General features: G+C 42.4%; 7 protein-coding genes across 7 annotated transcripts; 3 read left to right on the top strand and 4 right to left on the bottom strand.

The window, feature by feature from the left end:
* Nucleotides 1-4,793: 4,793 nt before the first annotated feature.
* LOC121613959 (G-protein coupled receptor 4-like) lies at nt 4,794-6,692 on the top strand. The gene is made up of 4 exons (XM_041947693.1): nt 4,794-4,844; nt 4,926-5,072; nt 5,846-6,033; nt 6,121-6,692. The coding sequence occupies exons 1-4, from the start codon at nt 4,794-4,796 to the stop codon at nt 6,608-6,610; spliced, it is 876 nt and encodes a 291-aa protein (XP_041803627.1). The 3' UTR covers nt 6,611-6,692.
* Nucleotides 6,693-17,278: 10,586 nt separating this feature from the next.
* LOC121614324 (G-protein coupled receptor 4-like) lies at nt 17,279-19,177 on the top strand. Its single transcript, XM_041948141.1, has 4 exons — nt 17,279-17,329; nt 17,411-17,557; nt 18,331-18,518; nt 18,606-19,177. Exons 1-4 carry the CDS (start codon nt 17,279-17,281, stop codon nt 19,093-19,095), a joined length of 876 nt encoding a protein of 291 aa, XP_041804075.1. The 3' UTR covers nt 19,096-19,177.
* Nucleotides 19,178-21,628: 2,451 nt separating this feature from the next.
* On the bottom strand, nt 21,629-22,890 carry lhb (luteinizing hormone subunit beta). The gene is made up of 3 exons (XM_041946826.1): nt 22,797-22,890; nt 22,456-22,574; nt 21,629-21,862 (listed from the first exon to the last, which is right to left on the bottom strand). The coding sequence occupies exons 1-3, from the start codon at nt 22,888-22,890 to the stop codon at nt 21,629-21,631; spliced, it is 447 nt and encodes a 148-aa protein (XP_041802760.1).
* A 2,964-nt stretch (nt 22,891-25,854) lies between these two features.
* On the top strand, nt 25,855-29,054 carry LOC121613469 (cytochrome c oxidase assembly protein COX20, mitochondrial). Its single transcript, XM_041946827.1, has 4 exons — nt 25,855-25,989; nt 27,058-27,172; nt 27,674-27,737; nt 27,933-29,054. Exons 1-4 carry the CDS (start codon nt 25,960-25,962, stop codon nt 28,075-28,077), a joined length of 354 nt encoding a protein of 117 aa, XP_041802761.1. The 5' UTR covers nt 25,855-25,959; the 3' UTR covers nt 28,078-29,054.
* A 2,908-nt stretch (nt 29,055-31,962) lies between these two features.
* On the bottom strand, nt 31,963-39,223 carry LOC121613467 (high-affinity choline transporter 1-like). The gene is made up of 8 exons (XM_041946825.1): nt 39,040-39,223; nt 38,256-38,369; nt 36,936-37,091; nt 35,777-35,925; nt 34,330-34,473; nt 33,419-33,572; nt 32,845-33,062; nt 31,963-32,768 (listed from the first exon to the last, which is right to left on the bottom strand). Exons 1-8 carry the CDS (start codon nt 39,221-39,223, stop codon nt 32,217-32,219), a joined length of 1,671 nt encoding a protein of 556 aa, XP_041802759.1. The 3' UTR covers nt 31,963-32,216.
* A 9,959-nt stretch (nt 39,224-49,182) lies between these two features.
* On the bottom strand, nt 49,183-53,510 carry LOC121614184 (solute carrier family 22 member 7-like). The gene is made up of 10 exons (XM_041947989.1): nt 53,130-53,510; nt 52,779-52,882; nt 51,939-52,093; nt 51,611-51,779; nt 51,388-51,511; nt 50,586-50,695; nt 50,241-50,455; nt 49,947-50,055; nt 49,569-49,775; nt 49,183-49,264 (listed from the first exon to the last, which is right to left on the bottom strand). The coding sequence occupies exons 1-10, from the start codon at nt 53,508-53,510 to the stop codon at nt 49,183-49,185; spliced, it is 1,656 nt and encodes a 551-aa protein (XP_041803923.1).
* A 5,151-nt stretch (nt 53,511-58,661) lies between these two features.
* Nucleotides 58,662-61,074, bottom strand: LOC121614306 (G-protein coupled receptor 4-like). Its single transcript, XM_041948122.1, has 3 exons — nt 60,925-61,074; nt 59,325-59,512; nt 58,662-59,237 (listed from the first exon to the last, which is right to left on the bottom strand). Exons 1-3 carry the CDS (start codon nt 61,072-61,074, stop codon nt 58,754-58,756), a joined length of 822 nt encoding a protein of 273 aa, XP_041804056.1. The 3' UTR covers nt 58,662-58,753.
* Between the last annotated feature and the right edge of the window lie 4,546 nt (nt 61,075-65,620).

Genomic DNA, 65,620 nt, shown 5'->3' with positions numbered 1-65,620 from the left:
TTAAAGAGGAAATAAAGAGCCTGTCCAAAGGAGAGATTGTCTCAAAACACAGCCCTCTCAGAAAGCTTGATCCCATCCTGGATACAAATGGTGTGTTGAGAATTGGAGGCCGCATGTCATCGGCTGCAATCTCCTGGGAAGAGAAACATCCCATAATCATCCCTAAAAACAGCCACGTCGCTACCTTGTTGGTGCAGTATTACCACGAACAAGTCGCACACCAGGGTAGGCACATCACTGAAGGGGCAGTCAGGTCTCCCAGGCTGTGGATTCTGGGAGGAAAAAGACTTGCATCTAGCATCATACACAAATGTGTCACTTGCAGGAGGTTAAGAGGGAGCATGGAAAAACAAAAAATGTCCAACCGACCTGCTGATCATCTCACCCGAGCTCCTCCATTCACACAGGTTGGATTGGATGTATTTGGACCATGGAGCGTCTGTGCTCGACGCACTAGAGGAGGCCTCTCAGAAAGCAAGCGCTGGGCCGTCATGTTTTCCTGTTTTCCTCACAAGAGCGGTTCATATGGAGATAGTGGAGTCTCTGTCTACATCAAGCTTTATAAATGCGCTTAGAAGATTTACAGCCATCAGGGGTCCAGCAAAGCTCTTTCGTTCGGACTGAGGAACAAACTTTGTTGGCTCATGCAAAGAACTTGGCATATCACCAGAAAATGCAGAGCTTCAGTCTTACCTTAAAGAATGAGGCTGTTCTTGGAACTTCAATCTTCCACACTCTTCCCACATGGGCGGAGTGTGGGAGAGAATGATAGGGGTTGCTCGGTGCATTTTAGATGGCATGTTGCTCAATGTGCGCTCCCCCAGTCTTTCTTATGAAGTTCTTGTCACGCTGATGGCGGAGGTCACTGCTATAATGAATGCACGGCCGATAGTTCCTGTGTCATCAGATCCAGACATGCGCACTGTACTCACTCCTGCTATGCTCTTAACACAAAAAGTTGACTCTGTGTCTGCTCCTTCAGGAGACCTTGACCTTAAGGATCTCTACCAGAGTCATTGGAAGCAAGTCCAGGGCCTTGCGGATTCATTCTGGAAATAGTGGTGTCAAGAGTACCTGGCGACACTCCAGCCAAGAAGGAAATGGCAAGCAGACCAACCTAGTCTGCAAATTGGTGATGTTGTTCTTCAAAAGACAGTCAGGCCAACCAAATGAATGGCCTACCGGACTTGTAGTAAATACCTTTCCTTGTCAGGACAACAGGGTCTGTAAAGTGGAAGTGAGGGTTTTTAAAGGTGGCTCCCCCAGGGTGTATTCAAGACCTGCTTCGGAAGTAGTGCTGCTACTCAAAGGGTCATAGTGGTATAGCACATTATACCAGGCCGGGAGTGTGCTACCGCTTTAAGGGGAGGTTAATGTGCGATGTGTTTTTTGTCCATGTAGGCTTGCCGTAGTTCTTTTCCAGGGAGGATAGTTTGAAGCAAAGCTGTTGTTTTTCTGCTCCACATTTACTTTTCTCTGCTGAACCCTAAAGAGCACATGTCTGTAAGTAATAGTTACCTTTTCATGTTGAATTCGTCTGTTATAGTCTTCTGAAACAGTTCATAATTTGTTTGGAAAACTTAAAAACGGGAGCGATGCTAGGGCGTTTGCCGGTCTATGGTGTTTTCAATGTTAAGCTAGCATCAAGCTAATCGCCAGTTTACTGTAGTGACTACTCAATTGTATTTTTAGCATGTTTGTGTATATTTGTGTTGTGCATAATAATTAATGACTCAGCGTTTTTTGATGTAAATGAAAGAGTCAAATATATTTAAAACATTTTATTTTTATTTTTGTATTGCAGTTTCACAGTGCTTCTGACAGTAAACATCTGAAACTTGCCTGCTGACTCCTGGATGTTTATTAAGGAACCTGTTTAATTGTCTGCCAAGCTAGAAATCAGCTCTACATCCTAGTAAGGGCAGAATACAAAGATACAAAAGAAAATCTGTCATGTGTGGGGAAGACGTTCTATGACATTTTGCTTTCACAGATTTTAATTCTATTGTAGGTGCGCACTATAAGGCGCAACTAAAAGCCTTTAATTTTCTAGAAAAACCCACAGTGCACATTATAATCCAATGCGCCTTTTATATGGATCAATATTGGTTAATTATGGCTATCGTAGTCAGGGGGTGTGGCCGAAGTAACAGCGGTATTCCACTCTCTGCGTGCCGTCATCCTTTTACTGGCGCGTGCAGTCAGCTGTCAACCTGAATAATAAAATGACTATTTCACTAAACAACGAAAAAATATGGATATATGCTAAATAATAGGCAATTAAAATATTAATCAAACGTGGATAATGTGATTTCTGCTGCTGTAAGCGCACGCGGTGTTTGTTTCAAAACGAACAAACTGATATAAAATACATTTTAAATAAATGCTCATTAATTATTTTCAGGAGCCGCATCAGAGGGATCTAATGCGGCTGATGCGATCTGATGCAGATCACCCCTGATCTAGTGGATGCATAATGCAACCCCAGACACCACAGTACGGTAGTTTCTGTCTATGCGCCTCATAATGCGGTGCGCCCTATATATGAAAAAAAGTTTTAAAATAGGCCATTCATTGAAGGTGCGCCTTATAACCCGGTGAAATATTCATATTTTTCCATTGTTCAGTGAAATAGCCATTTTATTATTCAGGTTGACAGCTGCCTGCACGCGCCAGTAAAAGGATGACGGCACGCAGAGAGTGGAATACCGCTGTTACTTCGGCCACGCCCCCTGACTACGATAGCCATAATTAACCAATATTGATCCATATAAAAGGTGCATTGGATTATAAGGCGCACTGTCTGTTTTTGAGAAAATTAAAGGCTTTTAGTTGCGCCTCATAGTGCAGAAATACGGTAAATATTAAAATCAGATTCAGTCATGAACGGAGCCGCTGTCCATTGTTGTTGCTACCTGTCTGTGTAAATGAACGAGTGCATTAAATCGAGCGCACGTTTTAGTGTCTCGTGCGCACGTTTTAGTTTTTCGTGCACACGATATAGTTTTTTTTTCTTCATGACATTTTAGGGGCTCCGTAGGGTTAGTACTGAAAGAGATTGTTCATTTAAAAATTTGCTACATTTTTGACAATAGATTAGTAAAATCAACTCAGTAAACTGTCACAGGCTGCACACCTCCAACTTTGAAAATAAGGGAAATTTTGCGCTGCCCCTCACATATGTTCATGTAAATATAATATATAAGGGAATATATAACAAAGTGTTATATATTCAACTATATAAACTGCACTTTTAATATCATAAAATTGCAGTCCTTAATAAGAACATGTTTTTTTTTTCTGAGAGAATTGCCATGTTTCCTTATTTTAAGAGTGTGTGGTCTAATTTAGGTCCCTAAGATTTTCATAGATCTCATTTTAAGTAATTTGATGCTAAAGTACCCTAACTTCTTTTACATTAACAAGGCTTAACTAGATTGCTTGAAATTAGTCTTTTTGATCTAATTCCAGGATTGTACGTGCTACAATGACAGTCGGACATCCTGACTTATTTTAAGGCATCTCATCAAGTAAAATACACTTACCGCGCTGGAAGCCAAATTTGCTTGTTTTAAGCGCAAGCATGTTTACATCTAGAAAGTTTGACGGGGCACTTTTTCACTTGCTATTACTTGGGACTAGTAGTAGAAAGGTATGTCATTCATGCAGAAGTTGGGCTGCAGGCTCTCGAAGGTGTAGTCAGACGTGTCCATGGAACAGCGGCCGCAGTAGCAGCTCAGAGCCACAGGGTAGCTGACGGTCGGGTCCACATCGGGTGGACAGTCAGGGAGCTCAAATGTCTTGTAGTGTATGTCATGCTGGTAAACGTTGCTGAAAGGTATCTTAATGACAGGGTCCTGGAGGGGAGCGAAAATAGCAAGATTTCTGAGGAGCAACACCAAAGCTGATTTGAACAATCACAGAATCAACCAGCCTTTGGACAAAAAGTCCAAAACAAATGTGTAAATAAAAATGTAATGAATAGGTCTGAGTGGTTCAGGGTCCCGCTGTTGTGCTTGCTGGCTCACTGTCATGACGAACCCTTGAGAACAGGGCTGTTCAGAACGGTCCAGAACGGTCATCAAAATTAAAAAAAAGCAGATATCTTTGGAAGTACAGTATATACTGCATTAGACCAATTTAATTGAATTTGATATTCCCACTCTTTCCTCAGATATGATGTTGACATGTAAGAAATATCAGCATCTGAGTAAGAATATGACTGACAGTGTGTGAAACATACTGAGCGCATGGACGAGTCATGATGACTGACAGTGTGTGAAACATACTGAGCGCATGGACGAGTCATGGGTTTTGCTGCAGAGCTGAGTGGTTGAAGAACTGTCAGTGCACAGTTTGATGCTTTGCTAAAAATAAAAAAAAATGATTATCAGAGATAAGTCAAATAACTTCTTTAGAAGAGGATGTGTAGAACAGGAAGCTGTTGCGTGTGATCATGTACGATATGTACTGTGGACTATTTGGATGCAGAGACAACACATCAGACCTTGGAGAAGGCAAGCCATTCAGGTGGGGTCTTGCAGCTTTTAAAGGTATTTACTTTCCTTTTTTCTAATGCAGAGATGATAAAAATTGCAAGCAGTCATGAAAATGAATGTTCATTAGTATTTAGATGAAAATATAAAACAGCAGTTTTTGATTTGATTTGTTGAGCATTCATACACTTTATTTATGTGAACTTTGGTGATGTCACTGAACAATGTTGAATAGATTAAAAAACTTGCTGCCTTTCCATGAACTGATCTCTTGAACAACATGTTTCAGAGGGAAGAATGGAACATTTCAACATGATCAACGCCTCACAGGACAACAACTCTGACCACATCACCAACGATCCCTGTGATTACAGAAACTTCACCGACGACCTCTGTTTTCACAGCAACATCACCGCTTTCTGTTATTACCACAACATCACCGACGACAACTGTGATTTCAGCCAAATGTTTGAAAATTTCAAAAAATTTGGATTTGCCGTGCAGGTGGTGATGTACATTACCATTTCTATCACCCTTTCTTTGACCATCTGGGCCATCTATGCTGTTTATCGTCAGGTCTGTACATTATGACTGAAATTTATAGTGTATATAAGCTGTGTCATGTGTCTGTCTAACTGTCTGTCTGTCTGTGAAGGATCTTGACCTGGCTTGGGGGCTTGGTGTCCGTTATTAAAATTTACATGAAGTTGTTCGGAACCAAAATGCATTCAGTTTACATGTGATGGTCCATCCCAGCCTTCTTCTAAAATGTGAAAAATATAGAGAAATTGCACATGGTTGGTTTGGATTAGTTCAGTACAGTGTTTGCTCTATTGCACAGTAGATAAATACAGTACATATGTGTCAGTAGAACAAAAAAATATATACATAGGTGTATAAAGAACAACAAGAATGTAATATTGCACAAAGTTTTGCATGTATGTGATAGCAGGATGCTAAACAACAGTAGTGCAAAGAACAGTATGTGAGTGTGCCAGAGTTTCTTTTTTCACTTCAGGTTTGGTTTTAAATGCCAAATTTTATTTTTGTTGCTAAAATTTAAAGCTGCTGTTTTAGCCCCACACGTGTGCTTGGTCTGTCTTCAAGCAGGGAAAAAGTGGCAGCCTGGTCACAAACTTTAACCGTTGCACTGAAATGTGTCGCTGAATTCTGAACATTTGAGGCGGGAAATGATCAGTGCAACATCTTGATTGATGTGGTCAGCACTGCCCAGTTTGACTTTGAGTTTATTAAAAAAAAAAGTGTAAATACCTCTGACTGTAATTGCTGGTCAGAGCAAGAAGAACGTCTACGACTGCTTGTTTATTTTTCTCAATGTTTTCCTGCAGGTGCGAAACGATCATGTTGCTCCCATCTACATCATCAACCTCCTCATTTCTGACCTCATTCAGCTCTGCTGCACGATCATTTGGGTGGCACCAATTCAGGAACGGATGATATTTATAATCTTGCCTTATTCTTACAACTTTGGTGTGAGTGCCAGTGTTTGCTTCATGATGTGTGTCGCCGTGGAAAGGTAGCTATCTGTCTCTGCAGTATATGTCCATTATATTACTGTATAATTCTGCACTTCCTTAAAGTCTGTGTCTATCTTGCATTACAGGTATTTGGTCGTCTCCCGCCCACTGTGGTACCGCTTCAGACGGACCATCAAGAGCTCTGTGGTGGTCTGTGTCGTGGTCTGGGTTCTTCCTCTTGTCTTTCTCCTCACTTTCCATTTCTGGGATTCCACAGCAATCGTCTCAGCGATTTTCCTCCTCATTCCCCTCCCAGTGTTCATATTCTGTCTGGGTGGGACCCTCAAAGCCCTGTCTGCCAGCACTGTCCCCTCTGAAGAAAAGCGACGAATTCTGGGAATCTTGGTCCTGGTGCTGCTCATTTACACGCTGCTGTTCCTGCCCAGAATCATTTCCTTCCTTGCAGACACAAACAATTATAAATTTGACCGGCTGTCTCTTTTGTTTCTCCAGTTAAGTCCTCTGGCAGACTTAGTCCTGTATGTTTTCCTGAGGAAGGGGGCCATAGACAAGCTTCTGGCCGCTGTGTGTTGTTGCAGAACGGATAGTAATGATACCAACAAACCAGCAGTTTGAACGATGCCAACATTTACACAGTCAGCTTCATGCAGGCAGAGAAAGAGGGAGAGAGAGAGAGAAAGGGGAGGAAACAGAGACAAACAGGAAGGACAGAGATGAGACAGGATCTCCACTAAGACACCGAACTGTAGATGAAAGGAAGCTCTGACTCTGCTGTGGGAGTTCTGGCTGCAGGGAAATGTTCTGGTTTAACAAATGGAAATATTTTTTAGCTGTAAGTCGATGTCAGTCATTATGATCCTTTAATCTCAGAAGCAAACCAGATATTATTTGTTGATTAGCTGAGCTCATTATAGCCGCCATGGCATCTTTATTTCTAAGTCTTTTGTTGTTTCTGGTCTCTCATACACATTTTAATTTAGCTGTTCCCTGATGTATGTCTATTCAAAACTGGATTGTTTTTTCATGAAGCTTTGTACAAATCAGAAACAAAACAACATGCTGTTTTTGTTTAGCCTTATTTAATGTACTTTTTATGTTTGCTGTTTTGGTGATTGGTGTGTAGCAATATGGATAAAATCATATGTAATACATGTAATTTTTTAGGGAATTTTCTGCACAGTCAATTAAAAATCTGTATCTACACAAAAATATGAAAGTGTGCCTTTGACCAACTCACTGAATTAAACCTGATAAATTAAGGTCCAACAGATATTCTATTGTGTAGAGCTTGACGATGCAGGACAAGATAAAAAAAATCATCCTTGCAATCATGCTGAGGAACCACATGAGACAAAGTGTGCTGCCCCTTTAAGAGTAGGTGCGATGTCTTTTTTGTCCATGTTGGCTTGCCATAGTTCTTTTCCAGTGAGGATAGTTTGAAGCAAAGCTGTTGTTTTTCTGCTCCACATTTACTTTTCTCTGCTGAACCCTAAAGAGCACATGTCTGTAAGTAATAGTTACCTTTTCATGTTGAAATCGTCTGTGATAGTCTTCTGAAACAGTTATTACAATACAATACAATACAATAATTTGTTTGGAAAACTTAAAAACGGGAGCGATGCTAGCGTGTTAGCCAGTCTATGGCGTTTTCAATGTTAAGTTAGCATCAAGCTAATCGCCAGTTTACTGTAGTGACTACTCAATCGTATTTTTAGCACGTTTGTGTATATTTGTGTTGTGCATAATAATTAATGACTCAGCGTTTTTTTGATGTAAATGAAAGAGTCAAATACATTATCTTTGTAACATTTTATTTTTATTTTTGTATTGCAGGTTCACAGTGCTTCTGAGAGTAAACATCTGAAACTTACCTGCTGACTCCTCGATGTTTATTAAGGAACCTGTTTAACTGTCTGCCAAGCTAGAAATCAGCTCTACACCCTAGTAAGGGCAGAATAGTGAAAAGACATTCACCTGACGGGTTACCTACAGAAAAGTGGATCTTCGTGGAAACACACAGTTTTCTTGTGCCATCAAAGCTGCAGTAAACACAATGGATAATAATGAAGACACATTTGAGACACGATCAGTATGTTCCAACACCTCAAGTGTCAGTCAGCGTTCCTCTGCAAGCACCATTGCAGCCAGAGCATGGGCAAAAGCATCATTTGCACAAAGAGAAGCAGACATGATTAAAGCACAAGCATACATTGAAGAGGAACAACAAAAGGCTGCAGCAGAGGCTGCTCGAAAGAAAACGGAACTGCAAGCCAGTCTGCATACACTGAGGCTAGAGCGTGCGGCTGCAGCTGCCATCGCAGAAGCTAATGTTCTGGAAGCAGCTGCGGAGAATGAATTTGGAGAGCTAGATCGCGCTAGTCTAAAAAGTGAATATACTGAGCATAAGTATGGAGAATCCAAAACCTGAACCTCACCAAGATTCAAAGCTTCTGGAACCCACACCAACACCAATGCGCCAGCTAACTATGGACGATGGTGAGACAGCTGGAAACAGTATGGGGGAAGGTAAAGAGGAGTCAAGTGAGATTAGCAGCTATGAATTCTGGGACTTACCTGTTCAGCAAACATCCAAACTGAGGGATGATGCTACTCCATATTACCCTCATGCTCAAAGATCAAGCAGGACTGGCTATCTGAAGCGGGAGCGTCAGCACGGTTTAAATCCATCCAAAGACACTTACAGCCACCAAACGCAGTCACACAATACTAGACCATTCAGCGATAGCTATCAACCTCCTCAGCCACATAAAGGCGCTGCTCCTAGAACCGAAGAGCCTTGTTCATCATCTACAACCGAGTTGGCCAAGTATTTGATACGTCAGGAGATGATAAGCTCCGGATTGTTAAGGTTTGACAATCATCCAGAAAATTACTGGGCCTGGAAGGCGTCTTTCTGCAGTTCTACGGCGGACTTAAACCTAACAGCAAGGGAGGAGCTTGGCTTGGGCCAAAATGTTCCGAGCATGCAAAGAGAATACGAGCAATCCACATACACGACGCAGCAGCTGGTGTGAGCATGGTATGGCAAAGGTTGGAAGACTGCTATGGAGCACCAGAAGCGATAGAAAACGCACTCCTTAAGAAGGTGGATGATTTTCCAAAAATCGCAAACCGAGAAAATCAAAGGTTGAGAGAGCTGGGAGACCTTCTCTTGGAGCTTGAAGCTGCTAGGGCAGATGGATTTTTACCTGGTCTCAACTACCTGGACACATCTCGTGGCATCACTCTAATCGTCCAAAAGCTGCCATACTCCATGCACGACAAATGGGTCTCTCTAGCATCTCGGTACAAGGAAAGCCACCAGACATCTTATCCACCTTTCTCCTTCTTCGCAAAGTTTGTTTGCGACCAAGCCAAAACACTCAATGACCCAAGCTTTACCTCACTCACAGGCAGTTGGAGCACTGGAAAAGTAGAGCATTCCTTTAAACACAACATGAAAACACCCGTCTCTGTCAAAAAGACAGAGGTCTCAGTAGACTCAGACAGCAGCCATGGCAACCCTTCAGAAAAAAGGATGGCTGACCCAGACAAGCAAGCCACTCAATAACAAACCACATCTTCTTAGGAAGTGTCGTGGTTTCAGGAGCAAATCCTTGGATGAGAGGAAAGCCTACCTTAAAGAGAAGAATATTTGCTATAGGTGCTGTGCATCATCCAGTCACCTAGCCAAAGACTGTGGACAAAATGTCCAGTGCAGAGAATGCAAGAGTGACAGACACCCTACTGCACTACATCCAGGGCTGGCTCCGTGGATATCTGAGACCTCTGTAACCACGAGAGATCAAGGTGGGGAGCAGGGGGAAGAGGCCCCTCAAGCTGTCACGTCGAAATGCACATGCACATCTGTGGGACTACAGTCAGGTCAAGATCGTGCTCTAAAATCTGTCTTGTCAGAGTTTATCCAGCAGGCCAGAAAGAGAGAGGTGTTAAGGCTTATGCTGTCCTGGATGAGCAGAGCAATAAGTCCCTGGCAAGAACAGAGTTTTTTGAACTCTTTGGTATTACACAGGGCACGGCAGCATACACCCTGAAGACCTGCTCCGGGGTCATTGAAACTACAGGGCGACGAGCAAACAATTTCATCATGGAGTCATTGGATGGTAAAACTCACATCCCACTCCCTACTCTAATCGAATGTGACATGCTACCAGATGACAAGTCAGAAATCCCCACGCCTGAGATTGCCAGACACTATACACACCTCAAGCGGGTCGTAGGCAGGATCCCAGCTCTAGATCCCTCTGCAGCTATCCTAATCCTGCGTGGCCGAGACGTACCATGGGCACACAAAGTTCGAGAACAATGCAGTGGACCCCACGACGCTCCCTACACCCAGCGTCTCGACTTGGGCTGGGTGATTGTAGGAGAGGTCTGTCTTGGAAGAGCCCACAAACCAGATTGTGTCAATGTCTACCGAACTAATGTGCTGAGTAATGGGCACACCTCTCTGTTCGACCCCTGTACTAACAGCTTCCACATCAAAGAGAAGTTCGATACTTCAGTCCATCACCATCAATCTCCAAGGGCTAACGAGATGAAAGACTTGTTCGATGAAAAAGACAGCCTTAGTGAAGGAGTCTTCCAGCGTGCGCCAAGTGATGACAAGCCTGCCATGTCCGTGGACGACAAGGCCTTTCTGGAAATAATGGACAGGGAGGTCTTTATGGATGACTGAAACAGTTGGGTGGCGCCACTACCCTTCAGAGAACCAAGGCGCAAACTCCGTAACAATAGAGTACAAGCAGTCAAGCGCTTTTCAACGCCACGCCACACTCTTGGAAAGAAGCCAGACATGAAGGAACACATGGTTGCTTTCATGCAGAGGGTCTTTGAGGCAGGTCATGCTGAACCAGCCCCACCGCTTAGTGAGTGTCTGAGTGTTGGTTCTTGCCAATCTTTGGAGTTTATCATCCACGTAAACCAGGTCAGGTACGAGCAGTGTTTGACTCCAGTGCTAAGCAGGACGGCATCTCCCTTAATGACATCCTGTTGAGTAGCCCTGACCTGAATAATAAACTTGTGGGAGTTCTCACTCACTTCCGTAAGGAACCTGTTGCGGTGGCAGCGGATATAGAACAAATGTTCTACTGCTTCAATGTCTGCTAGGAACACCGCGATTTCTTACGTTTCCTCTGGTTCGAGGACAATGACCCTGCCAAAAAGATTGCAGAGTACCGCATGACCGTTCATGTATTTGGCAATAGCCCTTCTCCTGCTGTTGCCATATACGGCTTGAGAAGAGCTGCCATGCAAGGTCAGGACGAATATGGCACGGAGGCAAAACAATTTGTTGTAAGGAACTTTAATGTTGACGACGGACTTACCTCCTTCTCCACTGACGACGATGCCATCCAAGTCCTGAAAAAGACCAAAGAAATGTTAGCCGACTCAAACATCCGACTGCATAAGTTAGCCTCCAACCATAATGCAGTGATGGAAGCATTTCCATCTTTACCCTTGCAAAGAAGCTTAGGTCTCAACTGGCACCTTCAAACTGACAGCTTTACTTTCCTTGTGTCTAGAGAGGAGAAGCCATTTACCCGTAGGGGTATTCTCTCCACCGTCAACAGCATATTCGATCCGCTGGGGTTCTTGGCTCCAATAACAGTACAAGGCAAGGCAATAGTCAGAGAACTATGTGTTGAGCACTGTGAATGGGATGACCCAATACCTGCTGAAAAAGAGATACAGTGGAAGTCTTGGAAAGCACTTGAGCAACTCCACATACCAAGGCCATACCTACCTGTTTCCTTGCTCGCCACACAGCACAGGAAACTATGTGTTTTCTCTGTCCACAGTGGCCATCTCTGCAGTGGCCTACCTCAGAGCAGTTGACGATAAAGGGCACAGTCACGTAGGATTCTGTATGGGGAAATCCAAATTAACACCACCACCACCAGCTTTGTGCGGCCGTGCTCGCAGTCGAGCTAGCCAACATGTTAGTGGATGAACTAGATGTTGAAATCCACACAGTGAAGTTCTACACTGACTCCAGAGTGGTGCTGGGCTATATCTATAACACCAGCTGCAGATTCTACGTGTATGTCGCTAACAGAGTCGCACACATCAGGAAGTCCTCCCAGCCGGAACAGTGGCACTTTGTCAGCACGGACCACAATCCTGCAGACCATGGTACATGACCAGTACCAGCGGCGCTCTTTGGAGAGACAAATTGGTTTTCAGGACCCTCCTGGCTTAAAAAGGATGATGGAGCTACACTTGTTCAGCCAGAGTCCTTTGAGCTCATTGAACCAGACACAGATGCAGACGTACGTCCACTGATTGCCACCTTTGCTACAAAAGCCTCTAGGACACTGCTTGGTTCACACAGATTTGAACGCTTTTCCAGCGGGAAGATGCTTATACATGGAATAGCCAAGTTCCTTCAGAAAGTCAGATCCTGTTATAAAGCAGAAGGAGGTATTCCAAAATCAGACTGGCTTACGCAGGCAAGGATTGTAATTGTCAAGACTGTACAGCAAGAGGACTTTAAAGAGGAAATAAAGAGCCTGTCCAAAGGAGAGATTGTCTCAAAACACAGCCCTCTCAGAAAGCTTGATCCCATCCTGGATACTGATGGTGTGTTGAGAATTGGAGGCCGCATGTCATCGGCTGCAATCTCCTGGGAAGAGAAACATCCCATAATCATCCCTAAAAACAGCCACGTCGCTACCTTGTTGGTGCAGTATTACCACGAACAAGTCGCACACCAGGGTAGGCACATCACTGAAGGGGCAGTCAGGTCTCCCAGGCTGTGGATTCTGGGAGGAAAAAGACTTGCATCTAGCATCATACACAAATGTGTCACTTGCAGGAGGTTAAGAGGGAGCATGGAAAAACAAAAAATGTCCAACCGACCTGCTGATCATCTCACCCGAGCTCCTCCATTCACACAGGTTGGATTGGATGTATTTGGACCATGGAGCGTCTGTGCTCGACGCACTAGAGGAGGCCTCTCAGAAAGCAAGCGCTGGGCCGTCATGTTTTCCTGTTTTCCTCACAAGAGCGGTTCATATGGAGATAGTGGAGTCTCTGTCTACATCAAGCTTTATAAATGCGCTTAGAAGATTTACAGCCATCAGGGGTCCAGCAAAGCTCTTTCGTTCGGACTGAGGAACAAACTTTGTTGGCTCATGCAAAGAACTTGGCATATCACCAGAAAATGCAGAGCTTCAGTCTTACCTTAAAGAATGAGGCTGTTCTTGGAACTTCAATCTTCCACACTCTTCCCACATGGGCGGAGTGTGGGAGAGAATGATAGGGGTTGCTCGGTGCATTTTAGATGGCATGTTGCTCAAGGTGCGCTCCCCCAGTCTTTCTTATGAAGTTCTTGTCACGCTGATGGCGGAGGTCACTGCTATAATGAATGCACGGCCGATAGTTCCTGTGTCATCAGATCCAGACATGCGCACTGTACTCACTCCTGCTATGCTCTTAACACAAAAAAGTTGACTCTGTGTCTGCTCCTTCAGGAGACCTTGACCTTAAGGATCTCTACCAGAGTCAGTGGAAGCAAGTCCAGGGCCTTGCGGATTCATTCTGGAAATAGTGGTGTCAAGAGTACCTGGCGACACTCCAGCCAAGAAGGAAATGGCAAGCAGACCAACCTAGTCTGCAAATTGGTGATGTTGTTCTTCTAAAAGACAGTCAGGCCAACCAAATGAATGGCCTACCGGACTTGTAGTAAATACCTTTCCTTGTCAGGACAACAGGGTCTGTAAAGTGGAAGTGAGGGTTGTTAAAGGTGGCTCCCCCAGGGTGTATTCAAGACCTGCTTCGGAAGTAGTGCTGCTACTCAAAGGGTCATAGTGGTATAGCACATTATACCAGGCCGGGAGTGTGCTACCGCTTTAAGAGGAGGTTAATGTGCGATGTGTTTTTTGTCCATGTAGGCTTGCCGTAGTTCTTTTCCAGTGAGGATAGTTTGAAGCAAAGCTGTTGTTTTTCTGCTCCACATTTACTTTTCTCTGCTGAACCCTAAAGAGCACATGTCTGTAAGTAATAGTTACCTTTTCATGTTGAATTCGTCTGTTATAGTCTTCTGAAACAGTTCATAATTTGTTTGGAAAACTTAAAAACGGGAGCGATGCTAGGGCGTTTGCCGGTCTATGGTGTTTTCAATGTTAAGCTAGCATCAAGCTAATCGCCAGTTTACTGTAGTGACTACTCAATTGTATTTTTAGCATGTTTGTGTATATTTGTGTTGTGCATAATAATTAATGACTCAGCGTTTTTTGATGTAAATGAAAGAGTCAAATATATTTAAAACATTTTATTTTTATTTTTGTATTGCAGTTTCACAGTGCTTCTGACAGTAAACATCTGAAACTTACCTGCTGACTCCTGGATGTTTATTAAGGAACCTGTTTAATTGTCTGCCAAGCTAGAAATCAGCTCTACATCCTAGTAAGGGCAGAATACAAAGATACAAAAGAAAATCTGTCATGTGTGGGGAAGACGTTCTGACATTCTGCTTTCACAGATTTTAATTCTATTGTAGGTGCGCACTATAAGGCGCAACTAAAAGCCTTTAATTTTCTAGAAAAACCCACAGTGCACCTTATAATCCAATGCGCCTTTTATATGGATCAATATTGGTTAATTATGGCTATCGTAGTCAGGGGGTGTGGCCGAAGTAATAGCGGTATTCCACTCTCTGCGTGCCGTCATCCTTTTACTGGCGCGTGCAGTCAGCTGTCAACCTGAATAATAAAATGACTATTTCACTAAACAACGAAAAAATATGGATATATGCTAAATAATAGGCAATTAAAATATTAATCAAACGTGGATAATGTGATTTCTGCTGCTGTAAGCGCACGCGGTGTTTGTTTCAAAACGAACAAACTGATATAAAATACATTTTAAATAAATGCTCATTAATTATTTTCAGGAGCCGCATCAGAGGGATCTAATGCGGCTGATGCGATCTGATGCAGATCACCCCTGATCTAGTGGATGCATAATGCAACCCCAGACACCACAGTACGGTAGTTTCTGTCTATGCGCCTCATAATGCGGTGCGCCCTATATATGAAAAAAAGTTTTAAAATAGGCCATTCATTGAAGGTGCGCCTTATAACCCGGTGAAATATTCATATTTTTCCATTGTTCAGTGAAATAGCCATTTTATTATTCAGGTTGACAGCTGCCTGCACGCGCCAGTAAAAGGATGACGGCACGCAGAGAGTGGAATACCGCTGTTACTTCGGCCACGCCCCCTGACTACGATAGCCATAATTAACCAATATTGATCCATATAAAAGGTGCATTGGGTTATAAGGCGCACTGTCTGTTTTTGAGAAAATTAAAGGCTTTTAGTTGCGCCTCATAGTGCAGAAATACGGTAAATATTAAAATCAGATTCAGTCATGAACGGAGCCGCTGTCCATTGTTGTTGCTACCTGTCTGTGTAAATGAACGAGTGCATTAAATCGAGCGCACGTTTTAGTTTTTCGTGCACACGATATAGTTTTTTTTCTTCATGACATTTTAGGGGCTCCGTAGGGTTAGTACTGAAAGAGATTGTTCATTTAAAAATTTGCTACATTTTTGACAATAGATTAGTAAAATCAACTCAGGAAACTGTCACAGGCTGCACACCTCCAACTTTGAAAATAAGGGAAATTTTGCGCTGCCCCTCACATATGTTCATGTAAATATAATATATAAGGGAATATATAACAAAGTGTTATATATTCAACTATATAAACTGCACTTTTAATATCATAAAATTGCAGTCCTTAATAAGAACATGTTTTTTTTTTCTGAGAGAATTGCCATGTTTCCTTATTTTAAGAGTGTGTGGTCTAATTTAGGTCCCTAAGATTTTCATAGATCTCATTTTAAGTAATTTGATGCTAAAGTACCCTAACTTCTTTTACATTAACAAGGCTTAACTAGATTGCTTGAAATTAGTCTTTTTGATCTAATTCCAGGATTGTACGTGCTACAATGACAGTCGGACATCCTGACTTATTTTAAGGCATCTCATCAAGTAAAATACACTTACCGCGCTGGAAGCCAAATTTGCTTGTTTTAAGCGCAAGCATGTTTACATCTAGAAAGTTTGACGGGGCACTTTTTCACTTGCTATTACTTGGGACTAGTAGTAGAAAGGTATGTCATTCATGCAGAAGTTGGGCTGCAGGCTCTCGAAGGTGTAGTCAGACGTGTCCATGGAACAGCGGCCGCAGTAGCAGCTCAGAGCCACAGGGTAGCTGACGGTCGGGTCCACATCGGGTGGACAGTCAGGGAGCTCAAATGTCTTGTAGTGTATGTCATGCTGGTAAACGTTGCTGAAAGGTATCTTAATGACAGGGTCCTGGAGGGGAGCGAAAATAGCAAGATTTCTGAAGAGCAACACCAAAGCTGATTTGAACAATCACAGAATCAACCAGCCTTTGGACAAAAAGTCCAAAACAAATGTGTAAATAAAAATGTAATGAATAGGTCTGAGTGGTTCAGGGTCCCGCTGTTGTGCTTGCTGGCTCACTGTCATGACTAACCCTTGAGAACAGGGCTGTTCAGAACGGTCCAGAACGGTCATCAAAATTTAAAAAAAGCAGATATCTTTGGAAGTACAGTATATACTGCATTAGACCAATTTAATTGAATTTGATATTCCCACTCTTTCCTCAGATATGATGTTGACATGTAAGAAATATCAGCATCTGAGTAAGAATATGACTGACAGTGTGTGAAACATACTGAGCGCATGGACGAGTCATGATGACTGACAGTGTGTGAAACATACTGAGCGCATGGACGAGTCATGGGTTTTGCTGCAGAGCTGAGTGGTTGAAGAACTGTCAGTGCACAGTTTGATGCTTTGCTAAAAATAAAAAAAATGATTATCAGAGATAAGTCAAATAACTTCTTTAGAAGAGGATGTGTAGAACAGGAAGCTGTTGCGTGTGATCATGTACGATATGTACTGTGGACTATTTGGATGCAGAGACAACACATCAGACCTTGGTGAAGGCAAGCCATTCAGGTGGGGTCTTGCAGCTTTTAAAGGTATTTACTTTCCTTTATTCTAATGCAGAGATGATAAAAATTGCAAGCAGTCATGAAAATGAATGTTCATTAGTATTTAGATGAAAATATAAAACAGCAGTTTTTGATTTGATTTGTTGAGCATTCATACACTTTATTTATGTGAACTTTGGTGATGTCACTGAACAATGTTGAATAGATTTAAAAACTTGCTGCCTTTCCATGAACTGATCTCTTGAACAACATGTTTCAGAGGGAAGAATGGAACATTTCAACATGATCAACGCCTCACAGGACAACAACTCTGACCACATCACCAACGATCCCTGTGATTACAGAAACTTCACCGACGACCTCTGTTTTCACAGCAACATCACCGCTTTCTGTTATTACCACAACATCACCGACGACAACTGTGATTTCAGCCAAATGTTTGAAAATTTCAAAAAATTTGGATTTGCCGTGCAGGTGGTGATGTACATTACCATTTCTATCACCCTTTCTTTGACCATCTGGGCCATCTATGCTGTTTATCGTCAGGTCTGTACATTATGACTGAAATTTATAGTGTATATAAGCTGTGTCATGTGTCTGTCTTACAGTCTGTCTGTCTGTGAAGGATCTTGACCTGGCTTGGGGGCTTGGTGTCCATTATTAAAATTTACATGAAGTTGTTCGGAACCAAAATGCATTCAGTTTACATGTGATGGTCCATTCCAGCCTTCTTCTAAAATGTGAAAAATATAGAGAAATTGCACATGGTTGGTCTGGATTAGTTCAGTACAGTGTTTGCTCTATTGCACAGTAGATAAATACAGTACATATGTGTCAGTAGAACAAAAAAATATATACATAGGTGTATAAAGAACAACAAGAATGTAATATTGCACAAAGTTTTGCATGTATGTGATAGCAGGATGCTAAACAACAGTAGTGCAAAGAACAGTATGTGAGTGTGCCAGAGTTTCTTTTTTCACTTCAGGTTTGGTTTTAAATGCCAAATTTTATTTTTGTTGCTAAAATTTAAAGCTGCTGTTTTAGCCCCACACGTGTGCTTGGTCTGTCTTCAAGCAGGGAAAAAGTGGCAGCCTGGTCACAAACTTTAACCGTTGCACTGAAATGTGTCGCTGAATTCTGAACATTTGAGGCGGGAAATGATCAGTGCAACATCTTGATTGATGTGGTCAGCACTGCCCAGTTTGACTTTGAGTTTATTAAAAAAAAAAGTGTAAATACCTCTGACTGTAATTGCTGGTCAGAGCAAGAAGAACGTCTACGACTGCTTGTTTATTTTTCTCAATGTTTTCCTGCAGGTGCGAAACGATCATGTTGCTCCCATCTACATCATCAACCTCCTCATTTCCGACCTCATTCAGCTCTGCTGCACGATCATTTGGGTGGCACCAATTCAGGAACGGATGATATTTATAATCTTGCCTTATTCTTACAACTTTGGTGTGAGTGCCAGTGTTTGCTTCATGGTGTGTGTCGCCGTGGAAAGGTAGCTATCTGTCTCTGCAGTATATGTCCATTATATTACTGTATAATTCTGCACTTCCTTAAAGTCTGTGTCTATCTTGCATTACAGGTATTTGGTCGTCTCCCGCCCACTGTGGTACCGCTTCAGACGGACCATCAAGAGCTCTGTGGTGGTCTGTGTCGTGGTCTGGGTTCTTCCTCTTGTCTTTCTCCTCACTTTCCATTTCTGGGATTCCACAGCAATCGTCTCAGCGATTTTCCTCCTCATTCCCCTCCCAGTGTTCATATTCTGTCTGGGTGGGACCCTCAAAGCCCTGTCTGCCAGCACTGTCCCCTCTGATGAAAAGCGACGAATTCTGGGAATCTTGGTCCTGGTGCTGCTCATTTACACGCTGCTGTTCCTGCCCAGAATCATTTCCTTCCTTGCAGACACAAACAATTATAAATTTGACCGGCTGTCTCTTTTGTTTCTCCAGTTAAGTCCTCTGGCAGACTTAGTCCTGTATGTTTTCCTGAGGAAGGGGGCCATAGACAAGCTTCTGGCCGCTGTGTGTTGTTGCAGAACGGATAGTAATGATACCAACAAACCAGCAGTTTGAACGATGCCAACATTTACACAGTCAGCTTCATGCAGGCAGAGAAAGAGGGAGAGAGAGAGAGAAAGGGGAGGAAACAGAGACAAACAGGAAGGACAGAGATGAGACAGGATCTCCACTAAGACACCGAACTGTAGATGAAAGGAAGCTCTGACTCTGCTGTGGGAGTTCTGGCTGCAGGGAAATGTTCTGGTTTAACAAATGGAAATATTTTTTAGCTGTAAGTCGATGTCAGTCATTATGATCCTTTAATCACAGAAGCAAACCAGATATTATTTGTTGATTAGCTGAGCTCATTATAGCCGCCACGGCATCTTTATTTCTAAGTCTTTTGTTGTTTCTGGTCTCTCATACACATTTTAATTTAGCTGTTCCCTGATGTATGTCTATTCAAAACTGGATTGTTTTGTTTTTTCATGAAGCTTTGTACAAATCAGAAACAAAACAACATGCTGTTTTTGTTTAGCCTTATTTAATGTACTTTTTATATTTGCTGTTTTGGTGATCGGTGTGTAGCAATATGGATAAAATCATATGTCACATGTAATTTTTTAGGGATTTTCTGCACAGTCAATTAAAAATCTGTATCTAGACAAAAATATAAAAGTGTGCCTTTGACCAACTCACTGAATTAAACCTGATAAATTAAGGTCCAACAGATATTCTATTGTGTAGACCTCGACGATGCAGGAAGGGATAAAAAAATCATCCCTGCAATCATGCTGGGGAACCACATGAGACAAAGATACAAAAGAAAATCTGTCATATGTGGGGAAGACGTTCTATGACGTTCTGCTTTCACAGACTTTAGTTCTATTTTAGGTGCGCACTATAAGGCGCAACTAAAAGCCTTTAATTTTCTCAAAAAACGACAGTGCGCGTTATAATCCGATGCGCCTTTTATATGGATCAATGTTGGTCAATTATGGCTATCGTAGTCAGGCGGTATTCCACTCTCTGCGTGCCGTCATCCTTTTACTGGCGCGTGCAGTCAGCTGTCAACCTGAAAAATAAAATGACTATTTCACTGAACAATGAAAAAATATGCATATATGCTAAATAATAGGCAATTAAAATATTAATCAAACGTGGTTAATGTGATTTCTGCTCCTGAACCTCAGCGCACAGCCTCTGCACATCAGCGCTCTGCGCCTCACCTGCATTTTTACGCAGGATAAACTTTCATCTGTGAGCGCCCGCGGTGTTTGTTTAAAAACGAACAAACTGAAATAAAATACATTTTAAATAAATGCTCATTAATTATTTTCAGGAGCCGCATCAGAGGGATGAAAGAGCCGCATGCGGCTTCGGAGCCCGGGTTGCCGACCCCTGATCTAGTGGATGCATAATGCAACCCCAGACACCACAGTAAGGTAGTTTCTTTCTATGCGCCTTATAATGCGGTGTGCCCTATATATAAAAAAAGTTTTAAAGTTGGCCATTTATTGAAGGTGCGCGTTATAGTCCGGTGTAATATTCATATTCATATAAGCACGATTTAGCTTAAACGTGCACAGATTTAGTATCTCGTGCGCACGATATAGTTTTTTTTTCTTCATGAAACTTTAGGGGCTCCGTAGGGTTAGCACTGAAAGAGTTCATTTAAAAATATTCTTGACAATAGATTAGTAAAATCAACTCAGTAAACTGTCACAGGCTGCACACCTCCAACTTTGAAAATAAGGGAAATTTTGCGCTGCCCCTCACATATGTTCATGTAAATATAATATATAAGGGAATATATAGCAAAGTGTTATAAATTCAACTGTATAAACTGCACTTTTAATATCATATATTTGCAGTCCTTAATAAGAGCATGTTTTTTTCAGAGAGAATTGCCATGTTTCCTTATTTTAAGAGTGTGTGGTCTAATTTAGGTCCCTAAGAATTTCATAGATCTCATTTTAAGTAATTTGATGCTAAAGTAGCAGGCTTCTTTTGCATTAACAAGGCTTAACTAGATCGCTTGAAATGAGTCTTTTTGATCTTATTCCAGGATTGTACGTGCTACAATGACATGGGGAGTAAAAATCTGTGTTACGTCACTTTTAGGCAATATTATTAAGTATTAATATTAGTATTACTTATTAAGAAATAGATTTTGTGTGCAGAAGACCAAGAAGACATGTATGGATAATCTATCATCACTTGATGTGTGTGTGTCTAATGTGCTGGTTATTTGTTTTTAAGAGATGATTTGGTGATGGTCAGTCTATCTTCACTGTGCAGTCACTTCTTCAAATCAAGACCAGTGTCAACAAAAGATTTAATACAGAAAACCTCTGACACTGTTACCATGAAGCAAGCAAACCACGTCTTCAAAGACAGCTCATATCTCAGATGCATTGCACAATGTAACAGTGATGCCTGCAGGCAACACTGAGTTTTTTATCCAGTTTAATTTTAGGACAAGAAAAAGAAACATATTTTTGTTGCACTAGTGTATGTAATCATCTTTATTAACAGTTGATGCTTAAAGTTAGCACAGTTTCTGTATAGTGTGCTATAGCGTGCCTTGTGCTGCTGTTACTTGGGACTAGTAGTAGAAAGGTATGTCATTCATGCAGAAGTTGGGCTGCAGGCTTTCGAAGGTGCAGTCAGACGTGTCCATGGCACAGCGGCCGCAGGAGCAGCTCAGAGCCACAGGGTAGCTGACGGTCGGGTTCACATCGGGTGGACAGTCAGGGAGCTCAAATGTCTTGTAGTGTAAGTCCCGGTACGTGCACACATGCTGGTAAACGTTGCTGAAAGGTATCTTAATGACAGGGTCCTGGAGGGGAGCGAAAATAGCAAGATTTCTGAAGAGCAACACCAAAGCTGATTTGAACAATCACAGCATCAGGCAGCCTTCGGACAAAAAGTCCAAAACAAACGTTTAAATAGAAATGTGATGAATAGGTCTGAGTGGTTTAGGGTGGCTCACTGTCATGACTAACCCTTGAGAACAGGGCTGTGTTGTTAGCATTTTGTTAGCTACAGCAGTGTTTTTCCAGTCAAAATGTTTGCGGTGAAAAAGGCTTTGAGGTCGTCACCATGCAAACGTAGCTCTGCTCTTTACGGCCACCGTGGTAAAGGGAAGCAGTCATAGAGAAGTTAAAGGAGGTAATCATAGATCTGGTCAAAAAAATAACTTCTCAAATGTTTCATTACATCTACTACTGTAAATGATAGTTTCCATTTTTATTAGCCAGACATTTATTATTCATGTTATCATTTCATACTATCTTAAATGTTGTGTTTCACTTGATATATATATATGTAAAATAAAGCAAATCATTGAACACAGACAGACGCTATGAGGGTTAATCCTTTTTCTCCATGTTTCTATACCTATGGCCCTCTTGTCTTTATTACCTACAATACCTTAGTGATGCAGTGCCCACTGCAGATGGTTGTTTCCACTGGGTGACACTTGGGACAGCCCTCCTTCTCCAGAGACACCGTCTGGTTGATGAGCTGGCAGGGCGGCAGCTGGAAGGCCGCTGATGACGGAAGATGTTTCAGTTTGGTACAAATATGTCACAAAATGTGACTCTTTGTGTTTTCTCACACAAGGAATAAATAAAGGTTTATAGGAGAGAGGCCAAAGGTTACTCAGTTCTTCTTTGAAGGCGACTTTCCAATAAACACATGCAGATTTTTAACAATGAATTTCTGAAGGAGTTGCAGAAATAAAATGTCTGTGTCATTATTGCCTGATTTACCTGCAGGGACCAGGGGCCAAATGGAAGATGAGGCTCCCAGAAACAAACTCAGCATCAAGGGGAACGTCACTCTGCTGACCTGTACAGCCTTCATCCTGCGGGAGACAAGGTGGGTTAGATAATCAGTTAATCAATTATTTAGTCAGTCTGTGTATTGATTATCAGCTCGTGGTCCATTAGTTATGGAGGAAGATAGTTACTGACAGATGGAATAAGTTTGTTCTTCTCATGAAGTGTGCATGATTGCTTAAATTCGTGTTTCCTTGTTGTTTGTTTTGTTTTTTTTATTTATTGCTTTATTTTTTGTCTTTTCCTTTTGTATTTATAATAAAGCAAACTTGCAATAGGTTGAAAATGATCACAAATGCAAAATGAGGTGTCATGATCAGGAATTATGAATCTCTTATTTTCCTGTGAGAGTTCATTATAATAATTGTACAGGTTAAAGATAAAACAAATTAACAAAAACAAAACAAATAAAGACAAACTAAAATGAAATGTTAAATTAGACTTGTTATTGGTTTGATGAGTTTCTGTGATTTAATATTTGTTCAACCATCAATGAATTTAAAGCCCTACGAAAACAAAGTTAGAACATTTTTGGTGACAGATTCTGTTTTTTTTTTCTCTCCTTTGAGTTGGTAAAAGGTGATGTCACATACATCTGTGAACCAATCAGGATTTACCAACAAATTAATCAAAATATAGTGACCCTTTGTGGGGCTGTTTCTCTACCCTGTCAATCAAATCTGATCAAACTGCAGCCACGTAGTCTTGATAAAGCAAATAAACTTTTTGTTTTTTAGATTATATTTGTCTAATATAGATAAGGCAAGCATCAGCATACATTAGACTATTGGCCAGAACTGTGTTTGAGGTGTTCCAGTATATAATTTTGATAGACTGTCTGTCTACCAATTGCAAGTATGAGTAGAACTAACTTTTGGTTGGTCCATATCTTCTAGTTGTGTTCCCTTGGCTCTAATGGAGCCTTTGACCTCTGACCTTGTAAAGAGTAAAAACACACAATCTGGCAACGCACCTGTAAAGCATTAATAACTGATCATATTTTCTGTTAATTTCTATTCTTAAGGCTAGATTACAAAAAGCACAGTTTAATTATGTTTTTTTATTCTTCTGCAACATATTAAAAAATTAAAATGAATAAATACCATCAGATAAACTGACAAATCGCCTGATGGTCGTTGGTTTGAAGGAGCCTGGCTTACCTCTCTGGTGTCTGCAGGTTGTGTGCTGAGGCCGGCTGTCCTGCTCAGTCTTTATACGGCACAGAGGAGCCTGGTATCCAGGATGAAACTTGCTCATATTGGACGTCAACCCTGGTTACCTGTTTGTGTTAAAGGGTGGAACACAGTGCAGTTTCGACCTGAATTAGCTCAAGGGATTAGTCTCGCTCTCTCTGGACCACTTTTACATCCTGTTAAACACAGTGCCAGAATAATGTAGTATTAGAAGAAGCAGTGGTGCCTCGCTCAAGGCCGCTGTGACAGCAGTAGCTTTTAAAGGAGTGAGGGAGTTTAAACTGATATGTGAGCTTTGGCAGTCTTTGTATGGAGTCAGATCAGTCTCAGTGTTAATGAACACACACAGAAGGATTCAGAAATATGTTTTGGGATTTATATATAAATGATTCGCCACGTAAGTATTTTTAAATGCACGCAAAATATTTATCATTGCATATAAATGCAAAACAAATCCACAATGAATAAGGTTCACAAGCGTATTTCTGATGAACACACAAATATTTCTTGTTTTAAATAAAGGTAGTCCAAATGCGCCACATGTTCTGAAGCTGCTGCAGTTAGCTGCTGTCGTCAAACATGGCCATCAGGGGGCGCTTCTGCCTCTCTCTCTGACCTCGCTAAATGTATTGTTAATAATACATCCAGTGTCCAACAGTGTGACCCTCTCTATCCACATTATGAATAGATCTGGTGGTGAGACACTTTCAAGTACGTGTTCTGTATGTTCTAGTGGTTATTACTCCTAGTTTTCGTTTTTGAACATTGATTTGAATCTGAATTCATTTGCAATACTAAACAGTACTTGGGCTGATTGTCCTGCTTGATGCTGGACTGCTGTTTCTATGTGCCATGCTTCTATAGTTATGATAACAACATGAAACATTATAAGGTAACATTAGTTTTTAACAGTTGTGTTTATTGGTGTTTAAACCTCCAGTCTGAAAATAGATCTCACAGACTCCTCAAGGCTTACTTTATGTGACCACAGAGGATGAAGAATCAGTAATAATCTGCTGCTGCCGGTAAATAATCCAGTTTAATCAGTGTGGGATCACTGTGACACGCCGACTTCCTCCTGACTGTTTATGACTTTGAGCTTGTCGTTTCGAAAATTAGGGTGTTTTTAGTGGGATAAGGTGACACAGTATGATTCAGTATTCCTGTTTGTGACGAGCACGCGTCCGAGATTCAGCCTTGAGATTTCAATTTCATTTGATAAAACTCTCTAATGCTGCTGTCTAATGAGACTTACCTGGTTGACAAAGATGTAATACTTCTTATCCATATCTGTTGTCAGGGTCACAATGTAAACCTTGGTAGATTCCAGGGTGGAAATTTTGGTTGCAGAATTTCAGATATCGTAAAATGTTATTGTTTCACACTATTTAAACACTTAGATTGTAGGATTTACAGTTTCATCATTTCATCATTAACTCTTCTGGAGAGAAAAATAAATAAATGTTTATTAGCAAAGAACATATTTGAAGTAAGTATATTACTGTTACTTACTCGATTTATCTTGCTTTTGGCGCAACATTTCAAGAACATGTAATTGCATCTCGAAAAAGTTAGCAACAACAACTTAAAACCGAACCTAAAACAAACATTTTAAAGCAAATTATTTCAAATACATATATTGTGAAAAACGTTCTTAATGTAAAAAAAAAAAACCTTTAAAACCTTTAAAATCCCATGTCAGTGTATAGAAATCACGATGTACATCGGAACTATACATCAACCGTTTTCGCTTACGAGTCGGTGACTAATAGCGGTCGGACCCAGTACGTTGGTACAGCGCATGCGTAAAGGACAATATGGTTACGGAAATAATTGTTATATGAGGATTTTGTAAGATAAATTGCGTGCAAACGTTGCCCGCGGAGAGACACAGCTGGACAATGGCAGGAGAAGAGGAGTCGAAGAACAAGGTAAGAGCCTCCAGTGACTTTACGTCGTAAGATAATATTTTTAATAGAAGAAACTTGTTAGCTTCCAGTGTTTAGAAGGTCACCAGCAGCTATTAACGTTCAGTAACTGTTGACCTGGTGCATGAAGTCCTCACGGTTGCGTTTGGTGAAGTCGTGTTACCTTATCTTACTGAGGCTTTCAGTTAATCCAAAACCGAAGTCTCATCAACGTTAGCCCACAGCTCACCTTTGGGTTAATATTAACAAGACGTTAAACAGAATTGAACTGTATCTCAAGTCAACGTGAGCTAAATTCAAGTATTGTAGCTAGCTATCTGGGCGGCTAACTCTTATATACATGCATTGGTCAAACCAAATCCTGTTCAAATATTTAATCATTAATGATTAACTCATGCACGGAAGCGAAGCTTTCTTGGTCAGCTAATGAAAAGCATTACTGAAATAGGATTATTCACTAAATAGCACTGGATTTTAGTAAAACACTGAAAATATCTCAACCCATTCGCTGCCATCCAACCCGAAAGATTTACACTTTATTCACAGGACTTTTACTTGGTATAGCTGTGCTGTGCAAGTGATGAGTTGAAACCAAAGAGTTTGTACAGCCTATGGCTGATACTGCCTGCATTAAAGTCCTGAGTCATATAGTACTTAACTATGAGGACATACTGTGATAACTAAGAATTGATGGATTTCTTATTGTTTGTATGCATTGGAATACCGTCAATACATTCCCATTCAATGACAAACATCTCTGCTCTCTGGACACACAGTATACATTACTGCTAACACACAGTCTCACATAGGGCCTGCAAAATGGTCAGAAAACTATATACTCATAAAAACAATAGATTAAAAACAAAGTCATGTCAACTATGGATCCACACGATGACTCTTTGTAACGATTGATTAGAATATTCACATTGGATTTGAATTCACAGTCGGTCTCAATTTCACTTAATACCAAAGAAAATAAGTCACATTTTATCCCTGCTTCTGTCTCTTTGTCTTTCCTGTCTGCCTGTCTGCCTGTCTGCCTGTCTGCCTGTCTGTCTGTCTGTCATTCAGGGATTCAGGCAGTTTGGGATTCTGGATGTCCAGAAAATTCCGTGTTTCAGAGATGCCATCCTGCATGGAGCAGGGGGCTCGTTAACTGCTGGCTTGCTTCACTTTCTGGCCACTAGTGAGTCTTATTGGAGTGTGTGTGTGTGTGTGTGTGTGTGTGTGTGTGTGTGTGTGTGTGTGTGTGTGTGTGTGTGTGTGTGTGTGTGTGTGGGGCGCTCAACTTTCAAGTGATTAATTTATCACATAGATTCTTGAACCACCCACAAGAGGGTTTTGAGAGTTAAGTTTTGTCCAGGTGTATTGTCACTGGAGTCTCTCCTGCCCATAATGTAAGAGAGAAAGTAAATGCTGAAATATTTCACAATGACATGTTTAAAGCCTGATCTGGACTTTATTCACTTCGGTTGACTTAGAAGTGAATGTGCAGATCTCAAAGAACGTCAGTTTTATTTAACATCATATCCAAAATCTCCTGGTAGCTACTGGTAAAGCTCTGTACTTCAGGAATTTGACTTTCATGTTTTCAACAAATCAGATGTCCTTTCAGAGTGAAATACAAACTTTTGCAAAGAGGCGAGGGGAAAGTTTGTGTGAACCCAGTTTGTCCTGTTGTCCGCAGGTCGGGTGAAGAGGTCTTTTGACGTGGGATTTGCCGGTTTTATGCTCACCACACTGGGGTCCTGGTAGGTCTTTGCGCTGACTGAATCTCCATCCTTTTCTTGTCTGGCTTTCACTTTTGGATCAGAACATACTCTTTCTATTTTTCACGTGCATACCATGAAAGAAAAGCTCTGCAGCGATGAGCTCTCTTCTTTCTGCAGTTTCCTCTCTAGTTACTCGTGTCGGTAACAGAAACCCTGTCGTGTCTCCTTCTGCAGGTTTTACTGCAGGATTAACAACGCTAAGCTTCGTGTGCAGCAGAGGAAGATCCAGGACAGCGTGAAGAACATGGTGGTGTATGAAGGGACCGTTCTGGACCCCACCAAGAAACGTGCTGCAGAAACACCATCAGGCCCCTCATGACCCCCCAAAGTTCCTACAAAGCCTCAGTATCCATGTTGGGATTTTTTTTTTTTTTTTTCCTCAAGAATGACTTTGGCTGCAGAAATGATGGAAGGAGAGGAAGCTGTTATGCTTTTGTTTTTTTTCGTTCAACAACTCAAGTTAAAATCTGAAGTATTTCCACTGCAGGAACTTTCCCCAGTAACTAGTGTGTTTCCACTGCAGGGACTAAGGCCTAATCAAGCTCCGGCTGCTGAGTGCCTGCTCAGGGGGCGTACTTTCCAAAACAGAACTGGAATTTGGGGGTGGGGCAGCACTGAATGTTGATTAGTCGAGTACTTGCATCATTTTATTTAATCCACCATTTTCAGAAAACGTGCAGCTGCAAAGCAGTTTGTTTTTATGTTCCTTGTGTTCTGCCACAGCAGCATGGAGTTAGAGAAGAAATGCTTTTGAAAGATGAACCGACGACAACGTCTTGTTTTATAGTCGTGCCCAAAATGGTGTGTAAGAACAGCGGTTGCTTTGTCATTCTTCGGCAGACTAATTTGCCATCACAATCTTCTCTGGTCTTTAGAAGGCACCAATGGACTGAAGGGACCTTTTCGTTCACTGAAAAGTAGTTCCTGGGTCTAAAAGTTCTGGAATACGTGGCTTTAGATCTCAAATTCCAAGCTGTTCTTCAGAGGATCCTAAAGGTTTAAATTTAATATTATCTGACTGATGTTCCACCACTCCCTGAAACAAACAACATGCTGTGAATTCAGAGAGTCCTCTCTGCCACGCATACCAACCTACCACTAACGTTTTCTTTTATTTGAGAAAGTCTACACACCTGCTGTGACATCACTGATTAGGGCGTGACCTAAAGTGTAACATGCAGCTCTCTGTGATCGACGGTTAAACCAGACTTTAAATTCACCTGAAATCTGACTGTTCTATCATTAGTATTTAAGAGTTTAAGAGTATGTCAAATAAATTATGTACTGATGTAGCAATGTGTGTGTGTGTGTGTGTCTGTGCGCGCGCAGTCCTGGGTGTTTCATCACTGTTCCTGAAATTGTAAGTAATTGTTGCATCTGTATTTTTCCTCTTAACATATTTCTGACTTGAGGTGAAGTTGCCTGACCCTGAATCCCTACATGCTCTAAGAAGGAAATCATAGCAGCTCACACCAGACTTTTTAGAATCATTCTCTGAATGTCTGTGCAACATGGCTGTTTTACTGAAATTATATTGTGTAAAACTTTGAACATAATTCATCTGCACAGCCCTTTCTGTTGTTTTTGGAGTTATGGATTGAACTTTTTGACCTCTGTATGTATAAAGTGATGGTTTTGTGGGTCACCCTGCATAAATGTGCCTTCTGTCTATCACGTTAAACCAGGTGTGGTGTGCTGTTATACGACCAGACGACCAGCAGGAGGCACTGCACCATCAGGCATCAAGTCTTGCACTGTGTGTATCTGTGAGTTTAACTTGTTTCAACGCCACTGAGGAAAGTGAAATGTGATCGATCACATCAAGCAAGTTACATTAAAATCTTATTTTCAGTCTGGTCCAAAACCACAACCACTCCACAAACGTGCCGTCTCAGGTGCCCCTCAAGTAGATAAAATGTGATAAAGTCTCCTTTCTTATTTTTATTTTGCCCCATAGTCATCAACAGTCGGCTTTAATGATGTCCATGTATTTTACTGATAGCAGAAGCTGAATTGCCTCCGTCTTCCAAGTGTATTTTGAGTTTATCTCTCTATACAATCACCTCACATCCACAGAACAAATACAAGAGCAGATCTCAGGATGAGAGAAGCTTAGATTTTACAGCTGTTTGTAAAGAAATTGTTGTGTACGGTTGTACACCAATAATACACAGACTTAAGTATTTGTGCACTCAGTAGTTTTGATACCACTTTTTTTCTTTTTAAAATGCATATATGTATAAACATAAACTCTCATTCTAAATGTCATCACCAGCTTCATCATCAGCAGTCAAACAGGGGACACAGGAAGCAGGCAGAGCAGCGTCGTGCTTGTGTGGTCTTATTATAGAAGACCTTTATCTCAGTCTGAGTTTCGGCGTCCTCACTGTCCCGTGGGATGTTTGTTCCACCAGAGCTGCTGGCACAGAGACAAGTCAGGAGCGAGATGTCACCTTGTATAATACCTCTCTGATAAATTGTTACTTGACCTAGATCCACGCAGACATCAGAGGACAGTCCGGATGTCAGTCACAGCCCCGGCATGCCACACAGTCCCATGTCGAATTATCAAGCAGAGGGTGGTTATTTTTGTGTGTCGTATATATGACACAAATATTCATGTATGGCTACACATCCAAACACACGTTTCAAGTGCATTAATTACTATCTTTAAAGCCTAAAACTTTTTCCAAGCACTTAAAAGGAAATTGTGGTATTTGTGAACCGAACTGTTATTCTCATATTTTTTTATCCATGATCACTATTTTCCTCATTATCTTCAGTGTAGAGATTTGGGGGAGGCGGACTGATCGGGATGAGGAGCACGAGATGTGAGAGGCTCCTGCTTCCTTCCCTGATCTGCGGTCTTGGCATTGATCCCGATGATGTTCTTGGGCTTTTTTGAAATACTGATTGATAAATACCAGGATTTTCCTCTCATGCTGAAGTCATTTGGCTGACGATGCTTCGCACTGTGAGTTTATAAAGAGTGATTACACGAGAAGGCGCTTTAAAGTCATCTCTTTGCCATAGTGTGTTTAAAACAATAAGAGATGTGCCGGTATCACATTGTGGGTGTTGTTTGTGAAGTGAAAGACACCACATTGACCACAGCCTGAAATAATATTTCAAGACAATGCGGCTTTCAAAATACTTTACTTTACAGAGTGGGTGGATTATCTAATGAGCCTCACAGGCGCAGGTCTCAGGGTCCTGTGGAGCCTCTGTATTAAGTGACTCTTATTAATATTTGTCTTTGAATTGTTTCTGATTGAGTTTCCTCCGCGGGGTGGCTTGGCTCACTCTTAGAGATGGATGAAGGAGCTCAGACTGCAGAGGGAGGTCGGAGTAGGGCCGCTGCTCCTTCATGTTGAAAGGAGCCAGCTGATGTGGTTCGGGCATGTGATCAGGATGCCTCCTGTGCGCCCTCCTTTGGAGGTTTTATCTGGTATGTCTAACTGGCAGGAGACCCGGGGGTAGACGCAGGACATATCTCGTCCGGCTCGACATCCCTCCAGGTTGTGGCTGGCCTGCTGCCACCCCATCCCGGCCCCAGAGAAGCAGCACAAAATGCTTTTTTGCTCCCGATCTCAGTCCAAGTCTTTTATTTCTGAGTTGTTGCCATTAACAAGTCTGATTTTACATTTCTTTGTATTTTATACAGTAAGCACACATCAAAAAAATCAATGCGTAGCTTCAAGAAGATATGACTGAAGATATCACTAGGTTTCCACTAGTGGTTTCCTGCAAAATATTGTGCATCTAAAGGGTTGTGAATAATATGTGGAAGCTTTGAAAAAGGGCTCAAACAGCCCTCCTTCATCTCCATGAGGGCAGCTATGACTCAGGAGGTAGAGTGGTCGATCTATGGCCCCTACACGTCAAAGTGTCCTTGTGATGTGCGTGACTGGTTATTGCTCCCGATGAGGGCACCTTCCATGGTAACCTCTGCCACCAGCGTACGAACGGTGACTTGCATTCATCCAATTCGTACGCTGGTGTGCTTTGAGTGGTCGGTAAGAGAAGAAAAGCACTACATAAATTAACAAGAAACTAGCATTCGATCGACGGCAGCGCTTTGGAGCTACGGCTAACCTGCAGGATGTCGCTTAAAAACATGTGAGACAATAGTGAGCATTGTGTTGCTGTTCAGGGTGAGTGCAGAGTGATTCATGTGTTTGTTTGCAGAGGTCTATTGTCCTATAAGCTGTTAGTGCTTGAAGGTATCACTGCTGCAAAAAACTGCAGAGAAAACGCTGAGCTCTTATAATAACAACAAAGAGCATAGATGTGATGCTTTTTCATACACTGTAGACGTACAATATACAAAAATATACAAAAATTCAAAATATATTGTACTATTAAAAGTATGTCATTACACAGTACATACCTTTGTTCTTAAGCCACTCCATACTGATGAAAAATGTATAAAAATGTAATTCAAATAATATTTCTCACTTAACATGTTGATTCTAGCATGGGCTCACACACTTCATTGTCCTCACTTTGTTCTTTGGAGTTCCTGTCCTTAGTGTCGGATTTGGCGCCACCTTGTGTCTGTGCCGAGTATTCAGCTTTAACGTTAAAAACATCCCACTTCTCAGGAATCAGGCCTCTGCTGAAGAGCAGAGCTGCCAGGTAGGAGAACAACAAGATGGACACCAAAGCAGACAGCATGCAGATGGTCCTGATTGGGGAGCGTTGGACGTAAACGCCATTCACCAGAGTGCATCCTGGGAAGCGGAGAACGGGTGGTATCCCGAGCAGCGGCTCCCCGCACAACACGCGCAGCAGCATGCCCACCACGCAGCCCAGAACGGCCCCGTAACCGTTGGAGACCTTGAAGAAGAGGATGCAGACGAGCTGCGGCAGCATGAGGGTGTAAGTGAGGTCGGATCGCAGCATCCAGATCATCAGGACGCTGTTGTCCAGGAAGGTGAGGGAGGTGCCGGCCAGACCCACCACCACCACTGAGACCCGGATCACCCACTGGATCTCCTTCTCTGACGCCTGGAGCGAAGAAAACCAACAAATATCAGAACGTTTTTTTACACTTATATTCCAGAATGCAGCTCCTCCTCCTCACCTGTGTCCTCAGGATGTTCCTATAGATGTTGGAGGTGAAGATGGAGGCTGCAGACAGCAAGGCCGAGTCAGTGGATGACATCACGGCGGCGGCCACCGCCCCGATGCCGACGATGGAGATGTAGGTTGGGGTGAGGTGCTGCAGGACGATGGGCAGGACGAGTCCCGTCTCTCCACGTCCGGACGGAGACGGAGAGCCATAAGAAGTCAGGTTCCAGTCTGAGGAGCAAGAAGGTGAGCAGCATTTCTTTAAACTTTCCTTTAAATCAGCAAAGATTAATCCTAAAATCTTACATCCTGCACTGCACAAGGTTTAATGTGATTCAGTGCGGTTCAGTTATTTTTAATACTTTTCATACTTTGACAGCTCGACAGACCAAAAACAAAAGCACTAAGAGCGACATTCATTTTCTATTTCATTTAATCCTTTTCTATTTAATCCTAAAATAACAATAGCGTCATAAAATAGCATCTGCATGAAAGAAAAAGCCTTTAATGGAATATTTTTAGCCAGTGTGAAGTGTAAAAGAGGCTAAAATTAAGATGAAAAGCGATGTTTTCGTCTCTGAACCGACCTGTTGATGCAGCCACAGCACCGAGGAGTATGGGAGGGATGCCTAACGTGGGAACGATGAAGGCGGCAGCGAAGCAGGTGATCTTGGCTGTGGCTGAGGAGGTGGCTGACAGCGTCCTCTGGTGGAAGTTCTGCAGACCCAAGTTCCCCAAACCCTTCAAGAGACGAGGGAGGACAATCATAGAGGCGAGGTAGAGCAGACCGTACTGGGTCACAGCAGCCGAGGAGTTTTGCTTCTCAATCGCCAAACTTAAAGTTTTCACAACTGGGAAACGGGTGAAAATTTAGTTTCCCTGTGCAGCAGACAAAGTATTTGTTGAGGATTCTGGAAATACCTTCAAAACTGCCAAATGAGATTTTGGTTTTAGGAAAACTTAATCTTTTGGCAAAACAAATAATTAGCTCTGTGACCTATAACGTGACCTGAATAAAACACGAGAGGCACGAGGTGGAGCTGGAGCTGCTCAGTCATCCTTACCTCAAACCTCCACCTCTGATGGAGATGAAGTCCTTCAGTCTCCTCCACCCGAGCTCATTAAAAGACTTAGCTCGACCTCTTTACAGTGTCGTGATAAACTGCTGGCCTCAGCTGTGAGTTAGTTATAGCAGTTATAGAAAACTTTAGCCGGCTTTACAGTCTCATTCAGCAAATGCATCATTCCTGCAGCTGCAGATGCAAAGATGAAACCTGAGGAGAGTGTTTGCGTAACACAGGCAGTGCCGTCCACTTCATTGCACAAGACAGATCACAGACTATTGAAAACAAAGCAAAGACCCCAGCCTCATGTTTGGATCCTCTCCAGTCCAAACCTGAAACACGCTGTCCGTGATTTAATAAAACAGCGAGGCCGACGACTCCTCAGCGACTCTAAACACGGGTCGAATCCTTCATGAGGACCGTTCCAGTCTTACCAGAAGTAGAAAGTTGTCGATCCACCTCCAGGCTCGGTCTGCCTCCAGGGTGCCGACCCACGGAGACTGGAAGGTGTAGTTGTAGGCTGTCTCGGTGATGTCCAACACGGCGGGGTTCATTAGGGCGAAGGGGACGCACAGCCACTGAGAAAAAGCAGTGACGTTAAGCACACTGACAGCCCTTCCTCTTGGAATCTATCCAAGCATTATGCAAGAGGAGGGGTCTCTGAACGGGCTGTCTTCTTCTGCATGAACACGGATCGAGGAACACACTCGGTTTCCAGTTCACCTGACTGACACGTGTTTGGACTGGACAGCCACCGTCGAGCCATCTAAGACCGGTCCTGGACCATCGTCAGGGCACGCGATGGCTAAACAACAGAGAGCTTTACTCTTACTTTAAACCTTCATTCAAAGCTGCTTGTAACAGCAGAAAATGTAGCCTAAACGGCTAAAGCTACTTCCATAGATCTTCAAGAGGATGGTAAATCATTTTAGGAAATATGCTATTTGCTTTCTTTCCTGGGGGGAGATGTGAAGATCAGCACCACGCTCACGTCTGTGCGTTTAAATGATGCGATGTAAGGTTAAGTTAAGTTATTAACTTCCCTTCATGCAGCAATATTTAGCTAAAGTTTGCTCATATTAGCCACCATAACCTACTGGTCATGGTCCTGTTTTTCAGGACACAGCCAGGCTAGCTGTTTCCACCTGCCTCCAGTCTTTATGCTAAGCTTGGCTAAGCATCTACAGGCCGTTGCTCTCTGCTTAAAGGATAACTTTCGTTTTTTTACAACCCGGACCTTATTTCTAGCATTAAATACGCTCATTTACTCACCCAGACAACTTTGGTGGCATTTGGAGTCGTTTTGAAGAAATTAGCCCCAGAGGAGCGGCGCGTATATCCGTACAATGCGAGTAATCGGGGCATCCATGCTATGCATCCATGGTGCTATTCCCCTCTGAGCCCGTGGTGGCATGTTATCAACATCCGGCGTCTCTAGACAACTACCTCTGACGTGGATGATGTCATTACCGAACGCCACGCGCTGCGAGCAGCCAGCCACAACACGGCTGACTCTGCGGCGGTCGGCTACGAATACGCAATAACGAACCATAGCTGTGCCAAACTACAGCTAAACTAGCCGACTGCCAGCTCAGAGGGGAATAGCACCAGCATATCATAACTAAATATTGGAATATGAACAAGTTTCGCCGATTATGCGTTTATAGAGGCTGCGCATGGATGCCCCGAGTACTCACATTATACGGATATACGCGCCGCTCCTCTGGGGCTAATTTCTTCAAAACGACTCCAAATGCCACCAAAGTTGTCTGGGTGAGTAAATGGTCGTATTTAATGCTAGAAATAAAGTCCAGGTTGTAAAAAACGAAAGTTATCCTTTAACACACAGACATGAGAGGGAATATAAAAGCAATGACTCACCAGGCTGAGGAAGATGAGGATGAGCTGTATGATATCTGTGTAGGCCACAGAGTAGAGGCCTCCCAGCAGGGTGTAGGTGATGGCCACGGCAGCAGAAATCCAGATGCTCACAGTGTACGACAAATCCAGGATCACACTCATGGTTACACCTGTTTAATGCGTTCACATTAGGGTCTTCATCACGGCCGTGTTATTAGGACTGAAACACCAAAGCTCTCGGTGTTTAGCTGCCCTTATCGTGCCACCTAAACCTATTTTTAACCTTAAAGTGAGATATAAGCTTGTAATCAAGGCTATCTAAGGTATTGATGAGTGTATTGATGCTGAGAGAAACTCAACCCATGAATAACCCTTGAAAGCTGCTTTCTTCTTTGGACAGTTGGACTAAAATACACCAGAATTCTGGAGCTGGGATGGGCGAGACTTTGGCTGGCTGAATTTCCTCGGATATACACCCGAAGGGCTTTAAATGGGTCATCCCTGATCAGTTCACCTTAACCAGCCACTAACACGACTGGATTAATGAGGCAGATCTTGATGTCTGGGAGCTTTGAATATGTGATATCAATAAATCAGCAAATATGATTCGTTATATAAACAAAAAAGAGTTTAAACGTTTGAAAACCTAAAACCTTCTCGGGACATTGTTTGAACTGGAATTTCTTCTTCTGCCAACGTGAACACTCATATGAATATATTTATGCTAAGCTAATATCAGCCTGGACTATTGGAAACAGCACAACATGCTGTAATATTGCACATTTTCAGCATTATAGCCAAATGTAGTGCAAAGGTCAAAGCCCGAGCACCTGTACACTGGACTTAAGATTTACCTGTCAGGCTTGATTTGTTGCAGGAAAGTGAATTTAGAGATCAAATCTAGAATTCAGCGGCTTTTTCTTTACATCGGGACTTGATCTTTACAACGTAGTTTGTTTATTTACCCCCACATCACTGCCTCACAAACATCCCTCCATTACTGGTGTGATTTACGGTCTTGTTTCCTTGCCGGAGTTATTTCAGGCCAACTGTACAATTAGACGGAAGCTTGTGTTTCACTCGTCACCTCAGCGAAGAGCTGCGATCAGCAGCTGCCGCGCTGCCAGGGTCGGCAGACGAGTATCGAATGCATCCCTCCCACACACACAAGCATTCTTACCTAATCCTATGAGTGTTCCCGTCACCCACATAATCTCCGATACGAGTGAAGCCAGAGAAAGAGCGGCCGTCGGTACTTTTCCGTATTTGATCTGGAAAGGATCCATCATGGTCACGTACTTATTGTTTCTCATGGGCTCGGCGAAGAACAGGCCGCCTCGAGGATGGAAGAGAGAAATAAAAAGGTTCAGATTTTGCATTAATTAGTTTGACCAGATATTTAGAAAACCAGCTGAAGTCTAAACATTCCTACTATCCAGCTAAATTTTTGTAATTTAGCAGCTTTAAAGTTAAAAAAAAAAAAAGGCAAAATGTTTAGCATTTTCCACAGGAAACAGGAAAAAGGAAACTCCTGATGCATCTGGTTTGGTGGATTTGGATGGTATGACAGCTCAGATGATAAACACACTCAGTAAATATGCCGGATTTGATTTGTGCAATAGTGCATCTGCTCTTTTTCTCTTAATGTCAGTGTCATAGTTCATAAAGCACAAAAACTCCACAATAAAACACATAAAAACACCCTGACAATCAGTTAAACATGCTGAATACACAGTAAAACCAGACTGTCAGTGTGTGATGTGCAGCCACATTCATGTCCGTGTACATTCATCAGGGTTAAGAGGATAAAGCTTTCTTTCCTCATGTGATTTGCACGTGGAGGTGGAATGTTGTTTTTCTCTGTTAATCTGCACACGTAGGAGACGTTCAGGTTACCACAATCCGTGTTTCTGTCCGTCGCAAAACATGATTTGTTTTCATATTCAAGAAAAAAAAAATCCATCCTCATGGTTCACTCGCCACTCCTCTGTGATGCCTCGCAGAGGTTAATCACAGTTTGGGGAATTTCTCTAAACCTGCCTGGTCTGTTTCTGCTTTAGTAAGCGATTTCCCATGTTTCCCAGGAGGCTACAGCACCATCAAGGCTACTTTCTTTCTGTTATCACACTCTTTACCGGCGTCCTCATGTTAGATTAGTATGTATCATTTAAACTTGTTACTGTTCTGTTTCCTGTCACATTTCAGACTTTTTTATTTCAAGGACTGTACTGACTGACTGGAGACTGTAATCATCAGTGACAGGCTGTAGAATACTCAGTGAGCACTGTGTTGTTTGTTGTTTTGACTCATTTTCATTATTTAACCACAGATGCTGTAGTTTTCCTGATACAGACGTTCGACCCTCAGCACAAACTCTCTGTCCATTTTCCGCTGTGGTGTTTAATGAGCACTACAGGCTCTCTCCTCTACAGTTTTTCTTTAATTCACACAATCCCTGTGTGACACCTGTTCCTGGAACAGCACTGAAAGGAATTCTCACCAATGATGAAGCACATGGTTGCTGCGATTGGCATGACGGCCCAGATCAGTCCCATGGAGGGGTTGTACACTGCCTCTGCTGTGCCCACAATGAATCCACCTCCAACCCATGTGGCTGTATCACACACACACACACACACACACACACACACAGCAGAGGACAGTAGCAGGAAGGTTAAAATTGAAATTAATTGAAATTAAACTGAATTTTACTGTAAATTTAACGACCAGCTCCTCTGAAGTATCGAGGTCATGAAAGTTGTTTCTGAGCTGAAACAAGTGATCAGGACTGAAAGTTATTATTCTAACACATGAAAGACGTGGACATATTCAGGATAAATATCCCCTGCTGTATTTGTTTATTCTGATGGGCTGGTCTGGCTGGAGAGGAGAGATTAAACTCTTATTCTCTCCGTTTCTATTGGTTTTTGTCCCCATGCACGAATAAATAAATAAATAAATAAAAGTCGAATGATTTAAAAGCTCAGAGACATTTTGTTTCTGCTGTTTCACCGCAAGTTATTTTTGGCCGATTGAAAATATATATTTAAATAATTCCTTAAAATTTGGCACGTTAGGACGCGTTCAATGTGGCTGCTGTAAAAACGGTGAAACTGCGTCGGAGGTGAGCGCACATTTTATTCTGTGATCCACAGCAGAAATCACGTTACATCAGACGGACAAACTGCTGAAACCTCTGTAGCACAACAGGCCTCCAGCAACACCAGACCGTTAACCAGAGACGCGTCCATGTCGCCGCCCGCCTCCTCCCCGCCGGTACTCGCCTGTCATGGTGAAGATGCCGACCACCAGGTTGATGCCCCGGTTGCCCAGCAGCGCCATCTCCGTTTTATCCCCCTGGCCCTTCTTGGCTTCCCTTTTGGACTTGACTGAAGCCCAGATGCCGATCCCGAGGACCAGCAGGTAGAAGAGCATCATAACGGCCACTCCGGGGACGTTGAGAGCCATGATGGAGGTGCAGGTTTCCGACTGAAGGACCGAGCGTGTGCCGGGCTGTCTGGATGATGAAGCATAGCTATCCTCCCTGCTGCTGCATGAGGAGTCATGGAGGAAATGCTCCGGAGCTCAGCGGAGGCGCGTGGAACTGCACATAACGCGCAGCAGCCAGCTCAAGGTGACACACATCCATACGCCAGAATATTCTTACGTATATGTATTTTTTTATTCACATGTGTGTGTTTAGATCGACAATAAAAATATTTGAGAAATGCGCATTTAAAGATTTTCATGCAATCAAACGTGTTTTCTATATATGAGGCCTGTATGGTTGGCTTTTCCCCAGAAATAAACATTTAATGTATTTACTGTATATTCCGTTTGTTATTACTCTTCCATAGTTCATTTCTAGTGGCGGGGTCCGCCATTCCTGCGCTGGGTTCAAATTGCCCTGACGGGCATGAGGGACTCAAGGGAAGTATGCAAAATGTAGTACAGCGTTACATTTTGGAGGGTATTTTATCATGAAGCAGTCAGAGTAAATGCAAAGTATTCCACACCGAGGTTAGTGCTGCAATACGATCTCCCTCCCTACATACGACCACCTGTTATCAAGTGACCAAACTGGCCACATGAGGTCAACTGAGCAAACTCCGACCACTAATGACATGTAAGTGAGAGCTTAGGATGAAAGCCTTGCATATTTGTTTAATGGCATTTATTTATTATTATTATTGTTGTTCTTATCAAGGCGGTAAAACCGTGACAGGGCTGCCATGAGAGGACTCATATTTATTTAAAGAAAGAAGCACCAAGGTTATATAAGAAGAAGAAAATATATATGCACAAACCAAAGCCAATATGTGGGTAAAAAAATCCAATAATTGACAACAAACATTGATTAGTAATTACTATTTTATGCATTTAAGAAAGCAGTCATGGACCGTATTTAACAGCTTGTAGTAACATGAGATTATTGTTTCTGTGGTCGTGGTTATGACCTACATGTTACAAACATTAGTCACATGCTCTGTTCTGTGATGCTAACTTTCTCCCACCTCTCATACGAGCAGAAACACGCCTGTTGTTTGCTGGCAGCAGGCTGCTGCGCTGGTTTGCAGTATAACGTACGAGGCCTTTTATTTTTGTCACAGTGTGGAGGAGCTGATGTGGTCTCTGACTCGCCGAGCCGGGGAAGGTGAGCGAGAGGGCTCCCACTCCTACTGCACATAAATATACTCTGTCAATAGCACTGCAGACCGTAAAAACAAAAGGCGGCCACATCCTTGTGAGAAGTGGGGTTATTGGTGATTGTTGGTTTTCAGTAGAATAAAAACAGGCTGCTAATATTAAAAAAACATATTGGCTAATGTCAGAATATGAAGATAAGCATAAACATGTTGCAGGAATCTGCAGGTTATTCAAGCATCAACACCAGCAACATCATGCTGTGTTTCCCATGATGCAAAGCAACATGCAGGGCCTTTTCACAGAAACAATAGACCCGTTCGCATTAACTCAGAGCGTCCAGCTGGTCACAGGTCAGCTGCGGCAAGACCCGAACAGATCGTCAGTAAAGATAAGCTGAAAGGAGCCGAGGGGGGGCTCAACGTATTTTTAAGTTCCCTCCCAGCTCAACAAGTGAAGTATGAAGCAGAAGGACGAAGCTTTGATGCGTTTTACGTGTCAGGGGGCCTGAATGGGCGGCGGGAATAACAGCCGCTGATGATTTGTGCGGTCACGTGATTGGCCGGTCTGAGAGGGCCTCACTGTTCTGCACACTTGCCATTCTTATGTGAGCAGACTCTGGAGGTAGCTTTAAAATGTCGCCCCCGTCGATGTCCCCGACCCTCCTGATAATGGAAGGCGCCTGATGAGTTATGCCTCTGTGTGACGCGGGACATACTGTGTAAAGCTGAGCGAATGTATGTTCAGCTCTTTGTATGACTGTGACTACATGCTGTGCCTGCTCTGTTCTTCTCTACATCAGACTTGACAAAAATGTCATAAATTTACTTATTTGAGTAAAGATCTAATCTTCTGTTCATCAAAGTACAGACTGTGTTGTGTCAGCTCTGTCCACACAGACAGGTGGAGACAGAGACACACTTCCTGCTGCACTGCAGCAAGTATGAATACGCGAGAGCAGAGTTCCTCTCAAAAATCAAAGTTTCAGTCACTGACTTTGATTCTCTGCCTGATCAAATTAAAATGCAGCACATCCTCGGAGAGAACAGAGTCAGCAGCTTAGCAGCAGCTAAATATGTCAAACTGTGTCCCAGCCTGAGAGACGACCATCACAACACCTGACACACCTGACACACCTGTCTATACTTACAATCTTTTTTTGTTTGTTTTGTTACTTTCTTTCTTTTTTAATTCATGTGTTGCATAAAAATCGTTCTGTGACACATTCATATAAATTCATTATTTTCATTATATATTTTTAAAGTTATTATTGTTAATTATCTACTTAATGTACACATCTAAATTTATGTTTATATATCTAATCTAGCTAATCTAATTTTGTGTGAATTATCTGTTGTGTATATGTTTTTGCTCGGTTACTTTTGTTGGTGTACTTTATATTTGTAATGGCTTTGGCAATATTGTTGATCTACAGTCATGCCAATAAAGCTTATTGAAATTGAAAAAATTGACTGGCCAGAAGTAGAAGTTTCTCCATATCTGCATTCACCCTCCATCATGTATAATGATGTGTTTCGTCTCATGATGGTATAAATGTGATTTCATGGAGCTTTCCCACCAGTCTGATGCTGAAATGTTTACAGATATTTGGCCTAAAATGAGGATTTAAAAGTTGAAGTTCAGACCGTGTCTTTCTCAGCAACTTCCCATCCAGACCAGCTGGTATCTAGTCCGTAATGTTTCCCCTTCCCGGTCTCATTTAAGACCTCCTCTACCAATAATTAAAAGTAACTGAATACGCAGACAGAAAGAGGACTGGGGCCGCATGAAAAAAGAAACTGTTGCCATTTTTCTGAGCATTTCAACAACTAAAAATAACAAAGTCAAGAGGTCTAAAATCAACCAAAATGCATCCCGTTTGTTCACCTGCCTTCCCCCCTCTCCATCCCCTCATAGCACAGAGAGAGAGGGGGGTTGTTGAGTTGAATGTGTTCGTTTAGTCTGCCTGACTCATTGATCCTTTATCTAACCGAGGTTTGTGTCAGTTATAATTTATGTCCCCGGCCGCGGCTCGGAAACATCAGCAGACCAGCTGTGCTGTGTATTGATAAATCCATGGAGCTGTTCGTGGTGCTGAAGCAGCTGATGGATTTGCAATTGCGCCTTTTTCTGTGTCAGTTTCATTTTGGATTCATAATCTTCTCCAAACTAGATACTATAAATACTCTGTTCTATTGTAGCTTTGTGCTCTATAGAGTGGCGTCACCTTCATGATCAAGTAGCATCATATAGTCACAGAAGAAGAGAAGAGGATCATAAAGACACTCTGCTGCCTGTAGTATTCCTGTAATATTTCTATTATCATTTAGTGCCGCTGAAAGTCCAAAAAACCTCTGGAACTTAATATTTTAGGGGAGACATGACTTCAGATTCAATGTTTATTCTCAATGTTTGGTGTGTCCTCGGGGGGGGGGGGGGGGGGGGGGGGGGGGGGCAGGTCACATGACTGAGGAATGAAGCTACACTGACTCTGCACTCAGCTGCTACAGTTAAATAATTAAAGGTAAAAGCTGTTCCATCAAAGCAGAGAAAAATCAGCATGATTGAGATGTTTAATGTCGAACAAGCCATACAGATCTGGGATCTGCAGACTCCAGTTCACCTCCTCTGGTGTTATCCAGCCGTGCTGATAGTTGTATACATAAGAGGTGATTGCAATATCAGCTACAAATCCTAGTTGTAGGTGAACTGACGTTTTAATAAAACTGAGAAAAAAGTTATAAACCTACATTTTCAAGGTAAAATCAGATTTCTTAAATTTCAGCATTATAACTCACATTTTCTAAAAATTTGCCTCTAATCTCATGACTGAGAAAGTTTTTTATTTTCCATGTGATCCTAATCGTCATTCATAATGATGAATTACTGGTTGTGTATTTGCAGATACTGTATATCAGTGATCGTCAGCTGGAGGTCTGTGGGCCACATCAGCAGCTACTGTCCGGTCCGTCCTGCGAGTGATCATCGGTCAGCTTACCAACCCCGCTGCCCCGGCACGCTGGCCGGACTACAGGAGGTAACCCAGAAACTTGTCAGTTAGACACAAGAGGCATCGCTTGGGTTTATTTTCATCGGCCAACTGTTGTGTTGAGTCTCAAACTGAGTATTTTTGTTTGCTTCCTGGATCCTGAGGAGGAGTTTCTGGTTGAGATACAGACTCGTTCATTGGTGGCTGAACTGTGGGTTTTGCATTGAGCTCTGACGGCCTCCTTTATGAAGGTCTGAGAGCTCTTTCCAGTTCAGTATCTAGTTGTTAGGCCTAGATAAATGTATTATTTTTATTTGAAAGTCACACAGTGTCTGCGTAGAAGAATTATGGCTCTTGGATAAATGTAGCTGAGCACCTCTGCTGCATTTAGTCTGACATGTGAAGTATTTTTCCTTCCATTGTTGAGAGGACGCTCCATGCGTGTCAGTGTCCGTGAAACGTTCATGTGTCAGAGCGACGCTGTCAACAAGACTAACAGCTGCTTATTTATTGTCTTTGGCTGATAAATTCAACCTGTTGGGCGACTGCGGCTTCGTCTGTGTTATTCAGTAACTGAGCCGCCACAGAAACCGGCGTTCAGTGATTCAGTTGTCAAACACTCCAGCCGACACCTCCAGTGCTTAACCAGAGGGTCACCACACTCATTCACTATCACATTCTTCAGATTACAAAGAGCTTCAGATTACAGCCCAGCATCTCAGCAGCACAGACAGTTTGAAATGTTTCCAAACTGCTTTCCATCCTGCTTGTTTCCGTTTCACGTGCTGCAGCGACGGTGCAGTCAGACTCTTCAGCGTGAAGATGCTCTGTGGAGCTTTCTCATGAACAAACTAAACATCTGTTTACATTTGATGTTTCTCACCAATATGATTTATGTGTATTGTCAAGGGCTAACAAATGCTTTAAGTTTGAGCTAATTGGCTCCTGTAGCCAGGTGTACTTTGCATTATGGGATGCAGCAGAGCACACAAGCAGTTGCTAGTAGTAGCAGCCTTGTTCTGCTGAAGGCAGCGTGTCTTCTTGCAAAGTGTGAAGCAGTACAGTGTTTGTTTCCTCTGAGTGCGTTCAGCATTCTGCTGGCATTGTGTTATCTGGTATTTTGCCCAGATGTTGACCACAGTTATGAGCAAATGTCAGCTGTGCTGTTGCTCCAGGTTAAGTCGCACAGAAGCGTTCCTCATATAGAATATGCACTACAACACGGGACCTTCTTCCTGTATTTAGTCTCGTGCTCCCGCCCCAGACACATCTGACCAATAAGCAGAGTGAACGTCCTCACGTGGTTTGTAGTGATGATCTGTGTGAAAAGAAACTGAACCGAGGAGAAAATGCTCAATGAACTGATTCAGACAAGAGAAAACAACAAAAATTTACTTAATACTGCAATTTCCCAGCTTGGGATGAATAAAGTCTGTCTGTCTGTCTGTCTGTCTATCTATCTATCTATCTATCTATCTAAATAACAATAATACCCTTCATGATAATATAATTGTGAATTGTTTACATTAATGTTTGCTAGCTTGCAGTTTTCTTCCTCACTGCCTGTGGTGGTGCATCACTACCTGTCTTTGCATGCTAACACCAACTGTCGACAACCAGAATGGCATGAAACCACCAGCAGGAATATGTATGACACTGGGACTAATTTGTTAAAGAATTGCTCCGTAACACTTCTAGTTCATTAGACCTACTAGTCCACAAGGAACATTTAATGGTTAAAATACTGAGTTTCAGTGTATTAAACAAGGTAAAAAAAAAAAACTGAAGACTATTCAACCATCTTTACCGCTTTGTTTCACGTGCACACAGAAACATGTCATACTTGTTATTGTAACACACATTATAAAACACATAATCAATGGAGACTGAATGTCTCTTAAAGCCCACACCTTCAACATGTAACTTCAAAAAAACTTATGACAACTAAACTGATTTGCATGTGTAAAGTGGGTGGAGTGCCCCTTTTGTGCAGAGCCACAAAACATGCAGGAATTAAGATAACGGCTGTTGCTGTATACTGACACCAGTCTTTCATGCAAATTTTCACTTCCAGCATTACCAGGAACTCACAGCATGATTGATGTAAACCAGCGGAGAATATTCAGCAGATCCAGGCCTCATTCAAAGCAGCCAGCTGAGCTCTGTGGAGATAAGGAGGCTCAGCAATAAATGGTTTCCAGAAGACCTGATGCAAACACACACCAACCTGGACTCAAACAGGTCCACCTCTGTGCATGGGAACTGAGATATTTGAACAGGTTTCGCCGTTAATCTCAAACCTTGTTAAGGTTTTTCAGCGGTTGAGTCTGTAAAAACAAGTTGGAATGACAGCTGAGGGGTTTTGATGGATGAAAGCTGACTCAGCGTTTATCGCAGGTAAGATAATCAAAATGATGAATGTGTTACAGGGCAATTGCGAGGGGCTAAAAAGAAATGGGGCTTTTGATCAGAACAGACCACAGAACCTGAGCTATTTCTGCTGGATTTTTAGTTTCTGAATATTTAATTTATGATAGAGACAATGATGGACAAATTGGCTTTTTAAAACTCTGTTGTGTTGATATTTAACCTACATTAATCAGCATTTTTCATATAAACATCAGCATCAACAGCAGCTAAAGATAGATGTTTTCCTTAAGAGGTGGAGGAGACCAAACCAGAGCTAAAGGGAGAGGGAATATTAGACCTACATTAGTCAGGTGTTTGATAATTGCTCCCCACAATAACTGGAAAGTGACAACATGGCAGACTGTGTGTGTTTTTTCATGCTGCCCCTAGTGGCCAAAACTAATTACTGCAGCTTTAAAGTGATGCTCAAACCAAACCCCTGCATTTTCAGAGTAAAAATACAAAAACTCAAACAGGCCCTGCAGAAATATTCAGCATGTTCCACAGCCAAAAGTAACTCTAAGCACAGCACGTCTGTGCTTCCTCCTCCACCAGCCCCACCAGAAGTAGTTTATTCAGCCGTATTTTGATGCCTGATAGCAAAAATCTGGGTTTTGAGATTCCCAACAAAAATTAGGATAAAGCATTTATTTATCCCGATCATGTACATCATTAAACATAATTGTTTTTCTTATGTGAGTCAGCACTTTTTTTGATATCGTGTTGTAAATAATAATAAAAAAATCATTGTACCAAACTGAAAAACAACAACAACAAAAAACAGTGACGACAGTCCAGGGTGTCAGATTCAGGTCTGAGGCTTTATACTCAGTTTGAAGTGAAACTACACATCTGTAGTTATTGGAGTCGTTGTTAAAAGGTCGACAATTAAGAGAAACAACTGTTAAGTTCTTATTTTGTTCTTACGAATCGCCTTTGTTTTGACTGAAACTAGACTGAGGCGGTCTTCATTACAACCTGCTGCATCCACAACCTCCACCGAGGATCCCAAAGCTAATCTGAACAGCTGAGCACATAAATAGCCTCCGTGTGGCCTCTTATGGCTGACAGCAACACAGTGACAACAGCCGTCCTCATTAACGTCACTGGCAACCTCACCGGCAACGCCACCTCGCCCAGCGCCGTCCAGGTAGTCAAAGTCATCAGCTGGCTGACGTTCAGCATCGGGCTGCCCGCCATCGCACTCGCTATTTACACGCTAAAGAAACTGTCCAAAGGTCTGTACTCATTTAACTATTTACTCCCACACACATGTGAAAATCAACTACAGTGGGATGAAGGAGTGTTGGGGGGGCTTCACTCGATCTGGGCTAGTTTAGCTCAGGTGCATCTCGAAGCACAACTCCAGTTCCAGTTAGACTTGGCTTGATAGCTCTGCATAGTTTCTTGTAATATGACTTTGACACTTGGTACACTTAATGGTACAAATAATCCTTTCAAAAACACTGTATGTGTTCAAGTAAAACTGCGTTTAGCTCCAAACACCTTCAGCTTCAACAGTCATAAGCAGCTTTACCACGACAGACTCAGAACAGACAAACAAACAAACACAGAAAAAGGCAGTGAGGGTACCAGAGGCATCATCGTTAGCATCAGTACTGCATCCAGTCGCAGCATCAGTAGCAGCCTATCAGGAGTAGCTATATTAAGACCAGTATCAGCACTACTAATTGTATCAGCATCAAATGTTCTATCAGCAGTAATTGGTAGCAGGTAACAGGATTGGTAGCAGTAATGCATGCAGTAGTACTGGCAGTAGTCGTAGTAAATATCAGCAGCAGAACATTTGACATTTTTAAAACCAGCGTACAAAAGATAAGATCAGTACGATGAAGTGTGAGTTCTGATCATTTGTTCCTGTGTTCTCTGTCCAGGTGAGAACAAAATCCCCATGTATGTCATGTTCCTGCTGGTCTCCGACATTATCAGTTTCTTTGGTCGTCCCCGCATAGACCAGGACACGGACAGTGGGACCGCCTTCTCTTCCAACACCACCGACTTCATTTTCTATTTTGGTGTCATCTCCAACGTCACCCTCATGCTGTTCATAGCTCAGGAGCGCCATCTCCTGGTGGCCTACCCGCAGTGTGTTGGCTGCAGCAGAAGCATCAGGCAGTCTCCTGTAGTTGGACTGGTGGCGTGGGCCGCCCCGTTCGCCATCCTGGCCCTCGCCATGCTGCAGTACAACCTCTGCTTCGCCATATCTCTGCTTGTTCCTTTCCCCCTCCTCCTCTTTTTCGCTGTGGACTCCTGGAGGGCCCTGATCTGCTCCCGATCTAACCCTTCGACCCCAGAGAGGAGGAGGGCGGTGTGGGGGATTGCTGCGATCTGGGCCAACTACACCCTCCTCTACACCCCCTTCATCCTCAGCGTCCTCCTGAAGGCTCTGTCCTTTAAGGAGACAGTGACGTATCTGGGGCTGGCGTCTCACATGCTGCTCTACCTCAGCCCACTGGTGGACCCCTTCCTCTACATGTTCATGACCAAAGGGCTCAAAGAGGTGCTGCAGGCGATGCCCTGCTGCCCCAACCCGAGTCGGAAAGACGACACGAGACCCACCGTGGAAACTGTGGCTGAGACTGTCGAGACGAGACTTTGAGCAGGACAGACAGCAGCAGCAAGGATTCTGCTGGGGGAACGAGTCACCTTCATGAGCACCTACATGAACATGTGGCTCATAAAAACGTCCCCAAAGTCCAGAACGATTACTTATTTTTGCACAAGTTGTCACCTTGTGTCATTAAAGATGATTATATGTATGTATATACTCCTGCTACATGCACTTCGTTGAACATACTCAAATATTTTATTGCACGAAAACTGATGTTCGATGCTCTTTGTCCTGTCCGTCTTTTTGTCAGTTACTCTGCGGTCCTGAATAAATCTTTGTCACTTCAGATGCAGCAGATATTTGGTGAATTTGTAACAGTCCTTGCGACTGCAAGCTTGTGAGCATCCAGAGAGACGGACATATTGGCTGACACCCGACTGACTGGCAGCACTCTCAGTGTGACTCAGTGCTGCAGTGCTGTGAAATGTGGAGCGCGTTGTGGAGCATCTCATGCAATTAATGACAGACTCAAAGCAGAAAGGCGTAGCAGCCTGTAACACTACCGCTGACGTTTTTAGTTCATTTGATGTAAAATTTGCCAGAATCTAATCAATCATTACACCACAGTCATCATTTAGATGAAATAAAAGCCGACTGTAGACCTGTTGATCTTTACAAACCTCACAAACACGAAAAGCTTTTTTTTTTTAAATAGTAGAGGAGAGAAGATGTGCTGCTCACTTCCACTGCTGACCTTTATTGTACTGTTTTGTATGATGTGTATGAGCAGGAGTCCTTGTTTGACTTGTCTCCTCACTGCTGAGTGTCTGTTGTCCTCTTTGATTCCAGGACGAAACCCGAAGACTCGGCGGAGTGAGAGGAGACGTCGTTTCTTCTGGGATGAAACAAAACAATGAAGGTACAGTTTGAAATCTGCTGCAGTCCAGCTTCAAACATGTGGCCTTTAAATATGAGCTGAATCAACATCTCTCAGTCACACTAAACATTTAACATAAAAGCTTCCAAAACATGAACTGCACAGGTGTTCACGTTATTTTGTCCATCAGCTATTTAGTCATATCCAGTTTAAATGCTGAGATGACTTTGGGGTGTGTCAGTCATTCTCATCAGCACCACCGGACCCCTCTGAAGCGGAACAAAAGACAGATTCACACATGTTCATGGATTCATTTACCGACCTTGGCTTTTCAACATCTTCAATGGTCTCTGGCAGCCCCACATTCAGGGTCTCTGGAAGCAGCAGGGACGTGAGGCCAGAGGCGATGGCCACGGAGCCTGTGATGATCTGAGGAAGAGGAGTCCACACGTCCTCCAGCAGCAGGATGAGCGGAGCCATGGATACGGCCAGACGACCTATGATGCTGGTGTAGCTCACACCGTTTTGCCTGGTGAGACAGAAGGGAAATGAATGCTCGTAATGAGCGGCCGCCATCATTAAATCACGCCTTACATTCAGCTGTTTTTGATACTCAGATCATATTTGACCCTCTAACTTCATCTAAAAGTCCAGCAGGGCAAGCGAGGCCCTCTGAATGCAGCAGCTTCATGCATGTCACCTGACGACTGTGGGGTAAAGCTCCGTTGTGTAGAGGGCGACCGTCGTGAAGGAAGCCTCTGATAGGCCTTTTCCAAGAATGGCAACAACAGCACGCACATGCCACAGAGCTGCAAATGACAAGTGAAGTATGTGCAACGTGCAAAAGATAAATGTGGAAAACAGTCAGTTAGCTTAAAAGAAAAAGATGCTAATTCATAGTAAGTTACAAAATACAAATGGGAGGCGTTAAAGACTTGTGATGCAACATGACACCAACTGCCTGCAATGACTTTGTAATTCTGTGCATGACAACCTTCTGGAACAAAGATGTTTATGGCGATGCAGATTCCTGTGATTAACAGCGTTCCAGCTTGGCACTTCCTGCGTCCGATGATGTTGAGGAAGCCGTAGATCATCAGCTTGGCGGGAACTTCGATGGCAGCGTAGATGAAGTGCGTGAGATACACGTTCAAACCGAACCCGCTGATGTTCAGGCTGATTCCATAATACGTCGAGGACACCCCATACCTGCAGAGCACACAACAGGTCGCTGCTCACTCACGTTCCTGTTTATAATACAAATGCGGTCCCACTGAATGAACACAGGTCATTAATTTATTTTTACATCTTTGTAGGTATTTTTGGAGGAGACACCCACCACACAATCCCAGTCAGCAGACTTAACCGTCTCATTTTCGGGGTCTTGATCAGATCAAGGTAGGTGTAGTTTTTGTCCTGGTTTTCCGCGACTTCTACGTTGGAGAGTGTCTGTACGGAGGCAGCGGAGTCATGTTAGAGGATCGGCCCACTTTTTCTGCTTCAAACATGTCTTTCATGTCCATGAACACTGACAGAGTTACTGGTCGCTGTGATGATTCATCCTGTCCAAAATGGCCGTTAAGTGATTCCCTCTAAAAGCAATTTCATTGTAAGTCATGATGGACAAAATCGTGTAAAAGTTTAGTTCAGTTTAAGTGATTTGGGGCTCGGGAATTCTGTCCCCCATCATTTACTCTGCAGTCATTTGTCTTCAGGGCCAGTGTGGACAAGAGAAACCACCACAGCAGCGACTGGGTGCTGTTTTAAGATAATAAATGCACACCCATCCTTCAAGTGATACGGGGACACACACACAAGAAAAACTAAAAAACACTGGGTTAAAAATGTACCCACTGTGGGGTCAATATGGCGCCGTTATACTGGGTTAACTGGGGGGTACTGGGTAATAATAATTAACTGTCTTTTTTAGTGGTGAGGTTTTGGGATTTAAAAATTCAGGACTCTGTCGCCCTCTAGTGGCAGTATAAAAAAAGACACTGTGGCAGAGAGTGCTCACCCTCAGACCTGACAGGTGGACACTGCACCAGATTTCAGGACAGACACATATGACACCAGAATAATTTAAAAGATCATAAAATCACATCAGAAATCTGCACATTTCACATCAAGCTCAAACTTACATCCAGTTTTAATCTGGAGGACAGTTTTTGTCTTTTGTTGAACTTCGCACATTTGTCGAGGTAAATCTGGGCTCTTTTCACTTTACCATTGGCCAACAGCCATCGGGCAGATTCAGGAATCCACCTGCAATTATTTTTAACAATTAAGAATGAGTGGACTAATGAGGAGACAACTGAAATGACATAAAGAAAAACCTTCCAAAACTGCGTGTGTTTCGCTTACCACCAGCTCACAACTGCGAATGCTAGCGGGGCTGTAACAGTCATGATCAGAGGCCGCCAGTCATTCACCAGGAAGGCAAACCCAGCCAGCAGCATGTTGCCTGCAGACCAGGCCAGGCTGCCGATCACAGCGATAAACGAGCGATGACCTGTGTCGGCCCACTCGATGCCTGCAGGGCGAGGACAGTGACCAGACAAATGTGCAAACAAAGCTCAAACCTGCAAAAACTGATTTTTTTGGGGTCATATTAGGAGCAAGAGAACAAGCGGTGAGCACAACACTTGACAGATCATCACCGTTTAATAACATGTTGAACTCGTTAGCTTACTGAGAACCATTGAGATGATGCTGATCCCTGCCAGTCCGAAGCCGGTGAGAAATCTCAGCACTGCAAACACGACGTAGGAGTTTGCAAACGCGCTGGAGAAGCCGAACACAATTGCCAGGATGTAGGAGACCAAAAGAGAGCTTTTCCTCCCATACCTGGAAATACGGAGGGGAAGTGATGTTTATCAGACAGGTCCTGCTGAGCAGTGGTGTGATGATGATGTAGGAAGGACTCCGCTGATACAAGCTTGAGTCAAAGAGAACTTTATTAACAGCAGTATCAGATCAGATACCGGCCACCTGAGGGGGGTTCAGGGTCAGATCAGAAAACTCTGCCCTTAACATACAGACAGCACAATATATAGCATGGCGTTTTGTCTTACCCCACCTTTACCTTTCCTATCTCAAAGACCAGATCAAGCTCTGGGCATTGTCCCACTGAGGAATGTTTTCCTTTGCGACAACCCATATCTACCTCTACAGGAGATTTACGTCCTAATAGCTCCTCTATAAACATTACCACCTCTGGTTTCCCTTTTTCTGATCTGAACTAAGAGTGGTCTACACTTTAAACATCAGTTTACCCCTGATCATGCTTAATCTGACATATATTTGATATTTGATTGATCTGACCTCAGAAGTACATTGAAGACGGTCAAATGAACATGAAGATGAACATTTGTGACAGTTTCCACAGAAATGATAAATTTATAAGAAACTCTCAGTGTTTTCAGTTTCAGCCATCAGAGATTCGACGCCTCTCAGTTTCTTTTTCAATGATTGACAGATTCAAACATTAACATCATCAAAATGTGAGCACTTAAACTTTTGATGCACGTACTTGTCACAGAGGTATCCAAACGCTATGGCCCCGAACATCACTCCACAAAAGAAGATTGTGCTTGTGGTGTTTGTCAGACTTTTTCTGTCACAGACGAAGTCCCACTGAAAGAGCAGAGAGGAGGCTGTGAGATTACCTGTCCAGGTAGCTCTCTGCTGTGGTTTATAGAAGTCAGCATCGGCTTCATTTCACCGAGACCACAAAAGCAAAAAGTCTTTTTGGGAAAATGTAAATGCAATCACAAAAACATTCACTTATTCCTTCCTAAAAACTGCTTTTGATAAAGGGATTTATGTTAAAAAAGAAGAAGAAGAAGCGTGTGCAGGACGAGCAGAGAGCCGGGTGGTGTACCTCTGTAGCCAGGGTGGAGGTGAAGGTGGAGTTGTCATAAACCCATCCACTCTGACACTGAACCGTAGGCAGGTCAGCGCTGCTGGAGCTGTTGGCCAGCAGCTGAAACTGAGGCTCTGCAAACATCTTGCAGGATCTCAGCTCCCCATCTTCCCCTGCAGGAACACTGACGGTCAGTCTCTGCTGCTGAGTGAGATTTCCAAAGAGTCCTCCGTCGTCCAGCGCGCTGACGTCACAGCGGTGAGGGGGCACCCAGGCGATGAAGTTATTCAGCAGGAAGTGACACGGCAGAACTATTCGAGGGGTGCACAGCAGGATGATGATGGCGATTTGGAAAGGCCCAAAACCGTTGATTTCCTCCAGGATGTCCTCAAACTTCATCTTCACTCACAGATTTGCTTTAGGTTGATAGAAGTAAAACATGAGGTAATTCAGCAGGTTGGACCACTTATCAATACAGTGATAAAAGAAATGTGTACTCACCTGCATGGAAAACTGCTGCTGCTGCTCTCTGTTCGCCCTGTGCTTTTCATTTGGTGAATTTATGCTCTGCAGCCGTTTCTATCAAACCGCCCTGATCATTCACCTCTGCAGCACCTTTGGACGTCGTAAACATGTAAAGCATTAGTCGTATAAGTTGTTAAATAGATTACACATTAGTGACATCAGGGAAGCAGGTACACAAACACTTTGCACAAACGAGGCACAGCATTATGTCATCTTTATCGCCTCGTATTCTTCTTATATGTTCACATGTTTTCTGGACTGTTTCAATCTCAGTTCATTTCAGTCCAGCTTTTCGTCTCCTCCGTCCTTAATTCGTCTCCTCCGTCCTTAATTACTTTGTTCACTGCCAATGCAGTGAACAAAGTAATTAAAGAAGACAATCCATGAAAATCTGCAGTAAAAATTTACAAGATTAGTCACCAACATGATCCTTTATTTTACTTTCAGACCACATTCGTTTCTGGCTTCACCACAAAAATAAGGAAACCAAGCATTCAGTCACAGTGTGACATCCCTCCACCCCGCAGATGAGATGTGTCAGCTGACCACCACTCATCGAGGCGTTTGATGAGTCTCTTCTTCCACAGTGTGTGTCGCTGGCTCTCTGTGAGGATGAAACGGTTGATTCATCATTTCAGTGCACAGAATAAACCTCAGTTTCAGTCTAACCTGTTTTCTAATTGTACTAATTAGCTGTCTGTGGAAGATTATGTTCTATTAAAAGGAGAGATAAAAAAAATGCATAAACAGTGTAAAGCAACATGGTGGAGGTGAAAGAATAGTAAATGAGTGTGTCCCTCACTTGATCATCAAGATAAAATAAAAAATGGTACGCTACAGTGTGCAGGAAGACGTCATCACTGACGTCACAGACGCGACACACCTGGGAGGACACCTGGGAGGACACCTGGGAGGTATTGTTTGGCGCTGAAACCGGTTTGACTTGCTGCTTGTGGACAGGGACACGTCTGCAGCTCTGTCGTCCACCTGAAAATGAAACCTGGACTGCATGAAGAGGAGAAGCCGAAGCCAGAGGGCAGCAGCGGACCGGCAGCGACGTGTGAGGCCATCGAGTCCGGTCCTGGAGCCGCAGGTGAGTCGAACCTGCAGTCGGCAGGACAGCAAACGTCATGAGACCTGAGACCCGTTTCACCTCATCTGTGATGTGCTGCATGAGATCATTTCTTCTGACCAGAGTGATCAAACAGCTGCTGAACGTGTATCTGACAGAGATGCTGTGGCTCGGTTGATCTGCTGTGGTTACCTGATACCTGCTGCACACGTACACGTTTTGTTTTTTTTTTTTTTTTATCACGCTGTTTTCCTCCTTCATTCGCATTAATAAATACATAAAAAGCCCTTCTATACAAACTCTGCGTTATAATCTGAACCTTAAATCCATGTTGGCCAATCAGAAGCCTGGAAAAGGCTGCTACCTGTAGTCTACCTGCAGATAGAGGTCCAGGCTAATCAAAGTCAGCTTTGCAGAACACAGACCAACAGGCCACCTGCTGAGATGAACAGGTTGTATCTTACACATTAATCCTGAACACTGGATGCTCTGCAGAGAGCACACCTTTGACTGTGTGGCCATGGATTTTTTAATTTATCGATAAATTTCATTTTTCAAACGACAAATATGTTCAAGAATATTAGAACAATCACATCCAAAAGATCACGAAAGTATTTGGCCATGACTTTGTAGATATTTATTACGTCTCAGTTTGATTTTTCGATGCTGTGATTTATTTCCCTCCAGCAGACCTCATGAGGCCAGCAGTGACAGGTGACAGGTGACAGGTCAGAACTGTTCAGCTCAGTACAGGAGGGCTGTGGAGGAAATATCTAATAAAAAACAGGAAAATATATGACAGTGGCTTCAATAAACGCAGGGAGATCTGAAATGTGATTCTACATTTTCCCTGAGTCTGAAATGAACAAAGTGGCCGAGCTCCAAAGAGAAAAATGTGTTAAACAGGAGACGAGCCACTGAACATTATGGCCTGTAGGAAATACAAACAGGCAAAATCAGCTGTGCAGTTTTCATATTGTTATTGAAGAATTGCAGATATAAAATAAGAAAATGCAGAGAAGCAGGAGTAATTATCGTGTTTTCATTATGAATAGCTTCTAAAAATCCAATCAAAACCAAACGTTTTGGCTGCAGAGCTTTTCTGAGTCTCTTTTTGTACATTAACAAAAAATCCTATTTTTTTTAACTGCTCACAGTGAGCTGAGAGCCCAGTCTGACATTATTTATTCACTTTTCTGTTGTTTCTCAACAGCTTTTGAAATACAGAATTTTTTCCAAAACAAAAAACTATAAGTGTTTGAAAAAAAGAAATTTATCTCAAAATTTATCTCACCGGGTTCTCCGGCTTCCTCCCACAGTCCAAAAACATGCTGAGGTTAATTGATAATTGTCCGTAGGTGTGAATGAGTGGTGTGCATGGTTGTCTGTCTATATGTGTAGCCCTGTGGTTGGCTGGCGACCTGCCCAGGGTGTCCCCTGCCTTCGCCCGAGAGACGGCTGGGATAGGCTCCAGCCCCCCGTGACCCTGCAAAGGATTCAGCGGTGTATAGATAATGGATGGATGATTATGAACATGTTGGTAGTAAGTTTTGAACTCTGGAGAACATTAAAATATTGTCAGATCTGCTCTCGCTAATATTTTGGAGATAAATGACGTTTTAAGAACTGGCTGAAAGTTTTGTGCGTCAGCCGGATCCTCTGTGGGTCCTTTCAGAAGCGGCTGAACGCGTGTCGTCTTGAAGAGGTCAGACTCACATCCAGAGGAAAAGGAAGTGTTTACTGCGACGGAGTCCGTTATCTCCACGCGAGCATGTCATCATGGCCTTTTTGGGAAAGCACGGATTGTTGTCTGTCTTGTCTGGCACGTAGAGATGGTGGTGAAGCACCCAAACACCTTCAGTTTTATTCCGGACTACCAGCACCACAAAGTCTAATTCAGGCACGTCAAACTGATTCCACAAAGGGCCGTGTGGCTGCAGCCCACCAGGCCAACCAATCAACATCAAGGGATCATTAGTTATCAGCTGAAGACTGAGATCAGCTGATTAATTGATTCCAGCCTGGTGAGCTCCTCCTTGGTTGGAACGAAAACCTGCAGCCACACGGCCCTTTATGGAATCAGTTTGACATGCCTGGTCTAATTCATCATTCATTGTGCTTGTGTCGTTGCTTTGGTGAGCTGGACGTCACTGGTTAGAGCAGGACCACATTAACCCACATTAAACTGGATACCTGGTGGCGAGTTCTCTTGGACACCTGTGGGACCTCCTCTGTATTTTCAGGGATGTCTCTGTATTGCATTGAAGCAGGGGACCTCCCTCTCCCACGACCTGTTTGATCATCAACAATCTCCACAACAATCACCATCATAATGAGACCATTGGTCTTCTTTATCTGATTCATCAAAGGGGTGATGGTCTGTAACATCTGGTATCGATGGACCGAACTGCGCGGCTCGTTCTCTAAGCGTTGCCATGCGAGCATCGTGGTCATAGTCATCGTCAGTACGCGCAGCACGATCAAAGACATCCTGCCTCGCCTCTGCAGCATTAGCGGTCCAAACGGTGGTTTCACCGTCATCCAGATGTTGGGCTATGAAGTCATTTTCATCCTAAAACTTTATTTCTTCTTCTGACCACAGTTGTGGTCATGAACTCTGCGGATGTTCATGAGCTGAATCAGCAGAAAGACAAAAAATAAGCATTAAAAAAGCTTTTTTTGTTTGGTTGTTTTGCAGGTTTTGTCAGTGATCACGAGGCTGATGAGGAAACCATCATCAAACATGACACCACTGAAACGCTACAGATGCAGTGATGGTAGGTCTATTTAATGTCTCACAGACTATTACAGGCCTGGTTCCCATTTTACTGTGAGCCAAAACGAGGCCACAACAGCAGCCTCAGACCTCAGAGTCTCACCTGTTTCATCAGAGGATGAGGAGCTGGAGAATTTTAGCCGAACCAAACTGTCAAATCCAGGCAGATTCGTACAAGCTAACTAACTTTGAGCCGAAATCTTTTCAGTAAAGTGTGCAGAGTTCATAGAATTCTGTTACAGTAAAGGCTAAATATATATAAAATATAGTATAAGATGTCAGTTTGGAAGAGGTTAGTGGGACAGTCATTCATCAATTATTTCCTGTGAATGATGAATGATTGAAGTTCAGTATTGAAAGTTTTTAGATTCTGTTTTATGTGTGATGAAAAAATTTTGTGCATCACACGTTATCTTCTGAAAATGGACTTACGTCACGTGTACCTGCAGAGAGTCGAGATATTTAGAGACACAGTGTGGGGAACAGTGTTTTGGGAAATGAGCTTGTTATTGTTGATCTCAGTAAATATTCAGTTTAAGTTTTAAAAGGGGAGACATACAGTAGACCTCATCATTAAGACTGAAATATCTTGCTTTTATCTGTTGTTATTGTCCATCACAACTTATACTTTCTGACCTAAATTATTACACTCAAAAAACAATGAAAATCTTATGAGCTGTGACAAAATATTCGCAAAAAGCCTCAAGATGCCTCCCTGGTGGAAGCAGGGTTAGACTTTATGTTCATATACACAAGAGAGAATTTTTAACCTTAATATCCAGGTTTTGATTCAGTCAGTTAGTCAAAGGCACAACTTCACATTTTTATACAGAAACAGATGTTTAATTGAATTTCCAGAACATATACAACGTCATATGAAACCACATCCAACTACTAAAGTAGCACGCCTGCCACTAAAACACCAAAAACAACAAAAGACTTGTGAAGATGCTGTTTTCAACAAACAGCAGCCAAAATAAAGACTTAGAAATAAAGACGCCGTGGCGGCTATAATGAGCTCAGCTAATCAACAAATAATATCTGGTTTGCTTCTGTGATTAAAGGGTCATAATGACTGACATCGACTTACAGCTAAAAAATATTTCCTCCCAGCAGAGTCAGAGCTTCCTTTCATCTACAGTTCGGTGTCTTAGTGGAGATCCTGTCTCATCTCTCTCCTTCCTGTTTGTCTCTGTTTCCTCCCCTTTCTCTCTCTCTCTCCCTCTTTCTCTGCCTGCATGAAGCTGACTGTGTAAATGTTGGCATCATTCAAACTGCTGGTTTGTTGGTATCATTACTGTCCGTTCTGCAACAACACACAGCGGCCAGAAGCTTGTCTATGGCCCCCTTCCTCATGAAAACGTACAGGACTAAGTCTGCCAGAGGACTCAGCCTAATAAAAATGAGAGACAGTTGGGTGAGGGTCTGTTGATGGCTCGCGTACCAGATGATGCTGGGCATGAACAGCAGCGTGTAAATGAGCAGCACCAGGACCAAGATTCCCAGAATTTGTCGCTTTTCATCAGAGGGGACAGTGCTGGCAGACAGGGCTTTGAGGGTCCCACCCAGACAGAATATGAACACTGGGAGGGGAATGAGGAGGAAAACCGCTGAGAAGATTCCTGTGTAATTCCAGAAATGGGAAGTGAGGAGAAAGACAAGAGGAAGAACCCAGACCACGACACAGACCACCACAGAGCTCTTGATGGTCCGTCTAAAGCGGTACCACAGTGGGCGGGAGACGACCAAATACCTGTAATGCAAGATAGACACAGACTTTCAGGAGCTGCAGAATTCTACAGTAATATAATGGACATATACTGCAGAGACAGATAGCTACCTTTCCACGGCGACACACACCATGAAGCAAACGCTGGCACTCACACCAAAGTAGTAGAAATAATAGAAGATTTTGAATATCCCCCCTTCCTGAATTGGTGCCACCCAAATGATCATGCAGCAGAGCTGAATGACGTCGGAAATGAGGAGGTTGATGATGTAGATGGGAGCAACATGATCGTTTCGCACCTGCAGGAAAACATCGAGAAAAGTTGTTCTGAACTCCAGCCTGCAGGCATTCAGTCATTAACCGAAACACTGGACGGATTCAAAGGTTTCACCTGATGACGGTGCTAAATGGAAACAAAAGTTGTGTAGTGTATTAGTACTATTCAACCTCTGGGCACCATGAATCCCTGCATCATTTTTCATGTCAATCCAGCATTTGTTCAATCAAACTTTATTTATATAGCACTTTTCATCCATTTGAAATGCAACACAAAGTGCTTCACAAAATAAAAGAATACAACAACAGAGAGAATAAAAGCATAATATGACAGACAATATCCCGCTTCCAGATATACACACATGCGCTCACACAAACACAAAACACACACACACACATACACACTCACACACACACACACACACAGTGCTGAGACATGGTTGGGCACTGAGGAACCATGTGAGGAAACACCTATGGGAGCCATCCACACTACATACATCCCAGTGTGGAGGCCCCCCATGAGGAAACACTGAAGCTAAAAACTAAAAGGCTAAAGAAAAAATAAATAAATAGATAAATAAATAAATAAATAAATAAAAGATAAAAGCCGGTATAATGCATAAAAATTAAAAGCTTTAAGAAAGTTAAAAATGTAGAGATAAAATAGACAAATAAATAAATAATAAATAATAGTAATACGATTTTAAGATGTAATACTGATAAAGTGCATAACTAAGAACAAGTCATAAGAAATATAAGAAGTAAAAATAAAATAATAGAAGAATTAAAAGTTTAAAAGAGATCAGTTAAAAGCCAAACCAAAATGGTGAGTCTCGAGCCTCCTTTGTTGAGGCGTTGCACTAAAAAACATTAACGTCAGTCTCATGGTGGCGCTATAAGAAAAGTCAGGATGAAAGAGGTCAGCAGGCGTCTTCCTGTGGGGACACTGAATGAGAAGCAATCTTCTGTTTTTCTTTCAGTTGTGATGTTTTTATTCAGAAATTCAACTAGAGAAGTGTTGCATGATTCACAGTTCAAAAAATTCCCCACTTTTTTGCAAAGCCCACTTTTTTCTTATTGGCTGTCTTCCAGAAGTCTACATGGTGTGATTGACGCCATGCAGGAACAGTAGCGAGCACTAAAAGTAGCAATTTGGGCCACTAAATTTGATGAGTCTGGGCCTCGTTAATTACTGTCGCCTACAAAAGCACAACTTTAAAACTTTATTATTTATCGTTATCGCTAACTTCTGCTAACTGTAGCTGCCATATCTGCTTAGCTCAGTTAGCCGTGCAGCTAGTTGCTCCTAGCAGCTGACCCTGCTCAGAAACCAAGCGCTGACACCAAGTTCCCAAGCCAGATGCAGATCCTTCACAGGCCATATAACAGACAAACGACACAGTTGATAAGTAAATCGCAGTCATAATGTACGTACCAGAGAATAAACAGCGTAGATGGCCACGAGGGTCAAAGGAAGGCCGATACAGATGATTATGCACGTCACCACATACTTGACGTATTGGACTTTTTTGTAATACTCATAGTCAGAGTTCAGAAAGGTGCTGTTCACGAGGAAGTCTTCCATTCTTCAGAGTGAAACCTGTTCAGAGATCAGTTTATAAAAAGGGAGCAAGTTCACACAAGTTTAACTATAATATACTCACAATCACATCTATTCAAAAACTGCTGTCTTTTCAGTTTTACATATTCATAAATAAATGACCGTTTGCAGTTATTATCTGAAATTTAAAATTTCCCTTTTGAAAGCTGTAAGACCCGACCTGACTCAGTGATGTGTTGTTCTCTACCTCCAGTCTGCAGTAAATATAGTGATATATATAACATGCAGCAGATTCCTGTTAATCCACGCCTCCTCCTCCTCTACGGAAGTGAGAGAACAGCAGTCAAGAACAAATATGCATTAGGCTGTCATTTTCTAAAATCACCACCAGCATCACGTTTATGTGGCATCGTGGAGATGAAGTTGACAATTTTGCACCCAAATTGTGAGCAATTATTTTTGCAAACAAAGCAGCCAAATCTAACTGAACGAAAGTTTTTAAAATGATTTAAAATACTAGAACAGAGTAAAAGCTCTCATTTTATTTTGGCGAAACGGTGGTTATTAACTGCAGGTGCTCATTTCTGGTCCCAGACAAAGATGAGTATTTGTTGGCGTGGAGGGCTCTGTGCCTAAAGGGGGTGACACTGGATGTGATTGGAATGACAGTCAGCCTCTAATGCACCCACCTATAACATATGATGAAGTTTTCACTCGCCCGGTGCCACAGGTGAGGCTGAGGGAGCCTGGAAATGAAATGCAGCTCCTGTCAGTTGTTTATTGTAAACATTAATTTGAGCATGCACATACAGTTTTGGCCACATCCCACTACCCCCACACCCCTGCTGAAAATACGACCTGTGGGCATGACATCTTCTTCCTGTGAACGGATCAAACTTCTCACACGTTTTATCACGTGTTTCCTGATGCAAATATGTAGCTGATATTTGGTTTCATCATGTCCTTTTCTTCCTCTTTCCATCTTAAAAAGTTAGAAAGCATCGAAGAGCATCGAACAGTCCCTGCAGCAGCTGCAGCTGGACTCTGCTCGTCCTCAGAACAGTGACGACGGTTTCCATCGTGACCTGATTTCACAGCAAACCATCCAAATGTTTACTGGCGTTTCTTTAACCACTCAGCTCTGCAGCAAAATCTGCTCTCTGTTACTCGTCTGTGTGATCAGTACGTTTCAAACACTGTGAATCCCTGTCACCCAGTCAGATGCTTAAGTTTCTTACTCACCAACATCATATTTAAGGAATGAGACCTAATTAAATCCAGTGTAGATGCTCTAAACCAGTATATTTTAAACATTTTACATATTATTCTCAGATCTGTTGCTGAGTTTGCAGACCTGTGATGATCTTCACATGCAAAAAAGATAAACTTTTTCGATAAACCATGCCTCGCTGGTTATAAATAAGAAGCTGATGGTGCTTCAGAAAACACTCTGATCTCACTGAAATTCAAACGTATGTATCAGTCCTGTATGTGGACATTTTACATTTTAGTTTTGTGGTACATTAGATATTTCTGAGCCTACCATGTCTTCCTGGATCATTGTGGTGTTTTAGAATAGAATATTTTAGTGGACTGGATCATCAGGACCTTTGGCAATACAATCAGATCTTTTGTTGGAGTGTGATTGATCAGTGGATTACTATCTTAACCGGCTGTTTGTTGGTGTTGATCAGTGTACCCACTGTGTTGTTGTATCTTGAAATGGTTTGCATCAAACTCTGATTTTATTGCGCTTCACTATCACATCTTCTCCTTTTCATTTCCTATTTACATGTTCCTCATGTATTGTTAACGTGCTGAAGATTATGATTAATCTTAAGTAATTTTTTATGATTAATCTTAAGTAATTTTTTAATGATTAATCTTAAGTAATTTTCAAGTGAAATGTTGAGTAGCAGCCTCCTAATGTTTGTCACCTGGAGTTGATCAGTCCAAAGTACCAAAGTCTATTAATAAGATCTACAGGGTAAATATCAGATGGTATCACTAAATCTGCACACACACACACACACCACAGTTTTCAGTTTTATATGTTCATGGGGTTGGGGTCCCGAATCCCGTACACCAAGGTCTGATGTGTTGTCCTCAGCACCTCAACAGTCCATGATAAATATAGTAAGTGATGACATGCGACAGGTTCCTGTTCTTCTACACCTTCTCTTCTCAGGAAGTTATGATAGACATTGTGGTCATAGTTCTGATTAATTATTAATATTATATTTTATTTCTGCCAGTAGATCCTCCCACACACCGGAGCTGTGTAAGATGTCAGAGGATCTGGTAGAAATGCAATATAATTTTAATAAGTGGGTTCTCATTAGCATACAGATGATGTTTGGGTCCATCATGTCCTTACCTCCCTCTGATATTCTAAAATGCATACAACTTTTTCACCCTTAACTTTATCAGGGACGGCATGGTGAAGGCTTCTGAAGTTTCTTCTTGCAGTATTGTCCTAATTACATGTAACACAAACAAATGGAAGAAAAACAGAGGAAACCTCTCACTGGATCGCTGTAGTGTAAGCTATTGTAAAGAGGAGGGTCCGATTGAGCTGGCTGGGTGAGGAGCTCATTGCAGGCAGAGACTTGGCTCTAGGGACCTCTGGTGGATGTGGAGGATAGCACAGGGGTTAGAACCAGAGAGAGCGGGGAAAGCTATAGGAATCTACCAGTGAGACACAGTGTGATCTGGTTTCACAGCAAAGCATCAAAAAATCCAATTCAGGCAAATCCACTCACCGTTACTCGTCCAGGTGCTCAGTGTGTTTCATCATATTCGTACAAATAAGCTGTTACTCTAATACTTTCTTATGTTTCCTATGTGTCATCATAAGGGATTAAAGGGAAGAAATAATTAACATTAAACATTAGCCAAACTTCAATGAAGAACCAAAACGTTTCATCTTGTTCTGAATCCAGCTGCTGTGAAAAGAGACTGTGAAAGCAGAATTCACCTCCAGTTATATATCTGTCACGCACTTTATTGTTAAAGAGCTTTAAAAGTGCATAAAAAGTATTATAACCAAGAGGAGCAAGTATTCAGATAATACATGTACCTTAACTTTACACACATGCATAAACAGGAGGATGTCGAACATGAGCAGTCACACAGGACATGCTAGAGGAAATCTTTTCAGTTTAATCCATTTTTACGTTTTATGTACCGTATGCACTATTAGTGAAGTACATAGAACCAGAAACCCAATTTTTTGAGCATGCTAAAGCTAAATTGACCTAAACGACATTCTGCAGCCGGCTGCATCAGCTCTGAAAACACCCACAATGTTCATCAAACTGGCCAAGTTGAGTTTTCCCATTAATCCTAAACTAATAAACCTGCACGGACGAAAACTGCTATCAAGTAAAAAACCTTTACAGGAACGACAGGTTGAATGTATCGCTTGGCACTTTTAATAGTGGACGACAACATATGACTAATAATCCTCTAATCTTACGCACAACGTTTAGTACATATCCACACACACACACACACACACACACACAGAAGAGGTCTGAGCAGTTAAGAGAGAAACATTCTCATGAGAAAGCTCTTTACCCCCCCCACACACACTCTATAGGATGAAACGCCGTCTTTGCCATCTGTCTGCGTGCTTCCCCTCCACACAGGAAGTGCTCTTCAGGTCACTGCGAGTTTGGAAATCGCAGGCAGGCGCGAGGTCAGAACGTCCTTCAGCGATCAGAACGTGTAGCCCGTCTGGTGTCAAACAAGTGCGACAGGAGTTAGCTGCACAGAGACGAGCCTCGTATATGTAATTCAGTAAAAACCGCAAATATTCTGTGTATTTATAGAGACCAAAAACTGAGCTACAAGAGAGGGAGTGCTGTAATTATAATTATCGAACACCAATACAAATAATATTATCCCATATCTGCTGAATCTGCAAATAACAATGGTCGCTAAAAAGAAGTTTATATAAGACATAAAAAGAATATTTATGTGTTTTTGCCGCCTCAAAGTGGCCAAAAATAGTGCAAGACTAAAACACTTATCAGCTAAAGACACATTTCATGTTAGAAATAGTTCCTTTTTTATTCACTTGGGTATTCTTACTGCATCTTTTATGCATATTACAGCAGATTAAAAGGGTTTTACTATTAAATGTACATTCAGTGGACTTCTATTTCTGTAAGTGACAAATTCAAGCGTTTTCAGATAAAAAGGGAAAATATTGAAAGATAGGAATTGAGAACAATAATAAAACCCAGAAAGAGGGTTTAATAACAGTGACATTATCTGATACCTGATTCTGAAATTATTATTTGACTTAAAAAATTCATTTGAAGCCATTTTCTAGTCCACAGATCTTATATTCTTTCTTTGCTGGAGCTTATGCAGAACTTTTACCGACTAAATTACTGTTAAATAGCTACACGTAAACAACTATTGGTACGTTTGTCTCATCTTTTTGGTCTGTAAATGTCGACTGAGTCCAGTCCTGCGTCACACTCATTTGGGACACACACAGAACTGAGGAATGGGAACAGGAAAAAATAAACTTTTTGCATCTATCTCTGTATATCCTGAC

The sequence above is a fragment of the Chelmon rostratus genome, chromosome 11 (genome assembly GCF_017976325.1).
Source record: "Chelmon rostratus isolate fCheRos1 chromosome 11, fCheRos1.pri, whole genome shotgun sequence".
Taxonomy (NCBI): Eukaryota; Metazoa; Chordata; class Actinopteri; order Chaetodontiformes; family Chaetodontidae; genus Chelmon; species Chelmon rostratus.
Note: the sequence above shows the minus strand (reverse complement) of the source record. Positions and strands in the feature narration are given on the sequence as shown.

Bases quoted from the DNA above. Each gene is read 5' to 3' on its own strand.
- LOC121613959 (XM_041947693.1), top strand. From the start codon at position 4,794: ATGGAACATTTCAACATGATCAACGCCTCACAGGACAACAACTCTGAC. The intron at 4,845-4,925 runs ATCACCAACGAT...TTCTGTTATTAC, and splicing joins AGGACAACAACTCTGACCAC to CACAACATCACCGACGACAA. The intron at 6,034-6,120 runs GTAGCTATCTGT...CTTGCATTACAG, and splicing joins ATGTGTGTCGCCGTGGAAAG to GTATTTGGTCGTCTCCCGCC.
- LOC121614324 (XM_041948141.1), top strand. From the start codon at position 17,279: ATGGAACATTTCAACATGATCAACGCCTCACAGGACAACAACTCTGAC. The intron at 17,330-17,410 runs ATCACCAACGAT...TTCTGTTATTAC, and splicing joins AGGACAACAACTCTGACCAC to CACAACATCACCGACGACAA. The intron at 17,558-18,330 runs GTCTGTACATTA...GTTTTCCTGCAG, and splicing joins TCTATGCTGTTTATCGTCAG to GTGCGAAACGATCATGTTGC.
- lhb (XM_041946826.1), bottom strand. From the start codon at position 22,890: ATGAAGGCTGTACAGGTCAGCAGAGTGACGTTCCCCTTGATGCTGAGT. The intron at 22,575-22,796 runs GTAAATCAGGCA...TTCCGTCATCAG, and splicing joins TTGGCCCCTGGTCCCTGCAG to CGGCCTTCCAGCTGCCGCCC. The intron at 21,863-22,455 runs GTATTGTAGGTA...GCTCCCCTCCAG, and splicing joins GTGGGCACTGCATCACTAAG to GACCCTGTCATTAAGATACC.
- LOC121613469 (XM_041946827.1), top strand. From the start codon at position 25,960: ATGGCAGGAGAAGAGGAGTCGAAGAACAAG. The intron at 27,173-27,673 runs GTGAGTCTTATT...TGTTGTCCGCAG, and splicing joins GCTTCACTTTCTGGCCACTA to GTCGGGTGAAGAGGTCTTTT. The intron at 27,738-27,932 runs GTAGGTCTTTGC...CTCCTTCTGCAG, and splicing joins CTCACCACACTGGGGTCCTG to GTTTTACTGCAGGATTAACA.
- LOC121613467 (XM_041946825.1), bottom strand. From the start codon at position 39,223: ATGGCTCTCAACGTCCCCGGAGTGGCCGTTATGATGCTCTTCTACCTG. The intron at 38,370-39,039 runs GCGAGTACCGGC...TGTGTGATACAG, and splicing joins CGGCATCTTCACCATGACAG to CCACATGGGTTGGAGGTGGA. The intron at 33,573-34,329 runs GTAAGACTGGAA...CGTCTCTTGAAG, and splicing joins TCGACAACTTTCTACTTCTG to GGTTTGGGGAACTTGGGTCT.
- LOC121614184 (XM_041947989.1), bottom strand. From the start codon at position 53,510: ATGAAGTTTGAGGACATCCTGGAGGAAATCAACGGTTTTGGGCCTTTC. The intron at 50,456-50,585 runs GTGGGTGTCTCC...TGTGCTCTGCAG, and splicing joins CTGCTGACTGGGATTGTGTG to GTATGGGGTGTCCTCGACGT. The intron at 50,056-50,240 runs GTTGTCATGCAC...TGTCATTTGCAG, and splicing joins AAACATCTTTGTTCCAGAAG to CTCTGTGGCATGTGCGTGCT.
- LOC121614306 (XM_041948122.1), bottom strand. From the start codon at position 61,074: ATGGAAGACTTCCTCGTGAACAGCACCTTTCTGAACTCTGACTATGAG. The intron at 59,513-60,924 runs GTACGTACATTA...GTTTTCCTGCAG, and splicing joins TCTACGCTGTTTATTCTCTG to GTGCGAAACGATCATGTTGC. The intron at 59,238-59,324 runs GTAGCTATCTGT...CTTGCATTACAG, and splicing joins GTGTGTGTCGCCGTGGAAAG to GTATTTGGTCGTCTCCCGCC.